Genomic DNA, 72,089 nt, shown 5'->3' on the forward strand with positions numbered 1-72,089 from the left:
TATCAAACCTATGGTAAACGTACAGTAATCTAACGCAACTCGAGCTGTTGAGTACAAACACGCAAGGATCAGATCGATCCACCGCGTAAATTCGGAGATATTCACGTTTTATTATAAATTGAGTCAAAATCAGTTGCTTTCTTTGTTTACTTATATCAAACCTATGATAAACGTACGGTAATCTGACGCAACTCGAGCTGTTGAGTACAACTATGCAAGGATTAGATCGATGCACCGCGTTTATTCAGAGAATTTCTCGTTTTATTATAAATTGAGTCAAAATCAGTTGGTTTCGTTGATTACTAATATCAAATCTATGATGAACGTACGGTAATCTAACGCAATTGGAGCTGTCGAGTACAAATATGCAAGGATAATATCGATCCACTGCGTACATTCGGAGAATTTCTCGTTTTATTATGAATTGACCCATTATTAAAGGTGTACTTTGTTTACTGGTATCAAAACTATGATAAACATACGGTAATCTAACGCAAATTGACCTGTTGAGTACAACTATGCAAGGATTAGATCGATGCACCGCGTTTATTCAGAGAATTTCTCGTTTTATTATAAATTGAGTCAAAATCAGTTGGTTTCGTTGATTACTAATATCAAACCTATGATGAACGTACGGTAATCTAACGCAATTCGAGCTGTCGAGTACAAATATGCAAGGATCATATCGATACACTGCGTACATTCGGAGAATTTCTCGTTTTATTATGAATTGACCCATTATTAAAGGTGTACTTTGTTTACTGGTATCAAAACTATGATAAACATACGGTAATCTAACGCAACTTGACCTGTAGAGTATAACCGCGCAAGGATCAGATCGATGCACCGCGTTTATTCAGAGAATTTCTCGTTTTATTATAAATTGAGTCAAAATCAGTTGGTTTCGTTGATTACTAATATCAAACCTATGATAAACGTACGGTAATCTCACGCTACTTGACCTGTTGAGTACAACCGCGCAAGGATCAGATCGATCCACCGCGTAGATTACGAGATATTCACGTTTTATTATAAATTGAGTCAAAATCAGTTGGTTTCTTTGTTTACTGTTATCAAACCTATGATAAACGTACGGTAATCTAACGCAACTCGAGCTGTTGAGTACAACTATGCAAGGATTAGATCGATGCACCGTGTTTATTCAGAGAATTTCTCGTTTTATTATGAATTGACCCATTATTCAAGGTGTTCTTTGTTTACTGGTATCAAAACTATGATAAACGTACGGTAATCTAACCCAACTTGACCTGTTGAGTACAACCGCGCAAGGATCAGATCGATCCACCGCGTACATTATGAGAAATTCACGTTTTATTATAAATTGAGTCAAAATCAGTTGGTTTCTTTGTTTACTAATATTATACCTTTGATAAACGTACGGTAATCTAACCAACTCGAGCTGTTGAGTACAACTATGCAGGGATTAGATCGATGCACCGCGTTTATTCAGAGAATTTCTCGTTTTATTATGAATTGACCCATTATTAAAGGTGTTCTTTGTTTACTGGTATCAAAACTACGATAAACGTACGGTAATCTCACGCTACTTGACCTGTTGAGTACAACCGCGCAAGGATCAGATCGATCCACCGCGTAGATTACGAGATATTCACGTTTTATTATAAATTGAGTCAAAATCAGTTGGTTTCTTTGTTTACTGTTATCAAACCTATGGTAAACGTACAGTAATCTAACGCAACTCGAGCTGTTGAGTACAAACACGCAAGGATCAGATCGATCCACCGCGTAGATTCGGAGATATTCACGTTTTATTATAAATTGAGGCAAAATCAGTTGGTTTCTTTGTTTACTAATATTATACCTTTGATAAACGTACGGTAATCTAACGCAACTCGAGCTGTTGAGTACAACTATGCAAGAATTAGATCGATGCACCGTGTTTATTAAGAGAATTTCTCGTTTTATTATGAATTGACCCATTATTAAAGGTGTACTTTGTTTACTGGTATCAAAACTACGATAAACGTACGGTAATCTAACGCAACTTGACCTGTTGAGTACAACCGCGCAAGGATCAGATCGATCCACCGCGTACATTATGAGAAATTCACGTTTTATTATAAATTGTTTCTAAATCAGTTAGTTTCATTGCTCACAAGTATTAACCTATAAGAAGCGTACGGTAATCTAACGCAACTCGAGCAGTTGAGTACAACTATGCAAGGATTAGATCGATGTACCGTGTTTATTAAGAGAATTTCTCGTTTTATTATAAATTGAGTCAAAATCAGTTGGTTTCTTTGTTTACTATTATCAAACCTATGGTAAACGTACAGTAATCTAACGCAACTTGACCTGTTGAGTACAACCGCGCAAGGATCAGATCGATCCACCGCGTACATTATGAGAAATTCACGTTTTATTATAAATTGTTTCAAAATCAGTTAGTTTCATTGCTCACAAGTATTAACCTATAATAAGCGTACGGTAATCTAACGCAACTCGAGCTGTTGAGTACAACTATGCAAGGATTAGATCGATGCACCGTGTTTATTCAGAGAATTTCTCGTTTTATTATGAATTGACTCAATATTCGAGGTGTTCTTTGTTTACTGGTATCAAAACTATGATAAACGTACGGTAATCTAACGCAACTTGACCTGTTGAGTACAACCGCGCAATGATCAGATCGATCCACCGCGTACATTATGAGAAATTCACGTTTTATTATAAATTGTTTCAAAATCAGTTAGTTTCATTGCTCACAAGTATTAACCTATAATAAGCGTACGGTAATCTAACGCAACTCGAGCTGTTGAGTACAACTATGCAAGGATCATATCGATCCACTGCGTAGATTCGGAGAATTTCTCGTTTTATTATGAATTGACCCATTATTAAAGGTGTACTTTGTTTACTGGTATCAAAACTATGATAAACGTACGGTAATCTCACGCAACTTGACCTGTTGAGTACAACCGCGCAAGGATCAGATCGATCCACCGCGAAGATTCGGAGATATTCACGTTTTATTATAAATTGAGGCAAAATCAGTTGGTTTCGTTGTTTACTTATATTAAACCTTTGATAAACGTACGGTATTCTAACGCAACTCGAGCAGTTGAGTACAACGGTGCAAGGATCAGATCGATCCACCGCGAAGATTCGGAGATATTCACGTTTTATTATAAATTGAGTCAAAATCAGTTGCTTTCTTTGTTTACTTATATCAAACCTATGATAAACGTACGGTAATCTGACGCAACTCGAGCTGTTGAGTACAACTATGCAGGGATTAGATCGATGCACCCCGTTTATTCAGAGAATTTCTTGTTTTATTATGAATTGACCCATTATTAAAGGTGTTCTTTGTTTCTTGGTATCAAAACTATGATAAACGTACGGTAATCTCACGCAACTTGACCTGTTGAGTACAACCGCGCAAGGATCAGATCGATCCACCGCGTAGATTATGAGATATTCACGTTTTATTATAAATTGAGGCAAAATCAGTTGGTTTCTTTGTTTACTAATATTAAACCTTTGATAAACGTACGGTAATCTAACCAACTCGAGCTGTTGAGTACAACTATGCAGGGATTAGATCGATGCACCGCGTTTATTCAGAGAATTTCTCGTTTTATTATGAATTGACCCATTATTAAAGGTGTTCTTTGTTTACTGGTATCAAAACTACGATAAACGTACGGTAATCTCACGCTACTTGACCTGTTGAGTACAACCGCGCAAGGATCAGATCGATCCACCGCGTAGATTACGAGATATTCACGTTTTATTATAAATTGAGTCAAAATCAGTTGGTTTCTTTGTTTACTGTTATCAAACCTATGATAAACGTACAGTAATCTAACGCAACTCGAGCTGTTGAGTACAAACACGCAAGGATCAGATCGATCCACCGCGTAGATTCGGAGATATTCACGTTTTATTATAAATTGAGGCAAAATCAGTTGGTTTCTTTGTTTACTAATATTATACCTTTGATAAACGTACGGTAATCTAACGCAACTCGAGCTGTTGAGTACATCTATGAAAGGATTAGATCGATGCACCGCGTTTATTCAGAGAATTTCTCGTTTTATTATGAATTGACCCATTATTAAAGGTGTACATTGTTTACTGGTATCAAAACTATGATAAACGTACGGTAATCTCACGCAACTTGATCTGTTGAGTACAACCGCGCAAGGATCAGATCGATCCACCGCGTAGATTCGGAGATATTCACGTTTTATTATAAATTGAGGCAAAATCAGTTGGTTTCGTTGTTTACTTATATTAAACCTTTGATAAACGTACGGTATTCTAACGCAACTCGAGCAGTTGAGTACAACGGTGTAAGGATCAGATCGATCCACCGCAAAGATTCGGAGATATTCACGTTTTATTATAAATTGAGTCAAAATCAGTTGCTTTCTTTGTTTACTTATATCAAACCTATGATAAACGTACGGTAATCTGACGCAACTCGAGCTGTTGAGTACAACTATGCAAGGATCATATCGATCCACTGCGTAGATTCGGAGAATTTCTCGTTTTATTATGAATTGACCCATTATTAAAGGTGTTCTTTGTTTCTTGGTATCAAAACTATGATAAACGTACGGTAATCTCACGCAACTTGACCTGTTGAGTACAACCGCGCAAGGATCAGATCGATCCACCGCGAAGATTCGGAGATATTCACGATTTATTATAAATTGAGTCAAAATCAGTTGGTTTCTTTGTTTACTATTATCAGACCTATGGTAAACGTACAGTAATCTAACGCAACTCGAGCTGTTGAGTACAAACACGCAAGGATCAGATTGATCCACCGCGTAGATTCGGAGATATTCACGTTTTATTATAAATTGAGTCAAAATCAGTTGGTTTCGTTGATTACTAATATCAAACCTATGATAATCGTACGGTAATCTAACGCAACTCGAGCTGTTGAGTACAACTATGCAAGGATTATATCGATGCACCGCGGTTATTCAGAGAATTTCTCGTTTTATTATAAATTGTTTCAAAATCAGTTAGTTTCATTGCTCACAAGTATTAACCTATAATAAGCGTTCGGTAATCTAACTCAACTCGAGCTGTTGAGTACAACGGTGCAAGGATCAGATCGATCCACCGCGTAGATTATGAGAAATTCACGTTTTATTATAAATTGATTCAAAATCAGTTGGTTTCTTTGTTTACTATTATCAGACCTATGGTAAACGTACAGTAATCTAACGCAACTCGAGCTGTTGAGTACAAACACGCAAGGATCAGATTGATCCACCGCGTAGATTCGGAGATATTCACGTTTTATTATAAATTGAGTCAAAATCAGTTGATTTCTTTGTTTACTAATATCAAACCTATGGTAAACGTACAGTAATCTCACGCAACATGACCTGTTGAGTACAACGGCGCAAGTATCAGATCGATCCACCGCGTAGATTCGGAGATATTCACGTTTTATTATAAATTGAGTCAAAATCAGTTGGTTTCTTTGTTTACTATTGTCAAACCTATGGTAAACGTACAGTAATCTAACGCAACTCGAGCTGTTGAGTACAACTATGCAAGGATTATATCGATGCACCGCGTTTATTCAGAGAATTTCTCGTTTTATTATAAATTGTTTCAAAATCAGTTAGTTTCATTGCTCACAAGTATTAACCTATAATAAGCGTTCGGTAATCTAACTCAACTCGAGCTGTTGAGTACAACGGTGCAAGGATCATATCGATCCACCGCGTAGATTATGAGAAATTCACGTTTTATTATAAATTGATTCAAAATCAGTTGGTTTCGTTGATTACTAATATCAAACCTATGGTAAACGTACAGTAATCTAACGCAACTCGAGCTGTTGAGTACAACTATGATAATCAATTTCGAGATCTATCCCTTCAATGTCCATGCATTTAGTATAATTATCAGGAGATTTAATGTGCCTTTTTTTGTGACCTAGTTATTCGAGAACCATATATTTAGTAGTTCCTTTATCAGCTTTTGACGAACTTATTCTTTGAGAATTATATATATATCCCTTGGAATAATTTATGTATAAATTGAAATTAACTGCAGCAAATGCTAAAACCATGATGATCAATCTTGGGACCTAGCCCTTCAAGGTCCATATATTTAGTAATATTATCGAAAGGTCTTAACGTGCTTTTTTTAAGTCTCGTTGTCTAATTAGTTGTATTTGCAAAAATAAATAGTAAATGTATGATATCACTCTAAAGAGTCAGCAATTGCTGACAGCGAATGCTAAATTTACGATAATTAATCTCGAAATCTAGTCCATTAAGTTCCATGTATTTAGTAGTATCATCGATTGGTCTTAACGCGCCTTTATGAAGACCCGTTGTCTACGCAATTTCATTAAAAAAAATTTCTTTATGAATTAGAAGAAGCTACAGCAAATGCTAAATCCATGTTAATCAATCTCGAGATCTAGCCCTTAAAGTTCCATGTATTGAGTAATTTCATATACCGGTATTAAAATTCCTTGATTTAAGACTCTTTATCTTTTCAATTTTATTTGCAACAATAATTAGTAATTGTATTTTATCACCCTAAAAAGCAAGCTATGGCAGGATTTATTCGTGATCAAGCTAGTAAGTTTCTTGAGACCTTGTTTTTCAAGAACCATATATTTAGTAGTATTATCGGAAGGTCTTGACGTGCTTTTTTTTTAAGTCTCGTTGTCTAATCAATTGTATTTGCAAAAATAAATAGTAAATGTATGATATCACTCTAAAGAGTCAGCAATTGCTGACAGCGAATGCTAAATTTACGATAATTAATCTCGAAATCTAGTCCATTAAGTTCCATGTATTTAGTAGTATCATCGATTGGTCTTAACGCGCCTTTATGAAGACCCGTTGTCTACGCAATTTCATTAAAAAAAATTTCTTTATGAATCAGAAGAAGCTACAGCAAATGCTAAATCCATGTTAATCAATCTCGAGATCTAGCCCTTAAAGTTCCATGTATTTAGTAATTTCATAGATCGGTCTTAAAATTCCTTGATTTAAGACTCTTTATCTTTTCAATTTTATTTGCAACAATAATTAGTAATTGTATGTTATCACCCTAAAAAGCAAGCTATGGCAGGATTTATTCGTGATCAAGCTAGTAAGTTCCTTGAGACCTTGTTTTTCAAGAACCATATATTTAGTAGTACCTTCATTAGCTTTTGACGAGCTGATTTTTTAAGATCTATAGATATTGTTTAGAAAATTTTGTGTATGAATTAGAATCAGCTACAGCAAATGCTAAAAACTATGATAATCAATTTCGAGATCTATCCCTTCAATGTCTATGCATTTAGTAAAATTATCAGGAGGTTTTAATGTGCCTTTTTTGTGACCTTGTTTTTCAAGAACCATATATTTAGTAGTACTTTTACCAGCTTTCGACGAACTTATTCTTTAAGAACTATAGATATCCCTTGAAAAAATGTATGTATCAATTAAAAATAACTACAGCGAATGCTAAAACCATGATGATCAATCTTGGGACCTAGCCCTTCAAGGTCCATATATTTAGTAATATTATCGAAAGGTCTTAACGTGCTTTTTTTAAGTCTCGTTGTCTGATGAATTGTATTTGCAAAAATAAATAGTAATTGTATGATATCACTCTAAATAGTCAGCAATTGCTGACAGCGAATGCTAAATTTACGATAATTAATCTCGAAATCTAGCCCATTAACAACGCAATGGGCGCCACTTTTGCCGTTAGTTGTGAATAACCTTATTGAAAACCATCACCTGATGTTTACCAGATTTGTTTTCGTTAGTATTTTTCACCTGAAAATAATGTGAAAATCTAGTGATGTTTCTCCAGAGGGCCTTACGGAAAAGACCACCTGATTTTTCACTGATTTTCACTGTATTCTTACCTATCTTTTCCCACGTACTCACGAGTCTTTCTTTCGTTTCGGTCATTCCCCTTTACCTCTCGGCTCGTGGTCAGCGCCCGTTATCACATACCCTCCGCTGAGCACAAGGAGTTATCAGGGATCCGGTTATATCTGTTTAGTTTATATCAAGCGAAGAAAAATATATCGAGGAAGATTTATCGCACATAAACGCAGTGCTCTGAGGTGCATATTATAAAATCGTACATCCCTACTGCAAAATCTCACATGAGATCTCAGGTGAGATCTCAAGCCAAAATCTCATCTGAATTAGGAGAGCAAAGTTAGTTAAAAATCAAAAAACCAAATAATTGGTTTTAAGTGTTAATTAACATGCCATATTGGTGCTACCATCTGGATAATACATCGAAAAATGGAGGTTGTGAATTTTTTTAGAGATAATTTTTCCATTTTAAATATTTTTACAGAATTTTACATGAGATTTTGGCGTGAGATCTCACCTGAGATCTCATGTGAGATCTCATGTGAGATTTTGCAGTAAGAATTTAGAAGCGCTTAAATATGTACAACAATGTGTCATTTAGACAAAAATGAGAACTACGGCGCGAGGTAAAGGCGACGATGAAACTGAGAATTAGTAAGATGGCCGTCACTTTTTCGTACAATATTTTATCTCCCAAAAAACCTTTTTTCAAAAGTGGAAACCTTGGCAAGAAAAAGACTAATAAACGTAGTGAAATCTTTAAATATTAAAATGTCAAGTAAATGTTTTTTGCTATACGCATTAAGATATAAAATTAAAGTTAAAATTAGTTTTCCCAAAAAATGATATCTTAATGCGTATAGCAAAAAACATTTACTTGACATTTTAATATTTAGAGATTTCACTACGTTTATTAGTCTTTTTCTTTCCAAGGTTTTCACTTTTGAAAAAAGGTTTTTTGGGAGGTTCCACATCTTTTACAAAGCATATCCTCCTTGTTATTGCACTTCATGAAATCTTGATCTATTCGATAGACAATAAGCTACTATTGCTTTAGACATTGATCGCATCGCGCATATAATCGTATAGCATTATTATATGCATATAATCGCGTGTGTCACTGAGTAGCAGACGAATGTCGGTAAAGTAGATGAACCACTTTAACCACTGGTGTATAATACCATAATACCTAACCTCACCGGAAGTCACGTGACCAGAGGAGACGAAAAAAATCGAGAGAGGATGGAAACTGAACGAAAAGAAATATACCGAGCAAATTTTCAACTTGCAATATTAAGTTAATAACTTAATATTTTTGGATGAATCTTTTTAATCATGAAAGATTAGGTTAATATATTCAAGTAGATACCAACAGATTGCGCATACGCTCAATAGTAATGATTTAAATGCTCTCGAGATTTTTTTTAAGGTTAAGAAAACCCAATTTCAAAGTATATAGGGTTAGGCCGGACAAATCGTACTTCGTACTTTTTCTTGCCAGCGCGGTGCTGTCGCGCCCCTTGATAATATAAAACTTTTTAATAATTGAATCACTAAAAACTCTGTGTTCCGAGGTCACTTACACAATAAAGAACTATTATCAGTTTGATTTTTAGTGATTTGATGTATTTTCAAAGCAAAAAATGGGAACTACGACGTGAGGTCAGGTCACAATCGATAAAGTTCACTCCGACAGCCTTTTAAAGAAGAAAAAATAATCAATGTTATCTTGTTGTATCTATTCTTTTTTGTGTAACACGGGCCTTACATTTAGTTTTAACATTCTAATATTTTTATAACTATTTCAAATAGGGTTAGGTTGCCACTTTTCAACACATATCCCTACTGAAATAAAATCAGATGACAATCAACTAATAATCAGATAATGATCATGCCAAAACGTCAGCTGATTATCAGGTGATTTCAGTTTAATATTTTTACTAAGGCTGATAGTAGTTATAAATATGCAATTTATATGAGATAAAATGTTAATAATAATCAGCTGATAATCATACAAAATTTGTAACCTTTTATATGTTTATTACATTTTTTTTAACATTCAAAAAATTTTTATTGAAATTAAATTATGGTAATTATTGATAGGCATAAATCCTAATAAAAAATTAACAATATGACAACCTTAGGATTAGAATATATATTAGAAAAAATAAGCCTTTATAATTTTTTTTAATAAAAATTGTATTTTATCAACTTTTATACACTTATTACGAATCTGTTATTCCCAGAATATTATTGATTGTGTTCATTGACAAATTTGAAATATCTTCAGGTGGTTCACTTGATACATTCGATATAGAATCTATACTGCAATTCGATGAATTTATATTTTTAATTGTTAACCGTTCAAGTTAACCGTTACGTAAGGATTTATTGTACAACTTATGCTATTATTAGATATATTCAACCCCTCCATTGCATAGTCAAATTTCTCATTTGTAGCTCCTGTAGAATCGTTAAAAATATATGTACCTGTTTGTTCCGTACATAACTGATCAACATTAACAAAAGGTTCCTTTGTAGACATAAGTGACTCAACTTCCAGAGCTAAAAAAAATAATTTTACTACAATTTTGAAATTAAGAAGAATAAGTATTTGTTTAATTAAGGCTGATCAAAAAATTTAATTTATTTGTTATGTATTATTTTTGAATTAGCATTAAAACGTTTAACATAAAAGCTTCTAACCTTACCTTTATTATTTTTATTTACATCTTTTGTTTGGCATGTGACACATTCGCATTCACCATCTATAAAATAGTTTTCTCCATAACGCCACGTTATTTCTTCTCCTTCTGGTATGTCTTTTACAGCTCGAAGGCAAAGTTCACCATTCATTTTTGATGAGTACAACTTTGTGTTAGGGTTACAGTCACGATTGACGTATGAACCAGGTCCTAACCAGAGTTTATCATTCTCTGCTTCTTCTGTAGACATGATCGAAAAATCTAAATTAGCATTTATCAAATACTCTGTTTCATCCTTATTTAATTTTATAGTGTATCCCTTCAGACAATGCAAAATAGCATTTTTAGGCCAGAATTTTGAAGCAGATATTTTGGCACCCTGGTTTACATTTTTGGAATATCTGGAAAATAATTCTTTGATTATTATGTATAAATTATTTTATTTGCATATATTATAGCAGATATCCAAAATTTTACACGAAATGATTTGGTTAAACATTGTTCTAATCAAATCATTTCGAATAAAAATGGATGCTTTTATTCATACTTCCATATAAAAAGGCTTTTCAGCAAAATTAAGGTTATTTAAGTAATTATAGATGTTCAATAATCACTATGAGTATTGGATTTTCTAAAAAGATCAGCCAAGTAATTAATTCGTTTTTATCCTTTCTAGATTTATATGTTTAACCTGTACATACCTTTTGGGATTTTCATGGGAACACCCCTACCACCTTTGTGTGGGTATGCTTTGATCCCAAACCTGACCTCCCTAAGAAGCAACGGACTATTAGTTGTAGTTGCTCTACAGTACAAGCTTAAGCTACTGCTTCTGCATTGTTTTGTGTTCTTTTAAAAGGAGAGGCAACACTTCTCGAAACATCGGATTTTCTGTATATACCGCAAGAAATCCAATACTTGTAGTGATTATGAAATATTCTTAATTACCCTAGTGGAAATAATTGGGTGTGCCACAGTGTGCCAAAGTGTTCAAATTCGGAAATTTGCTGCACTTTATGGCATACCTTGGCACACTTTGGCACACTTTGGCACACTTTGGCACACATGGGTTTTTCAGAAACGAACATCTCTTTTTTGACACAGTATAATACGGTATGGCACGGTATGGTGCAGTATGTCATGGTATGGCACAGTTTGTCACGGCATGGCATACTTTATTACACTTTGGCTCACTATATGGCACATTTTGGCACACTTTGTCACACTTCGGCACATAGTGAGGAATATCCCGCCGACCGCGCGCCAAAACATTGCCACTGCTCGATGCCGTCAAATCATACGTTATATCGTATGTATTGTCCCAGTAGTACATAACAATAAATAATTTTTATAAAAAAAAAATCTAGCGTTGGTAAGACTTGAACCCAGATCCTTTGGGTTAGTAAGCTGGAGGTCTACCACTGAGCCACGAGTACTCGTTACAGTTAGTCCAAAAATTTATACTCATGTACTTCAAGTAGCTTTAAATACTTAGTACTTTTACAATTTTAAGTAACTATTGCCCATTATTGCCTTAAAGCCTCTGTCCGCTGAAAATGTTGGAAAAATATGGCTCAATAGGAAAATCCGCCGGGAATCCAAGTTTTCCGGATTTCGACCAAAAATTTTCTAAGTACTCAATTCCCGAAAAACTCATGTGTGTCAGAGTGTGCTAAAGTGTGCCAAAGTGTGCCAAAGTGTGCCAAAGTGTGCCAAAGTATGCCATAAAGTGCAGCAAATTTCCGAATTTGAATACTTTGGCACAGTACGGCGCAGTACGGTACACTTTGGCACACTTTGGCACAAAATCCATTTCCACTAGGGTACCTAAACATTTTTGAACGAGCATTCGAGTCATTCTAAAATAAAGATTAATTATACAAACATATTACATATTTGAATTGAAAATCCAGAATCTGGCTTAATCAAATTTAAATAAGGTTCTAGTTGTCTTTTAAGCATTTTTTTTGAAGTTAAATTACTCATATCAATGTTTATTAGATCTAATAAATTATTTAATATTTGTTTGATTGGTGTACTAAAATCCTTTATTGCCACTTAAATTTGTTCTTGAAAATCATCATTTTTATTCAGTCTTTCCAAAATATTTTTATTTATTTTGTGCGTCATCTTATTCAGATAGAATAAGTCAATGACTACTGTGGTAGCAATGTCATCCGCTATAGCAAATTGTTGTGTTCCTTCACCGAGACGTTTTTTATTTCTATATTGCAAAATAAAAAGTTCAAGGGAATATTATTGTTAAATTTATTATAAGTTATTTTAATTTTTTTAATGTACTCTAGTGGAACTTTAGACGCGCTCCGCGCATATTTATTTATTTTTTTCAATTATTTTACTTATTGACATTAATAGAAATTCATATATAGGTACATTTATGGTACATTTCATGTATGTCAAAATAAATTATTTTATACTTTAGAAAGGTTACTTTTTGAAGTTAGAAATTCAAACATACGTAAAGATCGCGCACGAAAACGAATAACCAATCAGATATCAAATAGAGATGTTACACAATGGCGCTATGCATTTTTTGAGATCCAAGTTGTATGACGGGGGGGGGGGGGGTCGGAGCCATGCAAATTGTATGTTTTATTTATTATTACTCAATTATTATAAGTGTGTTTTAATAATATAAACTTATTATAATTAATTAATAATAAATAAAGCATACAAGAAAGTGTTAGATAATATAAAGACTATCTGATTCTACTAAAGTGATCGACATCAAAGATCACGATGGCTCGGTGGTAAAACGCTTGCTTTATAATCTTGACGTTCCGGGTTCAAATCATCACAAGTCTGGATTTTTTTCAACGTAATATTTATGAAAAAATAAATTCTCAGCGCAACTTACAAATCAGCAGTACAAAGAAAGATATAATTAATAAGTATCAAACAGGGGTAGAATAATTATTTATTTTTATGAGAATTTACGATACATCATATGATTATTTTCAGCCGCGACTCACTTGACTCTCATCTGAAAATCACGCCAAAATCACATTTGATTCTCATCTGATTCTCATCTGAGGTTTTTCAATAGGGGGGTTACCAAACCTCAAAAATTCTTTAGATCATAAATAATACATAATTACACTTGGTTATAGCATTAAAATGCAGTGTTCCGCGTTCGCTGTTATAATAAATTATATTAACTTTGAAAAAAACGAGTTTTTATTTATTGCTTATTCCGAAAGGAAATTTTCTGTAGAATGCGCTCCTGAAGCCGGTTTATAAAAAAAAAAATAAATAAAAAAAAAATCTTGCAAAGTTATAAGCAAAATATTAAAACTAAATATTGATAATTTTTTTCGTAAAATTGCGTATTTTTCATTTTTTGTCTAATATGACAAATAATTTTAATTTTAAGTTTTATAAAATTAATCTGAATAAAATTTTTATTGTTAATGTTGAAAATACTTTTTTTTACCTTAGTATATACGTATATTATGCTCCGCATACACATTTTAGTAAATAAATTTGAGTTATTTTCGAGATAAATTTCTAGTTTCGCTTCTTATGTAAGGCTCCGATTGAAACGTAGGGACATTTATTTGAATTCAAATATCGCGCGCCCGCGCGCCACCTGTGGGTAGGTTAGAATTAATGTGTCGGAGAAGGACAGAGCGACCGTTCTGCTATTCTGCTAGCAGACAGCAAATATTTCAAAACACAGCTGATATAGTCCTAGGATGTATTTTACACTGAGTGAACACAGCTGATGTGTTAATACATAAAAAAGCTGATATTTTTTAAAAGTGTGTTTAAATTAATCTAAGTAGCGTTTGTAGTGTTTTTGGGGTTATACGTTATAGCTAATAACACTAAAAAGTCAAAAAAGTGAAGTGTTAGTCAAAAAGCAGAGCAGTGAAGTTATTTGAAAAAGTGTGAAGTTAATTTGTTTTTAAAAATATGTGTGATAATCGAGATGCCAAGGAAAGGTTTGCGAGTACCTATCCAGACAAGAAGTACTCTGGAGGAAGAGGCAAGAAGAGACCAAGAAGATTTCTAGGAGTAATGGTTTTGGATGAACCTGCCAATAAGCAAAGACCTTAAAGATCAGCAAAAAAGATGCAAACTCCAGTAGCGGAAAGAACCTCTGAGGTCAGGAATAAATTGAATGATATCAACATTCTATTTCCTGCGCTCGAGGAACTTTTGATTTGTAATCAATGCCATGACAAAGTTCAACTTGGCGAATCCAAAGCTCAAGGATTAGGATTAAAGATTAAAGTAGTGCATTGAGTGTGGTCAGCTGGCAGGTATCAACTCATGCAGAAAAGTTGGCATCAAGAACCATGCTTGGGAGAAGCAGTTAAATTTAACTTATTCATGATTGCAAAAGTCGCTCTAACGATTGGCAATCTTGAGACTGGTGCGTAAGTTTCTCTGAGTTCATATTCTTTTCTATCCTTGAATCCTCTGATAACTAATCTTCCTTTGTAAGTTGTCTGACCGTCTTCTGAGATTTTCCTTTTGAATACCCATTTGGAATCAATGATGTGTGCCTTTTTGCCATCTTTGTCTAGAGAGGGTCTGTCTACTATTGTCCACACATTGTTGTCTTCCATAGACTTTAACTCTTGTTTTATTGCTTCTGACCATTTATGTTTGTCGTCTGATTCAATAGCTTCTTTATGACTGACAGGATCTCTGTTCGTTCGTGCTATAAAAATATGTCCAAGTTCATCTTCTTCTGAGTGTGTATCTCTGGTTTCTCCAGTTGGAGTAGATACTTGTGGTAGATCGTGATTGGTATTTTCTACTTCGACTACTGCTTCTCTGAGATGTGTCCAAGTTCGTCTGTTTGTCTTGGCTTTTCTTTCTAGACAAGGTCGCTTTTCTGGTTCAGGTTTCTTAGCCTTTGAATCTTCTGAATTTTTGTCATCTGCTATTCTCTTCTGATTTTGAATCTTTTTGTATATCTGGTTGTGTTTTGACAACATCTGTTGATATTTCTAGTGTCTCTGATTTTTCTCTTAGGTCAGTTTTATACACATCCCTATACACCAGTTTTTCAGTAAATCTCACGTGTCTGGATGTAATGAATCTCTGAGATTCTGAGTGCCACAAAACATAACCAGTTTGAGAATATCCAACCATGATTGTACGGATTGCTCTGTCTGAAAACTTGTTCATCGCATTCGGTATTTTGGCATAGGCCAAACATCCGAAACGTCTGATTTTGTCTAGATGCATGTTTCCATTTGGAACCATTTTCTTGATTGGTATCTCTGAATCGATTCCTTTGTGTGGAGTTCTATTATAGATATGGACCGCCACTTCCAAAGCGAGTATCCACATGCTCTTGGGTAGACCAGAGTCTATCATGAGCGCTCTGATTTTCCACTGTATGATTTTGTTAAACCTTTCAGCGGTTCCATTATGTTGTGGAGTGTAAGGAGGTGCGAACTCTCCTTCAATTTTCTCCTTTTCCATAACTTCTGAAAAATTTACCTCCAGTAAATTCAGTGCCATTATCCGTTCGGATGAAACACACTTTTTCCTCTTTGCCCAGTAAATTTCTTGTAGTTACCAAGAATTTTTCTAAGCAATCTCCAGCTTCACTTTTGTGTTTAGTAGAGTATGCTTTGGCAAATCTGGTGTCATCATCAATAAATCCTATTATGAATTTATTTTCCCCAGGATACGAGACTGGTTTAATTGGTCCCATTGTGTCTGTGTGTATCCTTTCTAATGGCCTTGTTGCTCTGACTCTGACTTCTGAGAACGGCAGGTTTTCCATTTTTGCTAGGACGCAAACTTCGGACTCTGTAATGGACTTGTCGAATTATACCTTTCTGAGTTTATCTTGCAGAGAATATTGCAGAGAAGCGTGACCTAATTTGATATGCCAGAGCATTCCTTCGTTCAGCTTCTTTTCTTGTCTATCTGATTTGTTGTCCACATTGTTTTGTAGATATTTCAGCATTTCTTCTAACGAGTCGTCTATATTTAGGATTTTCCTGTTCAGAATTTGTTCATCTAAGTTTGTATCACAAACTTCTCTCTGTTTAGATGAATTTGATTCTTCTACAGTTCGTTCTTGCTGCTTCTCCCTCCCAATCTCAGTCGGATTCATCTGAGTTCCCTCTGATGCGTTAGTTTCATCTGATTCGTTTTGATCCTCAAGATCCTTGATATCTGACTGAGATTGCTGCAAGAACTCGTCTACCGAGACTATGTTAGCCGTGCATGAATACTTATCGTAGACTTCTTGTTGCTCGTCTGATTGTTCATGTTTTGCTACGTTTAAAGAAATTATCCAGTTTGGCTTTTCATACGTCCCAGCTAAATACTCTTCGTCTGAATTTTTATCGTAGATTTTAAGTATTTTATTATCCAAATAAATACTCAAACCTACGTCTGCAAAACGTCTGAGAGAGATCAGATTGTCTGAAATATTTTTGGCAGAAATTACATTTGTCAAAATTATTTTGTTATTCTCATTTGATTCTGATTTTAAAATTAAATCTCCTTTGCCGTCTATAGAGATGTTTGCAGATTTATTTTTATTTGCACTTCTGATATATTCGCCTGAACTTTTTCTGAAGTTACTTAAAATTATGCTCTTATTTACTATATGCTCTGTTGCGCCAGAGTCCGCAATAAGTGCTAGTTTTGTAGGTGTTTTATTAATTATATGTGTTTGTTACCTGTTAGCATCGCTTTGACCTTGTATCCCTTCTTCTGATTTCGGCCTGGTGTTTGTATATCGACCTTGCGTTTGAAAGATCCCCTTCTTACATTATTTCCTCTACCTCTGACATTATTATAACCACCCCTTCCTCTGTTACCTCTACCTCTGAAGTTATTACTGTTGTGTTTGTGTTGTTATATGTATAAGATTTTACATACCCATCTTTGGGATTATCCTTATTTGGACAATCATCCCCTTTGTGTGGAGCTACAGCCTGGCAATAAAAGCAGTACCATAGATTGTACTCTTTAAGAGGACAAAAGGCTGCTCTGTGTCCCACCTTATTGCAGCGATAACACTTGTCTGTGATTATCGCCTGTTTAGCTGCAATTTTTTGCCTGTCGTCTGAAGACTGACCGTCTGATTTGCGTCTGTCTGATTCCAGCTGTAGTATCAAAGTTTTTATGTCATCAAGGCTCATCTCTGATTTGGTTGCTTGAAGTCTGATAATATTGGCCGATCTGATTTCTTTAAACTTTATACTAACAGCTTGAAAGAAGGCCGATCTTATCTCTTCCTCCGTCAGAGGTGTTTTGGTAATACAATTTTCAAAATCTCTGATAATAGAGTCAAAACGATCGCAAAATTCGTTTACTGATTCTCTATTGTTCATTTTGAGACTATATAATTTTTCTCTGACTGAAGAATCGGTAACATTGGCCTCTGCTCGTCTGAACTCTTTGATTTTATGGACTATTTCTAATGGGTCTTTTATTTGTAAAATCTTATTATGGTAATAATCATCTACGTGACTTATTACAATGTATCTGACTTGGTCTTTTCTGTTTTGTCTTTCTATTACTGTCTCTGAAACGTCTGATTGTTGAGAATCGTCAAGTATGTCTGCAAGATTATTAGCTTTTAATTCAGCATTTATATTGTCTAACCAAATGTTAAGTGGTACTTTTTTTGTTAAGTTATAATTTCTCTTTATGTTTATTTTTGAATTAGTTGCGTTTAGGGCAATAGATCGTCTGAGTTCATTACAAGCTCTGCTGAGGTCGCCTAATGCGCTTGTTCCGTCTGATAAGTTTGTTGAATTGATATTGTTACTAAACTCTGTCTCACTTATGTCTCTGAGTGTGGAACTGGCAAGGTGGATAATTACCTCTGAAGTTAATTTTCCTATTTGTTCTGTGAGTTTCTGTATGACGGTGTTTTCCTTCATATCGAGTATGGCTACTGTTTGATCTCTGATTATTTCAGCATGATTGTCGAGTATATCGGAGTGTCTCTCGAGAGCATTCTCCAGATTATCCATTCTCCACTCCATTTGTGAGTCAGTAGGTTGAGACTTTCCCTCCATATCTCTTTTTGGGGGTGTACCCGGGGGTGTATACCCTTCTATATCTGAATCTGTATTATAAACAATTTCTCTGATTAGCATTCAATTTTTATTGATTATTTGAACTCTGAATTTTAGGCCTAACATCTGATTCTGAATTAATTGTTTATATTCTGATTTAATAACACTTTGTACCTTGGTGGATATTCAAATGATCGTCCACTTGATTTTCGTTGCCTTCGTTGGCCACCTCTTTCTCATTTGATGGTAATGGGTCTGAAAGACTCCAGTCAGACATAACGCCTCTGATGTTCTTTTCCTCTGAAATAAAGGTAGAATGCTTACTCTGACAGTTTTCTTTGATTTCTGCCAAGTTAGACCGCACTGCAAGTCAATCAAGCTTGAAAATCAAGCACTAGCACCGCGCCTCCCGGACGCCACACACGTGCTCCCTCCCAGTCTAAGTAAACGAACACAATTCACTTAATAATTTGCGAGGGGGCGATCGCACACGCGTATGTCGTCCAAGAAACCACGAAAAAAAAAACAGTGTAATTATCTTTTGATAATTTTAAATTTTATAGAAATTCAAATTCACTGCACCGCCGTTTCATTGAAATTTCTATCAAGGCGTGTTTTTAAAATTTATTCGAGTGCATCTGAACACTAATAAGCCAACAAAAAATTGAAGCTTTTTGATTTACTCGAATAACTCTGACATTCTGAATAGGAGTGAGAACGATATAACTGGAATTATTTTTCTATGATTTTATTTATTACATATATACACCGATAGCCAATCTAATCCGTTACGTCTGATTCTGATTAGACCATATATTTTGAAACGCAAAAGGAAAAAAATTTACGAGAAAAATCCGTGCGTGTAAAATTTGTTTTGATTCCGGGAGTGAGAGAGAGAGAGAGAGAGAGAGAGAGAGAGCACAACAAACCGCGAGCTCGACTCTGACAGCGTCGCTAGTCGCGGCTCACCTTCCCCCGATTCCCGGAATCGGCTCGTGCAGGCTTTTGCCGGCGAGCGCTCGTGCGTTTCGTTTTCGCGCGCTTTTGTCTCTTTTTCTTTTGCTATATCTGATTACTACTCTGACTACACCTTACAAAAGCTTGTACTTACATTTTCTTCTGAAATTTGTCCTCTAGACCTCTGATGCGTCTGATTTGTTTTCTTCTGAACAAAGATAAAAAGAAAAGCTTCTGAGTCGTCTTCTTCTCGGTTCTTCCTCTATTCCAGCGAGCTGGCCCACAACCTGTTGGAGGAATCCTAGTTGGATGGTCGGTGAGGAGAACTCGTAAAAAATTAGGCACTGATATTCTTGTTGTAACACTCTATTTATTTTCCTTTTGATGTATAACTCGGGCGCCGGAGCTGTTGCTGCGAGAGCGGTCGGCAGGCGAGAGAGAGTACTTTGCAGAGCACGCATGAGTACCTAGCGCTGTCCGCATGGTGGCTCTAGATTAGCCCTGTAGTCTACTATAGACGGCAAGCGGCGCGAAGACTCGCCAACACTCTCTATCTCAGCTGGACTTCAGTTCATGTAGTTGTCGAAACCAACTATTTTTATTTTAGGATTTATAAGTTCTTCTTTCCTAATTTCAAAAACTCCTTTTAAGTTTTCTTTTAAGACAGCTTCAGTTAGTTCAACACTATCACTGTTTACGCAATTAATGACTAGTTCTTCTTTTTTATTATAATACATATTTTTAGTTTGGATCTTTTTTTCACGCGTTAAGCACTCTATAACCTTCTTTTTCATATCTATAGACTCATTGCCCATGTTATTTACTGTTATTTTTGGTACTTTTTTACGTAGGGTTTTTGGTTGGTTTATCACCTCAGTATAAGATACCCTAGGTCATACTGTTTAGTTTCAAGTTTTTCCTTCAATAGGCTGTTTGTTTCTTTCAGTTCTTCTACAAGCTGCTTCAATAGTAGATTTTCAGCTTTCAGTATCTTGTATTTCTCAGTAATATCACAATCCAGTAGATCTAGTGCTGTACTTGTTACTTCCATTAAACGTTCTTCTTTGGATACTTTAATTTTACTTCTTTGGATTTCTTTAACTTTATTTGTGCAATTAACACTTTTGCTGACTCACTGATGCTGTCGTCCTCAATTTTTGAGGTTATATCCTTGTAGCTATGTTCTGGGCAGACCATTAGGTTGTTACTCACTTGCCAGTAATTTTTTTCTTTCTGTGCTAAGCAGCTCGGGTGATACGCTGCATAACAGATAATACAAACGATTGTTGACGCTTTCGTTTGTTTATGACAATTGAAAAAGCTGGGGCACTTGTCGGGAGGCAACCGCACACCCGCCATGTTGGCTTATGATGATATTTTTAATGAAAAACTGTTTTTGCCCGGATAAAAATCATACTACTTTATTCAAGAAGGTATCTCGACACCGTGTAATAACAACTGTTACAATGTTTGACATTAATGACGGTAAATCATAAAAGTTTTTCAAAATCGTTCGCAGTTGACTAGATGAAGACGGCTCTATTAGCTTTATTTATTAAGGTACTTTGAAACAGGATATTAACTTTCATAACAATGATTGTTACTTGTAACGCTAGTTCATGAGAAATTTTTCACATGAATCGTAGTACACCGGATAAAGACGACACTATTGACTTTACTTAATACAGTACCTAGGAACAAGATATTAACTGCCATAACAATATTTGTCGCTAATAATAGTAGTTTATTAGAGATTTACCAAATCAATTGTTTAGACCTGATAAAGACACTATTACCTTTATTTAAAATCAAACTTCGGAAACGGATAACAATAACCATAATAATATTTGGAACGATAAACGGTAGTTCAAAAGAGTTTATCCAAAGTAATCGCAGTAGATCGGTTAAAGACGACGCTATTAGTATCGTTTAGTAAGGTACCTTGGAACTGGATATAAATGACCATAGCAATATCTGTCATTAATAACGGTAGTCTCTAAGAGATTTTTGAAATCGATTATATAGGCCAGATAAAGACGACACCGCGCGTGGACAGAGGGTAGCCTTTCTATCTACCGCAAGCCAAAATTTTTCCAACTTTAGACGTTTTCTTTTTATTCAAATTATTGAAGAAGAAAAATTCTTTTTTATTTATTATATTAAACAATATGTGCAATTTATAAAGCAATGATATTATTTAGAGTTTCTCGAAATTAGTAGAGACTTGAGGATCTTGTTTGAATTTTGTTGGCAATAAATAAACACTCAGAATTTGAGATAGAAAGGTATACTTTGTATACCGTAAAAACTATTGATGTTTATTGAGAAATGTGTGTATTTACAAGTGTGAGAACTATGGAAAAAAATTTTAGCAAACTTTGTTAGCACAATGCACAATAGCAAAAATGTTAGCACAAACTTTCACATTTTTTTCCGTAGTTCTCACACTTGTAAATGTAAATACCGACGCGTTAACAAACGATATTGATAAACGGACGACACTGTGAGGCGAGTACGTGTGCTCACAGTGTGAGCGGCAGAAGGTCGCTCGCGCAACAGGCGGAGAGAGAGAGAGAGAGAGAGAGAGAGAGAGAGAGAGAGAGAGAGAGAGAGAGAGAGAGAGAGAGAGAGAGAGAGAGAGTAGGAGCGAGCGAGCGCTCGTTGCCATGGCAACCCCCCTTTCGGTGCCGTGCGAGCAAGTATGTATGTGCGAATTTCGAGACAACGACCACGCTTCTCGAACCTTCTCGCTCTCTCTGCGTAACGAACTAATTTTTCGAACAGATATGTTATTTGTATATGCTACTTTTCGTCACCTGTATTGATTGATACATTTTATTTGTTGAATGTATACTGTGTTTATGGGTCCTTGCACGCTAAAAACTTAACTTCAGAGGAATAGGAAATAAGGAGGAATAAGGGGGAATAAGGCGGAACAAGTTACTTATTCCCCTTGTTCACGCTTATTTCCAAGCTCGGCGTAACCTAACCTGCAGGAGATTGTGTATCAAGAAATTATTTAAAATTAAATCAAGTAATTTAAACATAATTTGTTTAATAAATTAAATAAAATATATATAATACGAGATATAATGTGTAATTTTACAATTAATTTAATTGATTTCATAAAAAAAGAGGATAAATCTACAGCTGTATACCCTTGAGTATACCGTACACTTTAACAATTTCTTTTATTAATATTTTCATGCATAAACAGTTTCTCTAAACTTTGATTGTAAACTAAATTGGTTATTATATATTTTAATTAAAAAAAATTAAAATTTAAAAAGCAGCAGAATTTTTCCTCTTGTTTAATGAAATTAGTTAAATTAATTATAAAACTACTTATATCTAACTAATAAAAATCATATATATTTTGTTTAATTCATTAAACAAATTTTGTTTAATTTACTTAATTCAATTTCAATTAATTTCTTGATGAACAATCGCCTGCAGGTTAGGTTACGCCGAGCATGGAAACAAGCGGGAATAAGGGGAATAAATAACTTGTTCCGCCTTATTCCCCCTTATTCCACTTTATTTCCTATTCCCCTGAAGTTAAGTTTTTAGCGTGTGGGGGCCCTATAGGTTTTATTTTTTGTGAGATAAAAGTTTTGCTTAAATCGCTATGACAATTTTTTGATTTATTAGTGGTTTTAACACTCTCTTTACTTGAATCGCGTATAAAGCTTATTAGTAGTAATAAAGAATTTAGCGAATAGAATATCAGCTAGTAGTATCTTTATCGAAAATTATATTCATAAATTTTGTGTAACAGATGCTGTAGATATCACTACCAGATTGGGCAATAAACATTTTTATACAGATGTTACAATGCATGAAGATGATGTGATAATGTATTCGACTTTGAAGTACATGTAAACAAATTAGACGACACCGACGTAATATCTTATGAGAATAACTATTACGATTTAGAAAATAACAATACAAAGGCTGAATCAAAAATCATCGCCCATGAAATATTACAAGGTACATTATTTACAGATTATAATTTTATACCATTATGATAATGTATTGACTTGGTAAGGAACTAGCAATTGAAATCTTAACTTATATGTTAATTTGAAATGCTTATATCAGAAATGTTATCATTGTTTAGTTTAAAATTTATTTGATTAGCATTAACATGCTAGTCAAATAAACTTTAAACGTCACAAATTGAAGTTGTAGAACCCTTATTATTAGAAAATTAATATGTATAATTCTATAAGCAAAGCTGAGTCTAGTATCGGACACCTCGTATTTTATGTATTTTTGTCACTTGGCAAAATTTTAATATGAGGCACCGAAGTATCACATAAAAAATTACTTTTAAAAATCATTAAAAATATTTAGATATTTTAGATACACAATAAAACCTATATTTTTACTCGTAATTTTACTCAGCAAATCCACTCGTACATTTTTGTAGTTTTAGTTTTAATATTATTTTAATTATGATATTTTATTAAACAGATTCTGCTCACGAGTATTGTAATAGGATCCTTTTATTGAACAGATCAATTCTGAAGATAATTCGCCTAACTTTTCCAAACTCAAGGTAGATGATTCACGTACATGTTATATTGAAGATTATAGTACTGATGTTAAAAATAAACACACAAATGCAGTTACTCGTTATCAATAAAAAATTATCAGCAATGTTCCATTCAGAGGTTGGTACTTTTAATTTATTTTAGAGAGCATTACGCGCGCGAGTTTTAAACGCGACCTCTATCTCTAATCATCTTTACTATTCTCTTATTATTCGTAAGAGCTGGTATATGCAAGGCTCAATCCGAACGCGCTATTGATCAGCTCTTATGCCGCTCCCCGTGCACGTCCGTGGGAGAAGTGCCACACCGCTAATGGCATTCTGCTCTCTACTCCTATAGTCATTCTCCCTCTCTCTCTCTCTCTCGCTCGCTCTTTTCCCCTCTCTCTCTCTCTTTCTCTTTCTCTCTTTAGTGACTCTTCGTAGCCTTTTGACTAAGTGAAACAGACTCTACAGATGGTTTCGCAGATCTCGTCTACCCTGGGTGTAGCTAAGATCTAGAGAGAGCACCTGCTCGCTTTTCCGCAGATGACCTGAACAAGTACTTTAGCTCAATTTCCAACGATCCACTTGTTCCTGCAGTTGAGGATTATCTGCGTACTCTGGAAAGTCTGGATTTCGCTGAACATTTAATTTCAGTGATATCACAGAATCGGATGTATTGGTCGCTGTATCGCACTTTGACACCCACCAGAGGCAGCGATGGAATCCCACAGGTTGTAATTTCCACGGCACTGCCAATGCTCGCTGATTTACTATGTAGGATATTCAACTTGTCCTTAAGCGAGTCACTCTTCCCCTCTATCTGGAAGTTGTTACTGGAGCGTGCACTAAACAGAGTCAGTCCATCTAAAGCTCTGACTAACTACCGCTCGATTTCTCTTCTCTGGTTTTTATCCAAGGCACTGGAGTAGCTAATGCATAGGCAAGTCTCGGAGTACCTCGAATCAAGACTCCTTTTTGACAATCTACAAACTGGCTTCCGCACTGGCCAGAGCACACAGTCTGGCTTAATTAAGCTGACTGATGATGTCAGGTTTGGTATAAATGAAAAGAAGGTCGCGCTTCTTCTTCTATTCGACTTTAGCAAGACATTTGATAAAGTATGTCACGTTAGGATCCTCAGAAAGCTATCCTTTTTCGGCTTCTCAAAGCAAGTTCTCCGCTGGCCTGCATCTTACCTTACTGGAAGAGAACAGGCCGTCGTTGGTGACAACAACGAAGTTGGCTGGGCTACTCTAAACCCAACTTAGCTTTGCGTCTTTAAAATCAAAGCTGTTGCTATACAATTTTCTTTTTACAAAAATAATACAAACAAAAAAAAGTAACTTGAATATATTATTTTTCAGGAAAAATAAACTTTCAGCCCAAAATTGAAAGTTCAGATTCAGAAAATCACCAAGTTACTTCTCTCGATAAAGTACGAAGAAGTAGACCCAATAGTCGTTGACGAGCTAAGTTGTAATTTACTCTGTAACCTTGCAGGTAATTGAAGTATAATTGATATTATTGTATTAATTATATTGTTCAAGAATGTCTAAAAAAATAAATATTACTAAATTATAGTTTATTAATGAAACTAATTAAATTTCAGTATATTTTTCAGTTCAGACGCAGAAATAGAGTTCATTAATACAGAAACAGATTTTTTGAAGTCAAATGTTTCTTATGATAAACAAGGAAACTTCGTAGAGAATGATAATGATAAAGATGTGGACTACGAGCCTGAAGAAGATTCAGATAATGAATGTGATGAAAATTTAGATGAATCAGATAATGAGCCCATTGCAAAAAAGCGAAAGACAACTTTTTCAGAAGAATTGAAGAGAAGTTCTATGAAAGATATTAAACTATGTCATATGAAGTGGCCGAACTCGGATAATAGAGAAACCTCTGCTTTATCTCCCTCCCCCTATCTTCTCCAATCTTTACCTCCTTCGATATCTTTCAATCTCTCCGCCCTCCGCCCCTCTCTCTCTCTCTCTCTCTCTCTCTACGCGGATGACCTGCAGATCTACAGCCAATGCTACCTCGAGGAGCTTGACTCCTGTTCTGTCAGGATGAGCGCTAACGCCGAGAGGATAATGGGCTGGGCTGCGCTGAATAGACTTAAACTAAATGTAACTAAAACTAAGGCACAAATTTGTAAACGTGCTCACTCTTTAATGTACCGTCTCTATTTTTTTCGGAAAAGCAGTAGCCTTAGATTGCGCCAACATTTAGTGCAAGCACTCCTGTTTCCCCTCATTGACTATTGCTCACTTGCTTACTGCGACCTGACTCAGGAACTTGACTTAAAACTGCAGAAGCTTGTCAATACGGGGATCCGTTATATCTACGGTGTGAGGAGGGACGAGCACATCTCCCCTTACAGGCGTGAGCTGCAATGGCTTAACACCGCCGGACGTAGGAAATACTTCATGGCCTGTTTTCTAAGAAAAATGTTCAACACCTCAATACCTACGTATCTATTAGCCTATTCTGATTTCCACGTCGCGCTCAGGCCTGTGAGGTGACTCCACTGGACATCCCGTCCTTCAAGACGGAGACGCTGAAGAATTCATTTTTCATCAGCGCTTCCACCTCTGGAATAGCCTTCCATCTCATCTTCGCAACACACTATCCATATCACACTTTAAACAAGCAGCTAAAAATTACTTCTTCAATCTGGAAAACACATAAACATCACACAAACATACACACATTCTCATTCATCTCATTTCACTTCATTCCATTTCACACTCTTCACACGCACTAGCACCCCTACACAATACACCCTTACACAAAATTTTTATTCTTTTTATAATATACTATAATTGTATATGTACAATACAATGTACAACAATAAAAAACAATTAAATCTAAATCTAAAAAATCTCTCTCTCAAAATATCTTACGTAACGCGCCAAAATTCGAAGCCATTTTCAACTTATACATCTATAGGAATAATATAATATTGGGAAAGCTTAAGTGCATAATATACAATATGGACGTAGTATATTGTATAAAACTGTAAATTCCGAATTCTTATTTCGCATTATCAATTAAGACAACTACAATTTTTAATTTTATTGAAACGCAATTAAAATATGTGATTTGATAAATTCAATTAAAAATCATTCTTTTGTTTTCAATTGCAGAAACAGATCTAACAGAGATGAGCACAAGGCAAACAAATGAAAATGTTTCTAATGGCAGAAAGGTTTTATTCACCAAGAATACGAACTGCAAAAGATCAAACAAGAAAATAATACTTCTGGCATAGATAAAGGAAATACTCTATGTACAACTAAGAAAACTACAAAGCCCGCGCTATCAACTAAAAGTACGGAATTAATAGGTATTAAAAAGAAGAATCCAGAAAATTCTTTAATGACTTGCATCAACGAAATAAAACCTGTCTCTAAAGATCCTGTTGGAACTGCTATGAAAAACTCTACTGGATATAAAGTTCTTTCATCAGATACTGTAATTAAAGAGTATGGTTGCCCTTTGTGCCCAAATAAATTTCGAGGGAAGCTAATTAACCATTTACTATTAAAACATAAAGATAATGATATAGTTATAGAAATAGCAGGACTTCCTCCTGGTAAGAGAAAGAGAGGCCAGCGGTTAAACGAATACCAACTAAGGAGACAACAGCTCATTGCAAGTTTAAGAAAAGAAGGTTCTTATACTACGAACAGAAAACTTGAAAAAGGGCAGTTCCAAGTCGTACGCAGATCAATTGCAAGCAAAATCGTAAGCGATTTCAAAACATGCGGTTTCTGTCATGGCTTTTATGCCAAAGACAATATTAGAAAACATTTTCCACGTTGCACTGGAACTGAAAACAATGGGGTTTACAATTCCAGAATCATTCACAATTTCACGATTGCAGATATTCACCCATTAGCAAACGTGTACCTTAGGATTGTAGCTGCAAGATTAAATAATGATAATTATGCTAACATAGCCAAAAGAGACGAGCTAATTGTAATTTATGCTAATTACGAAGCGTACAAATTCCGCACCTGTAGCCATCACAATGCACAGATACGCGCAGAAATGCGCTTACTAGCTAGAAATATTAGAGAAAATGAAAATTAAAAACAGTGAAATAACTGACTTAAAGTCACGTTTAAATCCTTTGTATTCAAAGATTTATATAGAAACTGCAGACGATTTGGGTAACTTATGTCCTATAAAAAGATGCTTCCAATCAGCAGCTACTGCAAGAGATGTCGGAAGAATAATGGCTGCAGTTTGTAATGTATTGTGACGGCCAAGTGCACGTCAAATGTCTAACGGCTAATCATGTATTAAATGTAATAAGATTATTGTTTCAGCAAGCTGCCAACGAGCGCCGAAACGAGCGAGAACGAGAAACGAGGCAAGATAGAGACAGAGAGAGTGAGAGCATAGGTAGCGCGGTTGCCGCCTGGCCGCACAGCGTTGGCGAGATATGACAACGATGTGCCGACGGCCGGGAGAACCGCGACTAGAGTTAGTCTCGCTGCGCTATCCACACGAGTAGATCGCGCTACTGTATACGCGGATTTGTTGTGAGTCCTGCGAGCACCTCGAGAGCGAGCGATATTCGTCCGTGCGTTACCGACGAGCTGCTGCGACGCCCGTCCGAACTGTACATCTCCACGTCCGAGACTGGACCACGTCCGTTGCGTCAAGTACTACTGCCACTACCGAGTTGTAAGTACCTGCACTTTCACTCTCTCACGTCGACAGGGTAATATCTCTCGTCTCTCTTTATCGTTCGTCGAAGTGTGCGGCGTTTGCACCACCGTGTATAGTTACAGTTGAATATACATTTCCTTATCTAAACTTCTCGTGTGTTATTTCCTACGACCCGACCTACGCCGCCTCCGCGGGCTCGTGTAAAAACACGTGCATGATCTGAGTCGGCCGAGCCGTGCCTTCTGCACGCCCGACGTTAATTGACAATAAACAGGGCCCTTCTGGCCCTGGTTATAACACGGCAGGACAGTATTAACCGAGTGTTATAGTATGGATATCCGAAATAATTGATAGGCAATTAGGTTCAAGTTTGAAAACAAAGGCTCAAGAGTTCCTACATCAGCATACCGTCAAGTTTCCTAAGTTAATTTCGAAAACAGTATCAGAATCACAAACTCGAATGGAAATAGAAAAGGGTGAAGTAAAACTGCCATCTTGACATTCAAGTGTTATCAAATTATGTTAATAAATTAAGAAGGAAACATCTTGAAATGCTAAAAGAAAAGTATGAATATAAAATTTGGTTAGAATTGATAAATGAAACGATAAATGAAACAGTAGTAAGCGCTCTTATCTATAATAGAAAACGTCCAGGAGAAATTTCAAGGATAAATAAAACTTCTTTTGAAAAATCAAGATAGAAATTATCTGAAGAAACAAACACCGAGTTCTGGAATACGCTTTCAGAAAGAGCAAAGGAAATTGCAACTAGATATGTAAGAATCATAGAGCGAGGAAAAAAAAAAACAAAAAAGTGGTACCTATTTTATTGGATAAGCAGCTTGTAGAATGTATAGAAATAATAGTGCAGTAAAGGTGTGCCGCAGGGGTGACAGATGATAACCTTTACGTATTTGGATTACCAAGCAGAAATGAAGAAATGTCATTCGTAGACGCTGGTCGTCAACTTGCAAAATTTTCTGAGAAATGTGGTGCTACCATACTTTCATTATTACGTAGAACAAGACTGCGCAAACACATTGCCACAACTGGAATTGCGTTAAATTTGACTGACGGACAAATGGCAAACCTTTCAAAATTCATGGGACAGATAAAGAAATCCACTGCAACATATACAGGCAATCTGTTGCAACCCAAGATATCCCACAAGTGTCTAAATGGTTAGAGTATGCATAGGGAGAGTATATAGAAATGCCGAATGGAAATATTTTAATCGAAGAAATAAGTACATCTGACATGGAGGAAGAGGACGATGAAGTCCAAGAAAATGAGAAAAAATCAACAAAAAAAGCAAAACAAAGTAAAAATTTTTTATTTTTTATATTCCGATCTTTCTTTCTTTCCTCTCCCTCTTAATCGTTCTCTCCATCGTTCTCTCGCTCTCTAAATTAAGCCTTAATTTCAATGTCTTCTGATATCTACATCTCCCTCTCCCTCTCCCTCTTCCTCTCACGTGAGTAAACAACACCTGCCTCTGCCTTCGGACCTGCTTTTCTTGTAGATGGTTGCATGCGCCTTATTGAAACTTTCAACGTGCTATATACATCACTGGAGACTGGATGCAATTTATTTAACCCATTAAAAACCAGGCAAAACCTGGCAGAAATATCGAGAAACGAACTGTGCCATCCTTTGCATAACCATAAACCGTGTTTTTTCTTTTGTCGATCACAATTGTTTATAACAAATTATTTAAACAAATAACCAAAAATATTGTAATTTTGCAAAACTGAATGCGGATATCGATTCTACAGGCAAAAATACGACAAAAACCTATGTAACGTTTTTTTGTCAGAGTTCAATTTATTAGTCTAAAACAGGAACAAACTTTTCACATGTAAATCATCCTTCTCATCCGTCTTAGATGTAGACCTACGAAATACCGTAGTCTTGCATGCTACAATTGGATGAGCTTATTTTTTTTTTCAAAACCTTCCGTGTTAGAGAGCACGTTTGAGTGTCAGGCTAACGGTGATACATCAATTGAAAAAAAAATTATCTTTCGAAACGAGACTTTAGGAATAGAACTTTTCATAAAAATAGATCACATTATTTTGTGTCGATAAGAGGTAAGAAATAAACATGGTGTATTTTTATGCGACTTATTCAAGCATCTTTAGCGAACGCTACGGTGATTTACAATAAACTCCATCCGGATGAAAAGAAAGGTTCCAAAGATATTGTTCAAGAAGTTTGTGAATATTACATTCAGAAGCTATCATCAGTACGTATTCCCAGGGAAAAGAGGGAGCTTGAAAATTCTTCAGAGCACATCATGAAACAAGGAAGTATGAAAAAATGCGGGATAGGTACGTGTTCGACGAGAACTGAATGGTTCTGTACGAAATGTTGCAAACCTATTTGCAGAAAACACAAAGAAGATCACGGCAATGAGCCATAATTGGGTTCATAACTCGGAAACTAATTGAAATTTTTACTACTTTGCGCACGATTGTTTATCCTTATTTTACACTAACAAATTGAACTCTGACAAACAAACGTTACATGATAGGTCTACATGATGTACAAAATCCGCTCGTGCAACCTCCTCGTGGTGTACATCGGGTTACTCTAATGCCGACGGTAACATTTTTTTATTCAATAGAAACGTTGAATCTTATGAAGTATTTATCTCGTAGTATAAAAATCTTAACAAAAACTGAACAATAGTTATCATATGATTTAAAAATAACTGCGCTGGAAATGCGATTCCCCATAAGACTACGTGTTAAATGATGAATAATTAAAATGCTTATAAGTTTTCTCTCATGTGCCCAGGCTTTACCAAAATTTGTTTGGGTCAGTTTTAGCCCAATACGAGCTAATATCTTCAATTTCATTAATATCTCAATGGTATTTAATTAACGATGGTACTACCTTAAGGGGTCAAGCCTGGGTTAAATCCTGCAAAAAAACAAAAAGATATTCTTCGTACCAAAAATTTTTGATTTGATGTAATTTAAAAAAAAAAATTCTACTGAAAATATAAAAAATATACACCATTTTTATCGAAAAAAAACATGTATATACCTTGTAAAATCATTGACCAAAATTCATGACATTTCACTATATAAATAAGTGTTTTTAGTCACTTGCCACGGCTTTTTGAAAGATCCGGACCGTCTTCTTTACTCTATCTGGGCTTAAAATGTACCTTAAATATGCCCTCTCGGACTACTCGAGAGACATTTCTAAAAAATATGAATTAAATATAGTTAGCAACAAATTTTGTTATCTGAAAAACATCAATTAAACATTGCTAGCAACAAAATTTGTTGCTAACTATATTTAATTCATATTTTTTAGAAATGTCTCTCGATTAGTCCGAGAGGGCATATTTAAGGTACATTTTAAGCCCGGATAGAGTAAAGAAGACGGTCCGGATCTTTCAAAAAGCCGTGGCAAGTGACTAAAAACACTTATTTATATAGTAAAATGTCATACTATTTGGTCAATGATTTTAGAAGGTATATACATGTTTTTTTTTTATAAAAATGATGTATATTATATATATTTTCAATAGAATTTTTTTTTTAAATTACATCAAATCAAACATTTTTGGTACGAAGAATATCTTTTTGTTTTTTTGCAAGATTTAACCCAGGCTTGACCCCTTAAACGATTGAGAATTTAAATGTGAACATAATATAAACATAGTGAAAAAGGTGAATAGTAATTTGAAACTATATTTTGTATATGACTGATGAACATATAATTAAATCACATTCTTTGATTTAACTATCTACGAAGTTAATCAAGTCACTTCTTCAAATTACTTCGAACAATCACATTAAGTTTTCTTATAATTATTTAAGTTTCTTAAAAAGTTAAGTCAACGCTATCCTTAAAATATAATTTTGAAAAAATACTTTAGTTCTTTCTATCACTTCGTTCAGGTCCTCCTGGCTGCACTTATCTTATTAGACAAAACCTTGTTTACTTTTGCCCTGACAGCCGTCGACACGCTAAATACTTTTTGAACCGTATCTTAAAAAAAATTAGTTCATATTTACATAAAGTCGTTAAAATAATGGATTAATTGTTTGTTTGAAAATCGATTGAATAAATATAATACCGTATATATACTGCTTTCGAATTCGTGGAAGTTCACGCGCAACCTTCATAGTAGGGTTAGAGTTTGGTGCTTCACCTGTCACTGAATGGGTTCTTAATTCCAAGGTTGTAAATACGTTTGATACAAGCACAGAAGCATACTTCCTCACATCGTTCTTGGGTAATGTGAGCAAGATTTGCTTACTTAAAGGAAGTTCTGGCATTCCTTCTTGAGTTTCCTGCAAAATGATAGTACTATTTTTGATATCTTTTTGTGTCCTTAAACACACACACACACACACACACACACACACACACACACATGCATACTCAGTAAATGTATAAAACAGAAGTTATGTTGATGAAATTGGAAATGAAAGAGGACTTATATTAGCTGACTTATGCATATTAAAAATAATTCCATCTGATTTATTTCACCATTTTCAGCCGCTTAGGTTGACAATTTTATTAATATGATCATATTACTCTGGTAACCATGCCTTCTACTAGAGATGTGCGAGTCAAAAGTTGAGTTTTTATTTGATTACGACATTATGGTGCATATAATTAAACCAAAGTTATAATACATTATAAGTGCTTAGTTATTATGTTAACATATTAATTAAACGGATTCAATAGATTCAGAAGGAAAAAAATTTTGGGAGGTTGAAATATCAGTCCAAATAACTAATTGAGTTATTTTTCAGGCAATAACTCGAAAAAAACTCGAAAAAGTACTCAAAACTTTAAGTTGCATATCACTGTTACGTATCAAATAAAAAACCATAGTATTCATTAAATATGAGTAAAAACTCGACAATCGTGTAAGTAGCTTTTTATAATCCCCCACTTATTTTACAATCAAAACTAAAATAGTTTGAGTTTGACTCGCACATCCCTACCTTCTACACTTTTGATTATGCAGAAGATGTGTGGGCTGTTTCGCACTTTGAATGATATTTTTGCAGTCAGACATCAAGTCCACAGACACATGCAGTGGAATTGCAACAGCATTGAAGACCGTTAATTTTGTCATAGATTACGTAAAACTTATGCAAGAAAACATCTAAAATTTTCAAGTTCAATTTAGCCTCCAGCAAAATTACAACCAAATAGTGAAAGCATTATTGCAAATTCATATGTGCAGCAGAATTGTGTAAAAATTGTAACATAATATATATATATATATATATATATATATATATATATTATTTATAAATTCACTTTAAATATAGTGAGCTTGCTGTAAGTCTGCTGCAAGATCCTTGCTGTAAGTTATTAAAGCAATTTTTATGCAATTTTGTTGCATGCTTGTCATTCATAATTTGCTGTTTGCAGAAATATAGATGAAATCAGATGCAGACCACTTACGTGCTGCTGCAATTTTTCTGCATGTGCATCATAATACAAATAAGATTGCGATGGATTTAGTTACCAGAGTATGCGTAACCCTTCAAGGCTATTGCGCAATCGTGAAATGAACCAGTTGACCCATGCAGGTTAATGGTGTTTACTTTTCAATTTGAAAAAAATTAATTTTAAAAGAAACCCTACATGATTTCCTGTAGGATATGTTACAGGATTTCCTTCACAATTTTTTCCAAAATATCCTATAAACAATCTTGTAGGATAGCCTGCAGATACTTTTGCAACAAATTATATATTTTTTTTTGTAGGGGCCAGATAAGAAACATTAATTTTATTTCATTCTAAATAAATAGACACAATAATACAGTTTTGAAATCTTCTTACTAATAAATGTCCCTTACTCAAAAAACTCTCTGCAAGAGATATGCAGTGGCATCTACAGAAATCTCTGTAAGAAAATTTTCAAAAAGCACTGCAAAGTTTGCTGCAGTCAATTCTACAAGGTTTACTGCACATATATCTACAGATGCCGCTATACATGTTTGCAGAGACTCCTACAGAAATATCTGCATACTTTCGTTGTAAGGGTGAATTTTTTTAATATTCTAGAAAACAAACTTTGTTATAATACGCCTCACACGGAAGTGTGAGTGTGTATGTATGTATATCTGTATAAATATCACAAGAATATTTGAAGTAATAGTATATATTACGGGCCTTGGAAGGAAAAAACTTGGACAGTTCATATGTCATATACAATGCCACCCAAGCAGAAGGCGAGGGTAGCTGTCCAATTTTCCTCACGTGGCGTGTATACTATTCTTCCTCACACCAGTATGAAAAATACACAGTTCTACCAGGTGCCCAGAATGTAAATTGTACTTTCCGTGCAGGTGTGAGGAAAAGAAAATATTTGTAAAAGAAAAAATTGTCTTTGATAAATTTAAAAACTGTATTGTTGTCTAAAATTGAAATCAAATTAACTCTCAACTACTTAAGGATGCTCTACCGATACTGCACTGGTCAAAATGTGTGCAATTTTTTATTTATGGTTTATTGGTGAGATATATTTTGTTAAAGAACTGCATAGATGAAGTTAGTTAAATTGTGTTATTTTATAAACTATATCATCTTTTCTTACATAAAAAAACTACGTAGTAAAACCACGTGGTTGCTTAAAAGAGGGTATTTAAGTAATTTTTTGAGGTTAAATAAACAATTTTTGTATTCAAGAAATACACGAATTCGTACAATTTCCCATCACAGCCCATGTAAATTGGTATACAATAACAACGTAAAATGTTCATATACGTCAGCTGATGGAATTTCAACCAGACAGTCAAGAAAAATCGTTCATATTACCTTGATTTAAAATTATTGAAACAAAAATTATTGCACTCATAACTTTGCAGCTGCATTCGTTTTGCACAGTGGCACAAACTTTGTGGAACGGCACGACAAAGTATGTCTTTCATAATTACATAGCTATGGTCCACATGCAACCTCCAGAATACGGCACCTGACATTCATTGATACTGAAGATACTGTATATATACAAAGATACCCTACAAAACGTATTTTTTGATACGAAAAAATTCTGCACAGTTATTTTATAAACAAAAATTATCAAAAATAACATTTTAAATGATTTAATTTCACTGTACTGATTTTTCATGATACAACATGATAAAGGGATATCAATAAAATATTTTAAATATAAAAGTTTACAATTAGTCTTACCAAAGCTAACTCTTGCGTAGTGTATGTCACACGTTCCTTCTGTCCTTTTTTTTTGCTTTGGTGGTGGGAATTTTATTTTTTCTATCGTCTTCATCATCATTGAATTGTCCATCACCATCATCAGAAAGCAATAAATCTTTTGATTTATTTAATTCGTGCAAAGGAGTTGTGGCTCTGTTCTCTCTGTCTTTATTGACTATTTCAATGTCATCGGAATATGACAAATCAAAATGATCATGTTTTTTGTCATAAGGATTTTCTTTATCATGCGCATTCTTACTTTTCTTCTTTGGGTCAGAAGTAGAGAGATTTGAATCTTTTGATTTAACTGACTGTGAATTACTTGGTACTTCACCGTCAGAATCGTTACTATTATATACATCGTCATAATCTAGTTTAGCCACATGTTTCCTCTTTAGACTTGCGTTCTTGTTTTTCTGCATAGCTTTCTCTGAATAATGCTTATAGCAGTTGACATTGTTGCTTGAATCCAGTGTTACTGTATCCTATTCAGAAGATTTATTATAAAATATATAATTTTTTAAAATTATATTATAACTAAAATATACAAATATGTTTTGAAAGATTACAAACCTCTTGATTTATACTATGCAGGAACGCCTCATTTTGTATTTGTTCTACTTTGCTATTTTTTCTTTTCTTTTTCTTGGGTGGTAGAGTGTCGTTTTGTTTCTCGCCATGAAATTCCTTCTTTTTGATAATTTTACGGCTATTTAGTGAAACATTCAGTTTATCATATTTTACTTTATTTTCCATTTGTTCCTTCACATCTGTCCATTCTGAAATAAATGTAGTATAAAATACAGGTATAACATTGAAAGTTTATCCAATCACATTCATTAATATCATAAAAATAATTATATTTGTACTCACCACCATAGGCTAGTACTTTCACAACATGCTTAACAAAATTTACTTTTCGAAGCTTTGGTTTTAAAAGAGCAGCAGATTGAGTGTCACATGTGGGCCAGAAGATTGTGACTTCCTCTTCCAACAAAATGATATCATCTATTCTGGCAGCATCATCTTTTTCAAGCCATGCTGTGAATCCTACAGCTAATGAATTGTCATTGTTCGCAAATTCTACTAATATGCTTGCATGATTGTGAATTTGTGACAATTCTGATCGAAGTTTCTTATCGACCGTTGCCATGAAATTTGCCATTTTGGTGAGAAAGAGTTTAAAACCGAAAGACTTATCGTTGCATGCCCACGTGATTGTACAAAACTGTAGAAGCAGCAAAGCGCTTTATTTTTAGTGTAAAAATCACTCCAATAAGAATGAAATACCTTCGCTTTTATTGTTAGCATTTAATTATACTATATATTTACAAAAAATATTGTAAAAGCTGAGGAGAAACAATTTTTTAAGAGCGGATATATCGATACTTTGTTAATTTTGGCCAACGATACTATATGACTTATATAATATGAGTTGGGAAACATATATATGTCAACTCATACACCTCTATTACACGTTTACTACACGCGTACTTGCCGTGTACTACACCTATGCAGTATGCAGTTAGTATATAAGGGCTTTTGCCTTCCCGCAAAAACGGAACAATACGTACTACTGTTCCGTTCCTCCTATCCCTCATATATATTAGCAATGTGCGGAACCGACAGTATGGTGCCATGCGAAATACACACAATCAAATATGAAATGATATGCATCCCATTTGATTGCGTGTATTTCGCATGGCGCCACTGTTGCTTCCGCACATAGCGAAAACATTAGGCCTTAAGGCTCCGTCTACATTTAAATATATTCTCTGGCTGTTCCGCAGTCTCAGTATTCCATTTCTAAAAGGAAGATAGTGATAGTATCGAATTGAAGCTCATACAGAGCCAATTCAGACCTTTATCAAAAAATAGGAAGCAACTTCAGAGAGTTCAACAGCAATAAAACCAACGCGCGCAGCACGCGCGCTAAGCCAATTTCTAGTTGTCTTAAAAAGTAGTGTATATATATACACTACTATCGTTACTTCGACTACAGCAGACAGCCCTGTAGCCTGCAGTATCGTTCACTTTCAAATAAGGAAGAAAAAAAAAATAAATGGCGGCTTGTGTATGTTTATTTACCACACTATATTTTTGAAAGCTTAACCTAACACACTTAGAGGTAAGAGAAGCAAAAATACAATAATCTTTCTTCCTTATGCTGATGCCTACCATAATTTTGATTGTTTTGACTTCAGGAACAGTTCATTTAAAGAGGCTTAAACAAATATATGGATAACGATAATGGAAACATCAGAAGGCCGAGAGGTCCTTATAAAGCATATGAAAAAAATCCTTTATTAAAAATGCCTTATTCAACTTTACGTAGTCGACGCAAAACTGAAAATGAAAAAAGTGTACAAGAAAGTCCAGAAGAGGTTAGTAAACAAAAATCATAATAATTGTGTAAAAGAGATAATTGCCGTGTACATTTTTAAATTATCATTCACAAATGTTATGCAATATTTTATTTTTTCTATCATTATTATTATACGAAACTCATTTGCTGTTTGATTATTTGTATAAGAATGTGGTCATTTTTCAATTTAGGAAACAAACATTAAATTAATTTTTTTAAAATACCTTTGCTGTTTATGTGTCAGAAGCGTAAAATATCAAAAAAATTAAAAATATTATTGTATGTCTAATCGTCAGTGTAGCACTATCGAGCCCCTTCATATTACATTGAAATCATTTTTATAGATTTATTTATTTAATGAATAAACAGACTTTAAGACACTGTAGTTTTTTTATATCCAGGTGTGCACTTTGTACTTGGATGATTTGTAGGTAGCTAAGCTGTCCGATGACGAGGTCCAGGTAGTGTGCTCTGTAACTATAAGCCACCTTGAAAATGTAGTAGTACGTAGTATAGATATAGACACAAAAAACCTATGGAGCGGACTACCTGGACCTTGTCATCTACCACCGTAGCCACCTAGATACCGTGCTGGTATGTAGTACATACGGGGATTAAAAAAAATACGGACTTGGACCTTGTCATCAGGAACCCTAGCGACCTACATGTTCCTGTTTATGTTACATTATGAGATGTAAATGTAAGGATAAAATAGTTAAGTGGTTAAGGGGACCTACCCACTTGAAAATAAAAAAAAATGAGATATTGAAATATATTTTTGAGTAGTACTGTAGAAAGCATCAAACATTTTTTATATTTACCATTTGTCAGGTGCAATATGTCTTTGAAGGCCAAAATTCCCAATTTACATTATTTCACTCAGCGTAGAGTTACTTAAAATATGGGCATCTCAGAGCACGTTTTCTTTAATAGAAATACTTAAAATACATATTAATGAGATATTGAAATATATTTTTGAGTAGTACTGTAGAAAGCATCAAACATTTTTTATATTTACCATGTGTCAGGTGCAATATGTCTTTGAAGGCCAAAATTCCCAATTTACATTCTTTCACTCAGCGTAGAGTTACTTAAAATATGGGCATCTCAGAGCACGTTTTCTTTAATAGAAATACTTAAAATACATATAATTCTGACATGAGTGTAGGAATTTGTATTAAAATTTAATGTTAAAAAGTTGTCTACAGTTAAATAAAAAAAATTGTTTAAAAATTGAAAAAATGACAAATATTTTGTTTAAGTTATAGGTTACTTTATTAAATTAAATTTTAATACAAATTCCTACACTCATGTCAGAATTATATGCATTTCAACTATTACTATCAAAGATAAAGTGCTCTGATGCTAATGAAAATTGTGAATTTTGGCCTTCGAAGACATGTTGCACCTGTCATGGTAAATATAAAAAATGTTTGATGCTTTCTACAGTACCACTTAACTTTCATCATTGTTTAATCAATTATTTAAACAATTTAAGTTTCATATAAAAATATTATTCAATACCTCATTTTTTTTTTAATTTTAAGGTGGTTAGGTCCCCTAAAATCATTAGTCTACTAATGTAAAGGTCCAGTGTTCCTGACAAGGTCTTAAGATTTTTTTTTCATGAATTATACAAGTGTATGCATTAGACAAATGATAACAAATATTACGCGTATAAACAGAGGATAAAAAAGGTATCAATTATTTTTTGTAGTATTATTTAACTGCAAGAAATGTAGTATTTTCATTTAGATAAAATATACCTTATTGAAAAATTTGTAGATTATATTTACTATACTTTTAAATATGTGGGTGATTCTGCCGTAATTTGCACAAAACAAGCTTCAAAATGTTCCCATAGTAAAATTAACTATTTTAACTTATAGAGCGCTTATTCTAACTGAAATGATATTTAAAACAAGTACCTAAGGCCAAACCACAAGAAATTGCTTCTATAAAAAGTTATATGCCTTTATTAGCCCATGCAGCTCAATACAATCAATATAATAAATTCCTCGCGCATACATTTGAATATACCAACTATTTGCTTAAGAAAAACGCAATATACTTGGATATATATTGTGCCTAAGTGGTACTTGACTAATGTTACAGAACTGATACGTCGTGCTTTTTTCTTGAAATTCCAATTAAAATTCTATAAATTGTGTAAGTTACGGCAAAATCACCCACATGTTGATCAATATGTCAAATTTTATTGTTTTCAACAAGAATAAATAAATTTTTAATTAAGACTTTTGCTATTACAAATCTTTCTCTAGCGACAATGGGAGTAATTAATTGACAAAAACAGATCTAATTTCAGATCAGCTGATCAAGCTGGTTTTTAAAGTACAAGTATATCATTACTAAAAAAGTCTGCAGACATTTTTGCACATAAATCTGCGCATAAATCTGCAAAGATCTCTGCAGAGTTTGTTGCACAGATTTCGGCAGATGTTACTGCAGACTGCAGACAAAATTATCTTCATGAATTTCTGCATATTTCTTTACAGTAATCTCTTCAAACTTTTTTCGTAAGAAATATTATCCAAACAATTCTTTGCATCTAAAAATTTAGCAGTTATTCTATAAATTCAAGTGGGTTTTAGAATTAAAAAATTTTTAACAGTATCATTTTCGCATGTTCTACTTTAAAAAATAGAAAATTAGTTGTTCTACACCTGAAAGTGTGTATAAGAATATTCAAAGTAAGAAAATATTCGTTGAAGCCCCTTATGAATAAATCCTGCAGGAAATCAAACTGAAAAATTTTCAGCTAATTCTTCATGAACCTTGCAGGAATCGTACGAAAACCATCCAGAAATTTCTATAGGGTTTGCTAGAGACATTTTGCGGACATCCTGCATGTATTTCGTAGAAAATTCGTTTAGAAAATCCTACAGGTAATTCTGCAGAATTGTTTTTAAAAAATTATTTTTCCAATAATCCTGCAGGAATTCCTATAGCAATTTTTTTTTTTGAAGGATTCCCTTGAGGAACCTTTTGGATTGATTTTTTGAATACTAATTCTGTAAAATACTTAAATGAAAAATCTGTCGGCGTATAGGTGCTACCATCTGGATGATAGCGATAAAAATGGAGACTGATGCCTATAAAATTTTAATTTTTAACTTTTTTTATTGATTAAAAATATCATAAAATTAAAATTATAATTATATATAAAAATATATACGTATCTTTAAGTATTTTAAAGAATTATTATTAAAACAAGCAATCAACAGTAATTCCTGCTGTAAATTCCTGCAGGAATTCCTGCAGGCTACTTGTAAAAATAATTATTTTTTAACAATTCTGCAGGTGATCCTCCAGGAAATACTGCGAAATACATGCAGGATTTCCTACACGATATCTTACAAAATATCCTGCAGGATTACCTGTATAATTTCCTGAAGAGTGTTTTCGTAAGGGGCAGCAAAAGTTACCTGTAGTAATAAACAATTACTTAATAAGATAAAAATATGTTTAAAAACCTCAAAAGCGATAAAAAGGGTGCCTCTATACAAGTTGTACATACTATCTGGATGATGCAACAAAAAATAGATGATTATATGGTTACTTAAATTTATACTTAAAAACAAAATTGTTTAGCCTCTGCTGAGCTCTCCACACAAATTTTTGCACAAATCTCGAATCTGTACAGAAATCTGCAGGAACTTTTGATACCAGCAATATTAAAACAAATCAAATCCCATTAAATTTTTCAAAAAAAGATATGTCTTTTCAGAAAAGGTCTGTTCAGGTTTCTGCAGTGACACCTGCAGAGATCTCTGCTGGGAATTTGTACTCTGTGCAGATATTTATCGGCATCTGTACCAAACTCTGCAGCGAACTCTGCAGGTATCTCTGCAGACTTCATTGCATGTCTACAGAGAGTACAAGTTCCCCGTATAGAGGTCTGCATTACATTGCAGGAAATTCTGCATACTTTATTAGTAAATAATATAAATAGATCTCTGCGGAGCTCTCTGCAGGAAATTAGGACTGCAATATGAAAAAGTTCCATAACAGTTCTTCATAGATATATAACTTTAATACAATATAGTGTCCTTGGCGAGAAAAATCACGGGATTTATCACGTGACTATTTGGCGTGATTTCCGCGTGACAAATCACGTTAAAAATCACGTCAGAAATCACTCATAAAATTGTAGTTTTATATTTTATATTTGTTTTAATTAAAATAAATTATTTTGTTTTTACTAAACAATTAGAAAAATATATTTGTTGATTATCCAAATAAATTGACCGCAAAAAAAGGAAATAAAAAATTTTCTCTAACCGAGGATTGAACTCTGGTCCTCAACTTCCAAATCCATTATCTTACTGCCTGAGCACAATCCTAGATTAGGGCAAAGTATTTTTTCCGTTCTCACGTGAGGAATCACGCTAAATCGTCACGTAGAAATAACGTGATGATTAATCACGTGCGAATTCAAGTGATTCATCACGTGATTGATCGTGTGAGAAATCACGTTATTTTTCTTGCCAGGGATATTAAAGTTATATCATATTCAAGCACTTTCATGAAACTTAATTTTTTTCATACTCTTACGAAAAAAGTCTGCAGAGATGTCTGCAGAGATCTCAGCAGTAAATATAGACTCTCTGCAGAGCTGCATTAGCATGTACACCCACCTGAAATTATGTTTTAAATAAGTTTTTATGCATTTAAACTATATTGTTGTTCATTATATAACGTTTTACGGCACCTCTGCAGAGGGTCCGAATTTCCTGCAGAGATCTCTGCAGACATCTCTACAGATTTCTCTGGAGGGATCAGTGCAGAAATCTCTGCAGAGATCCGTGCAGAAATCTATGGACATTTTTTTTAGTAAGGGATATATATTATATTAAAGTTAAATTTTCACAATAACTTTTATTGAACTAAAATTTGTTTATATTATTAGAGTCCAAATTTTGTGCAGAACGCTCTGCTGAGCCCTGTGTAGAAATCTCAACGGAGAGCTCTAATAAAACTCAGAGAAATCTCAACGGAGAGCTCTAATAAAACTCAGAGAAATCTCTGCACACTATTTTTGTTAGGTTATAATGATCCACCATTTTTCAAGGCAAGTATCATCCAGATGGTACAAACTAATATAGAAATATATTTATATTACTTTTAAAATTTTAAACCACTTTAATGATAAAAAGTAAGACATAATTTATTGCAGGAGTAACGCTCTGAATACACTCACGATACCTGATGCAAAAATGCTTTAAGAAATTTCTGTATGAGATCAGCAGGAATCGTGCAGGATTTTCTAAAGATTTTTTATTGAATGTCCTGCACGATCAATTCATTTTTTCCAAATAGAAATTGAAATATCTTATGATGCATGTAAATTATGTAACCCAATGTGTAATTTCCTTCATTACCCAGTCTACTCATTTTACATTAGGCCGTATATTTTTCTCAGAACCTTATTTTCGAATACTATTGTGTAATACTACTATGTACATTGCGAAGCGAACGCGACCATTCCGCTGCGTGCGCTATGGGCAGCGATGCATGAGCTGCACATGAGAGTTTCCATCAGCTTTAGTTAGTACCCATATTTCGTACCCGTACCGAATTACCGGCACTATTATATTTCTAAAAAAATTTTCCTCACTCAAAAGTGGGAGAATAATTCTTTTTACCACACATGCGCAATTTCCGCGTTTTTTGATATAAAATTAGGGGCTAATGTAGTCAATTTTCCACCGAAGGTAGAAAAAAAATTTTACGGGAGTTAAATGTTTAACTCCCGCATATGCGGGAGTAATAGTACATTATACAACCAAGGGAGAGAAGGAGGCCTTTTGCTTCCTTGCGTGTTTGCAGTACTCGGCTTCTGCTCCGTATGCGCACTCGCCTTCGCCTCGTACTGCAAACTCACACGCGGGAGCAAAAGGCCTCCTTCTCTTCTTGGTGCATAATGTACTATATTCTCCTTTGGGAAAAAAAAATGTTTCTCTTGCTGCGATCCATCCCATATATATATATATATATTTAGAGACGGGTGCGAATCGGGATTCTCCAGGTTCGCAGATAACTCGCCGGCTCGATAGGGTGTCGTAATAAATGTGAAGTCAATTTAATAAAATATAAGACTCTTTATTTAGCTCAAACTCTCTCTCTCTCTTATAAGCTCTGATGCGTGTCGCTCGTTCGAAGCACCAGAGCGTTCTCTGGTTCTAACATGGCGCTCGAGCCCCGCCGCGTCGCCTGATCGCCACCCATCGTGGCGGCTCGGAGGGGGCGCCGCGGAGCGGTGGTGGCCGGAAAGCGCGACTGCTTAAGTGAAGTCGGGCCTGGGGACCAGGCGCTGTTTCCGTCGGTGGCTCCGGTGGTGGTCGGCGGGAGCCCCCACAGCTACTCCCCCGCCAGTGACGACGTCAGGTGCCAGGAGGAACGATACACGATGTCGCCGTGGTTGCCTGTCGAGGGTGTGGTTCTGGGCTGGTCGCACTGCCGAGGGTGGCAGGCCGGGCGTTGGTGGTGCGGCCTGCTGCTGGGACGGCTGGAGGGCCGGCGGCGGCTCTGGCCGCGGCACCGGAGGCGGTGAGGCCTGCTCTGGGGCAGGCGGTGAGGCCGACGGAGAGACCTCTCGATCCTAGAGACTGGGCGGCGTTGCGTAGGCCCAGCGACGATCTGGTGAATTCAAATAGCCCGAATGGGGTGATGATGGCGGTTTTGTGCGCGTCCTCGGGCGCAATCGGAAGCTGGTAAAAAGCTTTCTTCAAATCGACGACAGAGAAAATTGTGCCTCCTAGCGCGAGCAGGAGATCTTCAATTATTGGGAGCGGGTAGCGATCCGGCACTGTGCGGCTGTTTAGCTGCCTGTAGTCGCCGGTGATGCGGTAGGTGCCATCTGGCTTAAGGACGAGGCGTAGCGGGCTAGCCCAGGAGCTGTCTGACAGGCGCACTATCCCCATCTCCAACAATATCTTGAATTCCGCACGTGCGGCTTCGAGTCAAGGGCCAAGGAGTCGACGAGCCTTGGCTGCTGCGGGAGGGCCGGTTGTGGTGATGTGATGCTGCGCGTCGAGGCCCGGGAGGGCGATGGTTGTGCTGCCTGGGGTTGCGAGGTCCGAGTATTGCCGCATCAGGTCGGCGAAGATGCCTTCTGCTACATCCGCTGATATACACACTTCTACGGAGTGGATCTCTGGCGATTTGAGCGAGCATGTTGCGTGTCTTGAGGTGTCGGTGTCGAGGATACGTTTCCTTTTAACGTCGACGACGAGCCCGTAGTGGGCGAGAAAGTCGGCGCCGAGGATCGGATTCGAGACGTCTGCTACGATGAACTTCCACGAGAGAGGCCGGTGCAGGCGAAGGTCCACGTCCGACCATAAGCCGTTCACCTTCGCCGCACAGCAGCCATCGGAGAAAGCATCACCTCGCCAAGCACGCCAGCTTGACTATATCCTGCAATTCCAGGTCACACGCGCATACACGAAGGGTCCAGACAACGTGGTCGCCGATGCTCTCTCCAGGGTCGAGACGATTGGCATGCCAGCCAATTTGGACCTGGCGACGCTCGCCCAACACCAAGCAACCGACCCAGACCTGCCACACATCCTCGAAGCTCCAACACCGAATGTGCCGCAGGAGGTCGTTCAGCGGTGCGAGGAGGCGAGCTGCGCCTGGGATTCAGCGCCGATAGTAATTGATGAGGCCCAGCAATCGGCGGAGCTGGGCGGAGTTGCCAGGCTTCGGAAAGGCTTGAATAGCGTCGATTCTGTCTTGTGGTGGCCTTGAGCCCTCGGCGGAGACCAAGTAGCCCAGGTACGTAACTTGTTTCTTCCCCAGGACACATTTCTCTGGGTTTACTTTGATGTTGGCCGCTCGAAGAACGTCGAACAGGGTTCTGAGGTGACCAACGTGCTCTTCTTCGTTGTTGGAGGCGACGATTATATCGTCGAGGTACGCACGAGCGAATGGCAGGTCTCGAAGAAGCTGGTCCATGGCTCGCTGCAGAGACTGGGCGGCGTTGCGTAGGCCCAGCGACGATCTGGTGAATTCAAATAACCCGAATGGGGTGATGATGGCGGTTTTGTGCGCGTCCTCGGGCGCAATCGGAAGCTGGTAAAAAGCTTTCTTCAAATCGACGACAGAGAAAATTGTGCCTCCTAGCGCGAGCAGGAGATCTTCAATTATTGGGAGCGGGTAGCGATCCGGCACGGTGCGGCTGTTTAGCTGCCTGTAGTCGCCGGTGATGCGGTAGGTGCCATCTGGCTTAAGGACGAGGCGTAGCGGGCTAGCCCAGGAGCTGTCTGACAGGCGCACTATCCCCATCTCCAACAATACCTTGAATTCCGCAAGTGCGGCTTCGAGTCGAGGGCCAAGGAGTCGACGAGCCTTGGCTGCTGCGGGAGGGCCGGTTGTGGTGATGTGATGCTGCGCGTCGAGGTCCGGGAGGGCGATGGTTGTGCTGCCTGGGGTTGCGAGGTCCGAGTATTGCCGCATCAGGTCGGCGAAGATGCCTTCTGCTACATCCGCTGATATACACACTTCTACGGAGTGGATCTCTGGCGATTTGAGCGAGCATGTTGCGTGTCTTGAGGTGTCGGTGTCGAGGATACGTTTCCTTTTAACGTCGACGACGAGCCCGTAGTGGGCGAGAAAGTCGGCGCCGAGGATCGGATTCGAGACGTCTGCTACGATGAACTTCCACGAGAGAGGCCGGTGCAGGCGAAGGTCCACGTCCATGTGGTGTGCGCCGTACGTATCGATGGACGTGGCGTTAGCTGCGCTCAGCTTGAGAGGGCCTCGTTGTAGTGTTCTCTTGAGAAAGTTGCGGGGCAACAGCGAAACGGCTGAGCCCGTATCGACGAGGAAGCGAAGTCCAGACGAGCGGTCGAGGACGTGCAGGCGCTGTTCGTCGTTAGCACCAACCGCGGCTGCCTGCGGGGGCGGCGGCGCTAACAGTTTCCCTGCGTCGGGTAGGAGCATGGAGGCCTGCACTGCGTTGCCTCGCTTCCGAATCTCCGATGATACCAGCACCATGCTGGGTTTGCGGTGGACGATGGGCGTGCGCGAGCGGCTGCGCCTCTGCGTCTGCGGTTGCTGTTGTTGCTGTTGTTGTTTCGTTGCGAGCGCCGTCAGTATTGACTGCAGGACGAGCGACTGCTGCTGCAGCGTGGCCGAAATTTGCGACATGACGAGACGGAGCGAGACAATCTCGTGTTGTGGGAGCGGCGTGGTGGTACCAGAAACGATGCCGCTCGATGCTGGCGAGCTGGGGCGCGAGACTGCGCTGACTGATGGGGTTGGCGCGACGAGTTCGTCGGCGAGCGTGGCGAGCTCGTCCAGCGTGGACGTCCTGAGCACGCGGCACATGCGGCTGGCCTGGGATGGAAGCAGGTCGAGCCATCTGATGCGTAGCGCCTCGTCGGAGATGGCGTTTCCGGCCAGGCGGCGCATGTACCGAAGCAGCTGGGAAGGCGTGCGGTCACCGAGTTGCACCTCGTTGAGGAGCTGATGGAGTTGCTGGTCGGCCGATGCTGCGAGGCGTGAGATTACCGCTGCCTTCAAGGTCTCATAGCGGTGCTCTGCTGGTGGTGCCAGGATAATGTCGGAGACCTCCTGCGCTACTTCTGGTGGCAGGTTCGAGACGAGGAGGTTGTAGCGGCTGCTGTCTTTGATGATTCTGTTGGACTGGAACGCCGACTCCGCCTGTGCAAACCACAATCTGGGGTTAAAACTCCAATAATTAGGAAGGGAGCATTTAGAGATCGCCTCGACGCCGTTCGCGTCGTCGTCCTCGATCAACGCGCGATTTTGCTGGAGCCTGTTGTGAGGCTGCTACTGCTCGTTATTAGCCGCGCCGTGCGGCGGAGCGTTAAGCTCGAAGTTCTGCTGAGCGAGCAACATATTTTGGCCGTTGGCGGACTGCTGTCCAGGCACTGGGCTGTGCAGCATCGAATCGTCGGGCGAGCTACGCGCGGAGAAATTTAGTGCGCGGCGTGCGGCTGCCCGCAGAGCGGCACGAGATTCGCTACGCGGACTGGTGTTGTGCGCTCGGAGCACCGCGGTGTGGCGGGCTGTGCGGGCTTGCCGCTGGCGCACGACAGAAGGGAGTGGAGCCAGCGAGACGCGCGCGGGGCGCTGCTTCACACTCTACGAAGCGGACGGCCACTCGTGACGAGGGCGAAGCGACCGCGACGCACGCCTGCTCTAGCGGCCTCGACCACGCGCGCGATGGGAGGCGGCGAGCGCGCACGATGGTAACGTGAAAAAAAAAGGATGGCCGCGTCGTACACAACGAACCGACGCGGCGTGCGTTTGCTCAAGCGGACCTCGGTCGCGGCGCGCGGGGCGAGGCAGCGAGCGAACGCTGGAGAGAGAGCGAAAACAAGATGGCCGCCGCTCTGCGCGGCTATGCGGAGCGCGCGCGAGAGAGAGCGAGCGGAAAGAAAAATGGCGGCTAAAATGCGCGGGCTTCTGTTGAGCGGCTCGAACGGCCTTGACCTTGAGCGTTCGGAGCAAGGTCGTGAGCGGGCGCGGAGAGAGAGATTTATGAGTGTGCTCAGCGGCACGCGCGTCGCGGCGATGATGTGCGGCCGCGTGCACCAGGTATTGCGCGCGGAGCGAAGAGAGAGCGACTCGCTCCGGCGATTATTGCTTCCTTCACGCGCGCGGGACTGGCGAAAAAGAGCGACTCGTCGTCGCGCGCCGTCGGTGGAAAAAAAGGAAAGGCAATACGATACCTCGTGCTAGCGAAACCTTACGCTGATGCGATGTCGTTGCTCGGCGAAGGCTGCGGGCGCGCTGCTCGTGCTCCTGCCGCTGGAGCTGGAGGAGAGGCCCAGGCACGTTCGCTGTAAAGGGGCTGGTGCTGGGCGTCCTCGGGTTGCTGGCTGTAGATGGGGAGTGTAGCGATGATTTGGAGTCGGCGAGGTTGGGCCAGGAAGCGCTGCAGATCTCCGGGGCCGTACTGCAGGTGGGCTCCGGTTTTCGGCTGCGTTGGTGAGGGACGCCAAAGTCCCAAGATGGCTGCTCCGCTTGGCGTAAGTTGATGTTCTTCTCGGGGTCACCACTTTAGAGACGGGTGCGAATCGGGATTCTCCAGGTTCGCAGATAACTCGCCGGCTCGATAGGGTGTCGTAATAAATGTGAAGTCAATTTAATAAAATATAAGACACTTTATTTAGCTCAAACTCTTTCTCTCTTATAAGCTCTGATGCGTGTCGCTCGTTCGAAGCACCAGAGCGTTCTCTGGTTCTAACATGGCGCTCGAGCCCCGCCGCGTCGCCTGATCGCCACCCATCGTGGCGGCTCGGAGGGGGCGCCGCGGAGCGGTGGTGGCCGGAAAGCGCGACTGCTTAAGTGAAGTCGGGCCTGGGGACCAGGCGCTGTTTCCGTCGGTGGCTCCGGTGGTGGTCGGCGGGAGCCCCCACATATATAACGAAAATTCTCAAAACTAGCTACCCTATACGCGCCGAGATTTTTATATATCTACATATTTTAAAAAACGAATTGCACAAGGAAGGATAGCGACCAAATCCTAGATGTGCAGCTCCGACAACGGAAATTCCCAAAACTGGCTACCCTATACGCGCCGAGATTTTTGTATATCTATATATTTTAAAAAACGAATTGCACAAGGAAGGATAGCGACCGAAACCTAGATGTGCAGCTCCGGAAACGAAAATTCTCAAAACTAGCTACCCTTTACGGGCCGAGACTTCTATACAAATATAAAGTAAAAAAAATGATTGCACAAGGATGGATAGCGAGCAAAATCTAGAAGTGCAGCTCCGAAAAAGAAAATTCTCAAAACTAGCTACCTCATACGCCCCAAGATTTTTATATATCTACATATTTTAAAAAACGAATTGCACAAGGAAGGATAGCGAGCAAAGTCTAGATGTGCAGCTCCGGAAACGAAAATTATCAAAACTAGCTACCCTATACGCGCCGAGATTTTTGTATATCTATATATTTTAAAAAACGAATTGCACAAGGAAGCATAGCGACCAAAACCAAGATGTGCAGCTCCGACAACGGAAATTCCCAAACCTGGCTACCCTATACGCGCCGAGATTTTTGTATATCTATATATTTTAAAAAACGAATTGCACAAGGAAGGATAGCGACCGAAACCTAGATGTGCAGCTCCGAAAACGGAAATTCTCAAAACTGGCTAACCTATACGCGCCGAGATTTTTGTATATCTATATATTTTAAAAAACGAATTGCACAAGGAAGGATAGCAAGCAAAACCAAGATGTGCAGCTCCGGAAACGAAAATTCTCAAAACCAGCTACCCTTTACGCGCCGAGACTTTTATATAAATATAAAGTAAAAAAAATGATTGCACAAGGATGGATAGCGAGCTAATCCAAGATGTGCAGCTCCGGAAACTAAAATTATCAAAACTAGCTATCCTATACGCGCCGAGATTTTTATATATCTACATATTTTAAAAAACGAATTGCACAAGGAAGGATAGCGACCAAAACCTAGATGTGCAGCTCCGACAACGGAAATTCCCAAAACTGGCTACCCTATACGCGCCGAGATTTTTGTATATCTATATATTTTAAAAAACGAATTGCACAAGGAAGAATAGCGACCAAAACCTAGATGAGCAGCTCCGGAAACGAAAATTCTCAAAACTAGCTACCCTTTACGCGCCGAGACTTCTATACAAATATAAAGTAAAAAAAATGATTGAACAAGGATGGATAGCGAGCAAAATCTAGAAGTGCAGCTCCGAAAAAGAAAATTCTCAAAACTAGCTACCCCATACGCGCCGAGATTTTTACCTATTTATATATCTACATATTTTAAAAAATGAATTGCACAAGGAAGGATAGCGAGCAAAGTCTAGATGTGCAGCTCCGGAAACGAAAATTCTCAAAACCAGCTACCCTTTACGCGCCGAGACTTTTATATAAATATAAAGTAAAAAAATGATTGCACAGGATGGATAGCGAGCTAATCCAAGATGTGCAGCTCCGGAAACTAAAATTATCAAAACTAGCTATCCTATACGCGCCGAGATTTTTATATATCTACATATTTTAAAAAACGAATTGCACAAGGAAGGATAGCGACCAAAACCTAGATGTGCAGCTCCGACAACGGAAATTCCCAAAACTGGCTACCCTATACGCGCCGAGATTTTTGTATATCTATATATTTTAAAAAACGAATTGCACAAGGAAGAATAGCGACCAAAACCTAGATGTGCAGCTCCGGAAACGAAAATTCTCAAAACTAGCTACCCTTTACGCGCCGAGACTTCTATACAAATATAAAGTAAAAAAAATTATTGCACAAGGATGGATAGCGAGCAAAATCTAGAAGTGCAGCTCCGAAAAAGAAAATTCTCAAAACTAGCTACCCCATACGCGCCGAGATTTTTACCTATTTATATATCTACATATTTTAAAAAACGAATTGCACAAGGAAGGATAGCGAACAAAGTCTAGATGTGCAGCTCCGGAAACTAAAATTATCAAAACTAGCTATCCTATACGCGCCGAGATTTTTATATATCTACATATTTTAAAAAACGAATTGCACAAGGAAGGTTAGCGACCAAAACCTAGATGTGCAGCTCCGACAACGGAAATTCCCAAATCTGGCTACCCTTTACGCGCCGAGATTTTTATATATCTACATATTTTAAAAAACGAATTGCACAAGGAAGGATAGCGACCAAAACCTAGATGTGCATCTCCGAAAACGGAAATTCTCAAAACTGGCTACCCTATACGCGCCGAGATTTTTGTATATACATATATTTTAAAAAACGAATTGCATAAGGACGGATAGCAAGCAAAATATAAATGTGTAGCTTGCAAAACCAAAATTCTCAAAACCAGCTATCCTATACGCGCCGAGATTTTTATATATCTATATATTTTAAAAAACGAATTGCACAGGAAAGGAAAGCGACCAAAACCTAGATGTGCATCTCCGAAAACGGAAATTCTCAAAACTGGCTACCCTATACGCGCCGAGATTTTTATATATCTACATATTTTAAAAAACGAATTGCATAAGGAAGGATAGCAAGCAAAATATAAATGTGTAGCTTGGAAAACCAAAATTCTCAAAACCAGCTATCCTATACGCGCCGAGATTTTTATATATCTACATATTTTAAAAAACGAATTGCACAAGGAAGAATAGCGACCAAAACCAAGATGTGCAGCTCCGACAACGGAAATTCCCAAAACTGGCTACCCTTTACGCGCCGAGATTTTTATATATCTACATATTTTAAAAAACGAATTGCACAAGGAAGGATAGCGAACAAAACCTAGATGTGCATCTCCGAAAACGGAAATTCTCAAAACTGGCTACCCTATACGCGCCGAGATTTTTATATATCTACATATTTTAAAAAACGAATTGCATAAGGAAGGATAGCAAGCAAAACATAAATGTGTAGCTTGGAAAACCAAAATTCTCAAAACCAGCTATCCTATACGCGCCGAGATTTTTATATATCTACATATTTTAAAAAACGAATTGCACAAGGAAGAATAGCGACCAAAACCAAGATGTGCAGCTCCGACAACGGAAATTCCCAAAACTGGCTACACTTTACGCGCCGAGATTTTTATATATCTACATATTTTAAAAAACGAATTGCACAAGGAAGGATAGCGACCAAAACCTAGATCTGCATCTCCGAAAACGGAAATTCTCAAAACTGGCTACCCTATACGCGCCGAGATTTTTATATATCTACATATTTTAAAAAACGTATTGCATAAGGAAGGATAGCAAGCAAAATATAAATGTGTAGCTTGGAAAACCAAAATTCTCAAAACCAGCTATCCTATACGCGCCGAGATTTTTATATATCTACATATTTTAAAAAACGAATTGCACAAGGAAGCATAGCGACCAAAACCAATATGTGCAGCTCCGACAACGGAAATTCCCAAAACTGGCTACCCTTTACGCGCCGAGATTTTTATATATCTACATATTTTAAAAAACGAATTGCACAAGGAAGGATAGCGACCGAAATCTAGATGTGCAGCTCCGACAACGGAAATTCCCAAAACTGGCTACCCTATACGCGCCGAGATTTTTATATATCTACATATTTTAAAAAACGAATTGCACAAGGAAGGATAGCGAGCAAAGTCTAGATGTGCAGCTCCGGAAACGAAAATTATCAAAACTAGCTACCCTATACGCGCCGTGATTTTTATATATCTACATATTTTAAAAAACGAATTGCATAAGGAAGGATAGCAAGCAAAATATAAATGTGTAGCTTGGAAAACCAAAATTCTCAAAACCAGCTATCCTATACGCGCCGAGATTTTTATATATCTACATATTTTAAAAAACGAATTGCACAATGAAGAATAGCGACCAAAACCAAGATGTGCAGCACCGACAACGGAAATTCCCAAAACTGGCTACCCTTTACGCGCCGAGATTTTTATATATCTACATATTTTAAAAAACGAATTGCACAAGGAAGGATAGCGACCAAAACCTAGATGTGCATCTCCGAAAACGGAAATTCTCAAAACTGGCTACCCTATACGCGCCGAGATTTTTGTATATACATATATTTTAAAAAACGAATTGCATAAGGAAGGATAGCAAGCAAAATATAAATGTGTAGCTTGGAAAACCAAAATTCTCAAAACCAGCTATCCTATACGCGCCGAGATTTTTATATATCTATATATTTTAAAAAACGAATTGCACAGGAAAGGAAAGCGACCAAAACCTAGATGTGCATCTCCGAAAACGGAAATTCTCAAAACTGGCTACCCTATACGCGCCGAGATTTTTATATATCTACATATTTTAAAAAACGAATTGCATAAGGAAGGATAGCAAGCAAAATATAAATGTGTAGCTTGGAAAACCAAAATTCTCAAAACCAGCTATCCTATACGCGCCGAGATTTTTATATATCTACATATTTTAAAAAACGAATTGCACAAGGAAGAATAGCGACCAAAATCTAAATGTGTAGCTTCGAAAACCAAAATTCTCAAAACTAGCTACCCTATACGCGCCGAAACTTCTATATAAATATAAAGTAAAAAAATGATTGCACAAGGATGGATAGCGAGCTAAACCAAGATGTGCAGCTCCGGAAACGAAAATTATCAAAACTAGCTACCCTATACGCGCCGAGATTTTTATATATCTACATATTTTAAAAAACGAATTGCACAAGGAAGAATAGCGACCAAAACCAAGATGTGCAGCACCGACAACGGAAATTCCCAAAACTGGCTACCCTTTACGCGCCGAGATTTTTATATATCTACATATTTTAAAAATCGAATTGCACAAGGAAGGATAGCGACCAAAGTCTAGATGTGCAGCTCCGGAAACGAAAATTATCAAAACTAGCTACCCTATACGCGCCGTGATTTTTATATATCTACATATTTTAAAAAACGAATTGCATAAGGAAGGATAGCAAGCAAAATATAAATGTGTAGCTTGGAAAACCAAAATTCTCAAAACCAGCTATCCTATACGCGCCGAGATTTTTATATATCTACATATTTTAAAAAACGAATTGCACAAGGAAGAATAGCGACCAAAATCTAAATGTGTAGCTTCGAAAACCAAAATTCTCAAAACTAGCTACCCTATACGCGCCGAGACTTCTATATAAATATAAAGTAAAAAAACGAATTGCACAAGGAAGGATAGCGACCAAAACCTAGATGTGCATCTCCGAAAACGGAAATTCCCAAAACTGGCTACCCTTTACGCGCCGAGATTTTTATATATCTACATATTTTAAAAAACGAATTGCACAAGGAAGGATAGCGACCAAAACCTAGATGTGCATCTCCGAAAACGGAAATTCTCAAAACTGGCTACCCTATACGCGCCGAGATTTTTGTATATCCTTATATTTTAAAATCGAATTGCACAAGGAAGGATAGCGACCAAAATCTAAATGTGTAGCTTCGAAAACCAAAATTCTCAAAACCAGCTATCCTATACGCGCCGAGATTTTTATATATCTATATATTTTAAAAAACGAATTGCACAGGAAAGGAAAGCGACCAAAACCTAGATGTGCATCTCCGAAAACGGAAATTCTCAAAACTGGCTACCCTATACGCGCCGAGATTTTTATATATCTACATATTTTAAAAAACGAATTGCATAAGGAAGGATAGCAAGCAAAATATAAATGTGTAGCTTGGAAAACCAAAATTCTCAAAACCAGCTATCCTATACGCGCCGAGATTTTTATATATCTACATATTTTAAAAAACGAATTGCACAAGGAAGAATAGCGACCAAAATCTAAATGTGTAGCTTCGAAAACCAAAATTCTCAAAACTAGCTACCCTATACGCGCCGAGACTTCTATATAAATATAAAGTAAAAAAACGAATTGCACAAGGAAGGATAGCGACCAAAACCTAGATGTGCATCTCCGAAAACGGAAATTCCCAAAACTGGCTACCCTTTACGCGCCGAGATTTTTATATATCTACATATTTTAAAAAACGAATTGCACAAGGAAGGATAGCGACCAAAACCTAGATGTGCATCTCCGAAAACGGAAATTCTCAAAACTGGCTACCCTATACGCGCCGAGATTTTTGTATATCCTTATATTTTAAAATCGAATTGCACAAGGAAGGATAGCGACCAAAATCTAAATGTGTAGCTTCGAAAACCAAAATTCTCAAAACTAGCTACCCTATACGCGCCGAGACTTCTATATAAATATAAAGTAAAAAAATGATTGCACAAGGATGGATAGCGAGCAAAATCTAGAAGTGCAGCTCCGAAAAAGAAAATTCTCAAAACTAGCTACCCCATACGCGCCCAGATTTTTACCTATTTATATATCTACATATTTTAAAAAACGAATTGCACAAGGAAGGATAGCGAGCAAAGTCTAGATGTGCAGCTCCGGAAACGAAAATTATCAAAACTAGCTACCCTATACGCGCCGAGATTTTTGTATATCTATATATTTTAAAAAACGAATTGCACAAGGAAGCATAGCGACCAAAACCATGATGTGCAGCTCCGACAACGGAAATTCCCAAAACTAGCTACCCTATACGCGCCGAGATTTTTATATAAATATAAAGTAAAAAAATGATTGCACAAGGATGGATAGCGAGCTAATCCAAGATGTGCAGCTCCGGAAACTAAAATTATCAAAACTAGCTATCCTATACGCGCCGAGATTTTTATATATCTACATATTTTAAAAAACGAATTGCACAAGGAAGGATAGCGAGCTAATTCAAGATGTGCAGCTCCGGAAACTAAAATTATCAAAACTAGCTATCCTATACGCGCCGAGATTTTTATATATCTACATATTTTAAAAAACGAATTGCATAAGGAAGGATAGCAAGCAAAATCTAAATGTGCAGCTCCGGAAACGAAAATTATCAAAACCGCACATGAATGGAAAGCGAGCAAAGCCAAGATGTGCAGCTCCGGAAACGGAAATTCCCAAAACTAGCTACCCTATACGCGCCGAGATTTTTGTATATCTATATATTTTAAAAAACGAATTGCACAAGGAAGGATAGCAAGCAAAACCAAGATGTGCAGCTCCGGAAACGAAAATTCTCAAAACCAGCTACCCTTTACGCGCCGAGACTTTTATATAAATATAAAGTAAAAAAATGATTGCACAAGGATGGATAGCGAGCTAATCCAAGATGTGCAGCTCCGGAAACTAAAATTATCAAAACTAGCTTTCCTATACGCGCCGAGATTTTTATATATCTACATATTTTAAAAAACGAATTGCACAAAGTAGGATAGCGACCAAAACCTAGATGTGCAGCTCCGACAACGGAAATACCCAAAACTGGCTACCCTATACGCGCCGAGATTTTTGTATATCTATATATTTTAAAAAACGAATTGCACAAGGAAGAATAGCGACCAAAACCTAGATGAGCAGCTCCGGAAACGAAAATTCTCAAAACTAGCTACCCTTTACGCGCCGAGACTTCTATACAAATATAAAGTAAAAAAAATGATTGCACAAGGATGGATAGCGAGCAAAATCTAGAAGTGCAGCTCCGAAAAAGAAAATTCTCAAAACTAGCTACCCCATACGCGCCGAGATTTTTACCTATTTATATATCTACATATTTTAAAAAACGAATTGCACAAGGAAGGATAGCGACCAAAACCTAGATGTGCAGCTCCGACAACGGAAATTCCCAAAACTAGCTACCCCATACGCGCCGAGATTTTTATATATCTACATATTTTTAAAAACGAATTGCACAAGGAAGGATAGCGAGCAAAGTCTAGATGTGCAGCTCCGGAAACGAAAATTATCAAAACTAGCTACCCTATACGCGCCGAGATTTTTATATAAATATAAATTAAAAATTGATTGCACAAGGATGGATAGCAAGCTAATCCAAGATGTGCAGCTCCGGAAACGAAAATTATCAAAACTAGCTACCCTATACGCGCCGAGATTTTTATATATCTACATATTTTAAAAAACGAATTGCACAAGGAAGAATAGCGACCAAAACCAAGATGTGCAGCACCGACAACGGAAATTCCCAAAACTGGCTACCCTTTACGCGCCGAGATTTTTATATATCTACATATTTTAAAAATCGAATTGCACAAGGAAGGATAGCGACCAAAGTCTAGATGTGCAGCCCCGGAAACGAAAATTATCAAAACTAGCTACCCTATACGCGCCGTGATTTTTATATATCTACATATTTTAAAAAACGAATTGCATAAGGAAGGATAGCAAGCAAAATATAAATGTGTAGCTTGGAAAACCAAAATTCTCAAAACCAGCTATCCTATACGCGCCGAGATTTTTATATATCTACATATTTTAAAAAACGAATTGCACAAGGAAGAATAGCGACCAAAATCTAAATGTGTAGCTTCGAAAACCAAAATTCTCAAAACTAGCTACCCTATACGCGCCGAGACTTCTATATAAATATAAAGTAAAAAAACGAATTGCACAAGGAAGGATAGCGACCAAAACCTAGATGTGCATCTCCGAAAACGGAAATTCCCAAAACTGGCTACCCTTTACGCGCCGAGATTTTTATATATCTACATATTTTAAAAAACGAATTGCACAAGGAAGGATAGCGACCAAAACCTAGATGTGCATCTCCGAAAACGGAAATTCTCAAAACTGGCTACCCTATACGCGCCGAGATTTTTGTATATCCTTATATTTTAAAATCGAATTGCACAAGGAAGGATAGCGACCAAAATCTAAATGTGTAGCTTCGAAAACCAAAATTCTCAAAACCAGCTATCCTATACGCGCCGAGATTTTTATATATCTATATATTTTAAAAAACGAATTGCACAGGAAAGGAAAGCGACCAAAACCTAGATGTGCATCTCCGAAAACGGAAATTCTCAAAACTGGCTACCCTATACGCGCCGAGATTTTTATATATCTACATATTTTAAAAAACGAATTGCATAAGGAAGGATAGCAAGCAAAATATAAATGTGTAGCTTGGAAAACCAAAATTCTCAAAACCAGCTATCCTATATGCGCCGAGATTTTTATATATCTACATATTTTAAAAAACGAATTGCACAAGGAAGAATAGCGACCAAAACCAAGATGTGCAGCTCCGACAACGGAAATTCCCAAAACTGGCTACCCTTTACGCGCCGAGATTTTTATATATCTACATATTTTAATAAACGAATTGCATAAAGAAGGATAGCAAGCAAAATATAAATGTGTAGCTTGGAAAACCAAAATTCTCAAAACCAGCTATCCTATACGCGCCGAGATTTTTATATATCTACATATTTTAAAAAACGAATTGCACAAGGAAGAATAGCGACCAAAATCTAAATGTGTAGCTTCGAAAACCAAAATTCTCAAAACTAGCTACCCTATACGCGCCGAGACTTCTATATAAATATAAAGTAAAAAAACGAATTGCACAAGGAAGGATAGCGACCAAAACCTAGATGTGCATCTCCGAAAACGGAAATTCCCAAAACTGGCTACCCTTTACGCGCCGAGATTTTTATATATCTACATATTTTAAAAAACGAATTGCACAAGGAAGGATAGCGACCAAAACCTAGATGTGCATCTCCGAAAACGGAAATTCTCAAAACTGGCTACCCTATACGCGCCGAGATTTTTGTATATCCTTATATTTTAAAATCGAATTGCACAAGGAAGGATAGCGACCAAAATCTAAATGTGTAGCTTCGAAAACCAAAATTCTCAAAACTAGCTACCCTATACGCGCCGAGACTTCTATATAAATATAAAGTAAAAAAATGATTGCACAAGGATGGATAGCGAGCTAAACCTAGATGTGCATCTCCGAAAACGGAAATTCTCAAAACTGGCTACCCTATACGCGCCGAGATTTTTATATATCTACATATTTTAAAAAACGAATTGCATAAGGAAGGATAGCAAGCAAAATATAAATGTGTAGCTTGGAAAACCAAAATTCTCAAAACCAGCTATCCTATACGCGCCGAGATTTTTATATATCTATATATTTTAAAAAACGAATTGCACAGGAAAGGAAAGCGACCAAAACCCAGATGTGCATCTCCGAAAACGGAAATTCTCAAAACTAGCTATCCTATACGCGCCGAGATTTTTATATATCTACATATTTTAAAAAACGAATTGCACAAAGAAGGATAGCGACCAAAACCTAGATGTGCAGCTCCGACAACGGAAATTCCCAAAACTGGCTACCCTATACGCGCCGAGATTTTTGTATATCTATATATTTTAAAAAACGAATTGCACAAGGAAGGATAGCGACCAAAACCTAGATGTGCAGCTCCGACAACGGAAATTCCCAAAACTGGCTACCCTATACGCGCCGAGATTTTTGTATATCTATATATTTTAAAAAACGAATTGCACAAGGAAGGATAGCGAGCAAAGTCTAGATGTGCAGCTCCGGAAACGAAAATTATCAAAACTAGCTACCCCATACGCGCCGAGATTTTTGTATATCTACATATTTTAAAAAACGAATTGCACAAGGAAGGATAGCGACCAAAACCTAGATGTGCAGCTCCGACAACGGAAATTCCCAAAACTGGCTACCCTATACGCGCCGAGATTTTTGTATATCAATATATTTTAAAAAACGAATTGCACAAGGATGGATAGCGAGCAAAATTTAGAAGTGCAATTATCAAAACTAGCTATCCTATACGCGCCGAGATTTTTATATATCTACATATTTTAAAAAACGAATTGCACAAAGAAGGATAGCGACCAAAACCTAGATGTGCAGCTCCGACAACGGAAATTCCCAAAACTGGCTACCCTATACGCGCCGAGATTTTTGTATATCTACATATTTTAAAAAACGAATTGCACAAGGAAGGATAGCGACCAAAACCTAGATGTGCAGCTCCGACAACGGAAATTCCCAAAACTGGCTACCCTATACGCGCCGAGATTTTTGTATATCAATATATTTTAAAAAACGAATTGCACAAGGATGGATAGCGACCAAAACCTAGATGTGCAGCTGCGAAAACGGAAATTCTCAAAACTAGCTACCCTTTACGCGCCGAGCAAAGTCTAGATGTGCATCTCCGAAAACGGAAATTCTCAAATCTGGCTACCCTATACGCGCCGAGATTTTTATATAAATATAAAGTAAAAAAAATCATTGCACAAGGATGGATATCGACCAAAACCTAGATGTGCAGCTGCGAAAACGGAAATTCTCAAAACTAGCTACCCTTTACGCGCCGAGACTCTATATAAATATAAAGTAAAAAAAATGATTGCACAAGGATGGATAGCGAGCAAAATCTAGAAGTGCAGCTCCGAAATAGAAAATTCTCAAAACTAGCTACCCCATACGCGCCGAGATTTTTATATATCTACATATTTTAAAAAACGAATTGCACAAGGAAGGATAGCGACCAAAACCTAGATGTGCAGCTGCGAAAACGGAAATTATCAAAACTAGCTACCCTTTACGCGCCGAGACATCTATATAAATATAAAGTAAAAAAAATCATTGCACAAGGATGGATAGCGAGCAAAATCTAGAAGTGCAGCTCAAGAAACGAAAATTCTCAAAACTAGCTACCCCATACGCGCCGAGATTTTTATATATCTACATATTTTAAAAAACGAATTGCACAAGGAAGGATAGCGACCAAAACCTAGATGTACAGCTCCGACAACGGAAATTCCCAAAACTGGCTACCCTATACGCGCCGAGATTTTTGTATATCTACATATTTTAAAAAACGAATTGCACAAGGAAGGATAGCGACCAAAACCTAGATGTGCAGCTCCGACAACGGAAATTCCCAAAACTGGCTACCCTATACGCGCCGAGATTTTTGTATATCAATATATTTTAAAAAACGAATTGCACAAGGATGGATAGCGAGCAAAATTTAGAAGTGCAGCTCCGAAAAAGAAAATTCTCAAAACTAGCTACCCCAAACGCGCCGAGATTTTTATATATCTACATATTTTAAAAAACGAATTGCACAAGGAAGGATAGCGAGCAAAGTCTAGATGTGCAGCTCCGGAAACGAAAATTATCAAAACTAGCTACCCCATACGCGCCGAGATTTTTGTATATCTACATATTTTAAAAAACGAATTGCACAAGGAAGGATAGCGACCAAAACCTAGATGTGCAGCTCCGACAACGGAAATTCCCAAAACTGGCTACCCTATACGCGCCGAGATTTTTGTATATCAATATATTTTAAAAAACGAATTGCACAAGGATGGATAGCGAGCAAAATTTAGAAGTGCAATTATCAAAACTAGCTATCCTATACGCGCCGAGATTTTTATATATCTACATATTTTAAAAAACGAATTGCACAAAGAAGGATAGCGACCAAAACCTAGATGTGCAGCTCCGACAACGGAAATTCCCAAAACTGGCTACCCTATACGCGCCGAGATTTTTGTATATCTACATATTTTAAAAAACGAATTGCACAAGGAAGAATAGCGACCAAAACCTAGATGTGCAGCTCCGACAACGGAAATTCCCAAAACTGGCTACCCTATACGCGCCGAGATTTTTGTATATCAATATATTTTAAAAAACGAATTGCACAAGGATGGATAGCGAGCAAAATTTAGAAGTGCAATTATCAAAACTAGCTATCCTATACGCGCCGAGATTTTTATATATCTACATATTTTAAAAAACGAATTGCACAAAGAAGGATAGCGACCAAAACCTAGATGTGCAGCTCCGACAACGGAAATTCCCAAAACTGGCTACCCTATACGCGCCGAGATTTTTGTATATCTACATATTTTAAAAAACGAATTGCACAAGGAAGGATAGCGACCAAAACCTAGATGTGCAGCTCCGACAACGGAAATTCCCAAAACTGGCTACCCTATACGCGCCGAGATTTTTGTATATCAATATATTTTAAAAAACGAATTGCACAAGGATGGATAGCGACCAAAACCTAGATGTGCAGCTGCGAAAACGGAAATTCTCAAAACTAGCTACCCTTTACGCGCCGAGCAAAGTCTAGATGTGCATCTCCGAAAACGGAAATTCTCAAATCTGGCTACCCTATACGCGCCGAGATTTTTATATAAATATAAAGTAAAAAAAATCATTGCACAAGGATGGATATCGACCAAAACCTAGATGTGCAGCTGCGAAAACGGAAATTCTCAAAACTAGCTACCCTTTACGCGCCGAGACTCTATATAAATATAAAGTAAAAAAAATGATTGCACAAGGATGGATAGCGAGCAAAATCTAGAAGTGCAGCTCCGAAATAGAAAATTCTCAAAACTAGCTACCCCATACGCGCCGAGATTTTTATATATCTACATATTTTAAAAAACGAATTGCACAAGGAAGGATAGCGACCAAAACCTAGATGTGCAGCTGCGAAAACGGAAATTATCAAAACTAGCTACCCTTTACGCGCCGAGACATCTATATAAATATAAAGTAAAAAAAATCATTGCACAAGGATGGATAGCGAGCAAAATCTAGAAGTGCAGCTCAAGAAACGAAAATTCTCAAAACTAGCTACCCCATACGCGCCGAGATTTTTATATATCTACATATTTTAAAAAACGAATTGCACAAGGAAGGATAGCGACCAAAACCTAGATGTACAGCTCCGACAACGGAAATTCCCAAAACTGGCTACCCTATACGCGCCGAGATTTTTGTATATCTACATATTTTAAAAAACGAATTGCACAAGGAAGGATAGCGACCAAAACCTAGATGTGCAGCTCCGACAACGGAAATTCCCAAAACTGGCTACCCTATACGCGCCGAGATTTTTGTATATCAATATATTTTAAAAAACGAATTGCACAAGGATGGATAGCGAGCAAAATTTAGAAGTGCAGCTCCGAAAAAGAAAATTCTCAAAACTAGCTACCCCATACGCGCCGAGATTTTTATATATCTACATATTTTAAAAAACGAATTGCACAAGGAAGGATAGCGAGCAAAGTCTAGATGTGCAGCTCCGGAAACGAAAATTATCAAAACTAGCTACCCCATACGCGCCGAGATTTTTGTATATCTACATATTTTAAAAAACGAATTGCACAAGGAAGGATAGCGACCAAAACCTAGATGTGCAGCTCCGACAACGGAAATTCCCAAAACTGGCTACCCTATACGCGCCGAGATTTTTGTATATCAATATATTTTAAAAAACGAATTGCACAAGGATGGATAGCGAGCAAAATTTAGAAGTGCAATTATCAAAACTAGCTATCCTATACGCGCCGAGATTTTTATATATCTACATATTTTAAAAAACGAATTGCACAAAGAAGGATAGCGACCAAAACCTAGATGTGCAGCTCCGACAACGGAAATTCCCAAAACTGGCTACCCTATACGCGCCGAGATTTTTGTATATCTACATATTTTAAAAAACGAATTGCACAAGGAAGAATAGCGACCAAAACCTAGATGTGCAGCTCCGACAACGGAAATTCCCAAAACTGGCTACCCTATACGCGCCGAGATTTTTGTATATCAATATATTTTAAAAAACGAATTGCACAAGGATGGATAGCGAGCAAAATTTAGAAGTGCAGCTCCGAAAAAGAAAATTCTCAAAACTAGCTACCCCATACGCGCCGAGATTTTTATATATCTACATATTTTAAAAAACGAATTGCACAAGGAAGGATAGCGAGCAAAGTCTAGATGTGCAGCTCCGGAAACGAAAATTATCAAAACTAGCTACCCCATACGCGCCGAGATTTTTATATATCTACATATTTTAAAAAACGAATTGCACAAGGAAGCATAGCGACCAAAACCAAGATGTGCAGCTCCGACAACGGAAATTCCCAAAACTGGCTACCCTATACGCGCCGAGATTTTGTATATCTATATATTTTAAAAAACGAATTGCACAAGGAAGGATAGCAAGCAAAATCTAAATGTGTAGCTCCGGAAACGAAAATTATCAAAACTAGCTACCCTATACGTGCCGAGATTTTTATATATCTACATATTTTAAAAAACGAATTGCACAAGGAAGGATAGCGAGCAAAGTCTAGATGTGCAGCTCCGGAAACGAAAATTATCAAAACTAGCTACCCTATACGCGCCGAGATTTTTATATATCTACATATTTTAAAAAACGAATTGCACAAGGAAGGATAGCGACCAAAACCTAGATGTGCAGCTCCGACAACGGAAATTCCCAAAACTGGCTACCCTATACGCGCCGAGATTTTTGTATATCTATATATTTTAAAAAACGAATTGCACAAGGATGGATAGCGCGCAAAATCTAGAAGTGCAGCTCCGGAAACGAAAATTATCAAAACTAGCTACCCTATACGCGCCGAGATTTTTATATAAATATAAAGTAAAAAAATGATTGCACAAGGATGGATAGCGCGCAAAATCTAGAAGTGCAGCTCCGGAAACTAAAATTATGAAAACTAGCTATCCTATACGCGCCGAGATTTTTATATATCTACATATTTTAAAAAACGAATTGCACAAAGTAGGATAGCGACCAAAACCTAGATGTGCAGCTCCGACAACGGAAATACCCAAAACTGGCTACCCTATACGCGCCGAGATTTTTGTATATCTATATATTTTAAAAAACGAATTGCACAAGGAAGAATAGCGACCAAAACCTAGATGTGCAGCTCTGACAACGGAAATTCCCAAGACTGGCTACCCTATACGCGCCGAGATTTTTGTATATCTATATATTTTAAAAAACGAATTGCACAAGGAAGGATAGCGAGCAAAGTCTAGATGTGCAGCTCCGGAAACGAAAATTATCAAAACTAGCTACCCCATACGCGCCGAGATTTTTGTATATCTACATATTTTAAAAAACGAATTGCACAAGGAAGGATAGCGACCAAAACCTAGATGTGCAGCTCCGACAACGGAAATTCCCAAAACTGGCTACCCTATACGCGCCGAGATTTTTGTATATCAATATATTTTAAAAAACGAATTGCACAAGGATGGATAGCGAGCAAAATTTAGAAGTGCAATTATCAAAACTAGCTATCCTATACGCGCCGAGATTTTTATATATCTACATATTTTAAAAAACGAATTGCACAAAGAAGGATAGCGACCAAAACCTAGATGTGCAGCTCCGACAACGGAAATTCCCAAAACTGGCTACCCTATACGCGCCGAGATTTTTGTATATCTACATATTTTAAAAAACGAATTGCACAAGGAAGGATAGCGACCAAAACCTAGATGTGCAGCTCCGACAACGGAAATTCCCAAAACTGGCTACCCTATACGCGCCGAGATTTTTGTATATCAATATATTTTAAAAAACGAATTGCACAAGGATGGATAGCGACCAAAACCTAGATGTGCAGCTGCGAAAACGGAAATTATCAAAACTAGCTACCCTTTACGCGCCGAGACATCTATATAAATATAAAGTAAAAAAAATCATTGCACAAGGATGGATAGCGAGCAAAATCTAGAAGTGCAGCTCAAGAAACGAAAATTCTCAAAACTAGCTACCCCATACGCGCCGAGATTTTTATATATCTACATATTTTAAAAAACGAATTGCACAAGGAAGGATAGCGACCAAAACCTAGATGTGCAGCTGCGAAAACGGAAATTCTCAAAACTAGCTACCCTTTACGCGCCGAGCAAAGTCTAGATGTGCATCTCCGAAAACGGAAATTCTCAAATCTGGCTACCCTATACGCGCCGAGATTTTTATATAAATATAAAGTAAAAAAAATCATTGCACAAGGATGGATATCGACCAAAACCTAGATGTGCAGCTGCGAAAACGGAAATTCTCAAAACTAGCTACCCTTTACGCGCCGAGACTCTATATAAATATAAAGTAAAAAAAATGATTGCACAAGGATGGATAGCGAGCAAAATCTAGAAGTGCAGCTCCGAAATAGAAAATTCTCAAAACTAGCTACCCCATACGCGCCGAGATTTTTATATATCTACATATTTTAAAAAACGAATTGCACAAAGAAGGATAGCGACCAAAACCTAGATGTGCAGCTCCGACAACGGAAATTCCCAAAACTGGCTACCCTATACGCGCCGAGATTTTTGTATATCTACATATTTTAAAAAACGAATTGCACAAGGAAGGATAGCGACCAAAACCTAGATGTGCAGCTCCGACAACGGAAATTCCCAAAACTGGCTACCCTATACGCGCCGAGATTTTTGTATATCAATATATTTTAAAAAACGAATTGCACAAGGATGGATAGCGAGCAAAATTTAGAAGTGCAGCTCCGAAAAAGAAAATTCTCAAAACTAGCTACCCCATACGCGCCGAGATTTTTATATATCTACATATTTTAAAAAACGAATTGCACAAGGAAGGATAGCGAGCAAAGTCTAGATGTGCAGCTCCGGAAACGAAAATTATCAAAACTAGCTACCCCATACGCGCCGAGATTTTTATATATCTACATATTTTAAAAAACGAATTGCACAAGGAAGCATAGCGACCAAAACCAAGATGTGCAGCTCCGACAACGGAAATTCCCAAAACTGGCTACCCTATACGCGCCGAGATTTTGTATATCTATATATTTTAAAAAACGAATTGCACAAGGAAGGATAGCAAGCAAAATCTAAATGTGTAGCTCCGGAAACGAAAATTATCAAAACTAGCTACCCTATACGTGCCGAGATTTTTATATATCTACATATTTTAAAAAACGAATTGCACAAGGAAGGATAGCGAGCAAAGTCTAGATGTGCAGCTCCGGAAACGAAAATTATCAAAACTAGCTACCCTATACGCGCCGAGATTTTTATATATCTACATATTTTAAAAAACGAATTGCACAAGGAAGGATAGCGACCAAAACCTAGATGTGCAGCTCCGACAACGGAAATTCCCAAAACTGGCTACCCTATACGCGCCGAGATTTTTGTATATCTATATATTTTAAAAAACGAATTGCACAAGGATGGATAGCGCGCAAAATCTAGAAGTGCAGCTCCGGAAACGAAAATTATCAAAACTAGCTACCCTATACGCGCCGAGATTTTTATATAAATATAAAGTAAAAAAATGATTGCACAAGGATGGATAGCGCGCAAAATCTAGAAGTGCAGCTCCGGAAACTAAAATTATCAAAACTAGCTATCCTATACGCGCCGAGATTTTTATATATCTACATATTTTAAAAAACGAATTGCACAAAGTAGGATAGCGACCAAAACCTAGATGTGCAGCTCCGACAACGGAAATACCCAAAACTGGCTACCCTATACGCGCCGAGATTTTTGTATATCTATATATTTTAAAAAACGAATTGCACAAGGAAGAATAGCGACCAAAACCTAGATGTGCAGCTCTGACAACGGAAATTCCCAAGACTGGCTACCCTATACGCGCCGAGATTTTTGTATATCTATATATTTTAAAAAACGAATTGCACAAGGAAGGATAGCGAGCAAAGTCTAGATGTGCAGCTCCGGAAACGAAAATTATCAAAACTAGCTACCCCATACGCGCCGAGATTTTTGTATATCTACATATTTTAAAAAACGAATTGCACAAGGAAGGATAGCGACCAAAACCTAGATGTGCAGCTCCGACAACGGAAATTCCCAAAACTGGCTACCCTATACGCGCCGAGATTTTTGTATATCAATATATTTTAAAAAACGAATTGCACAAGGATGGATAGCGAGCAAAATTTAGAAGTGCAATTATCAAAACTAGCTATCCTATACGCGCCGAGATTTTTATATATCTACATATTTTAAAAAACGAATTGCACAAAGAAGGATAGCGACCAAAACCTAGATGTGCAGCTCCGACAACGGAAATTCCCAAAACTGGCTACCCTATACGCGCCGAGATTTTTGTATATCTACATATTTTAAAAAACGAATTGCACAAGGAAGGATAGCGACCAAAACCTAGATGTGCAGCTCCGACAACGGAAATTCCCAAAACTGGCTACCCTATACGCGCCGAGATTTTTGTATATCAATATATTTTAAAAAACGAATTGCACAAGGATGGATAGCGACCAAAACCTAGATGTGCAGCTGCGAAAACGGAAATTATCAAAACTAGCTACCCTTTACGCGCCGAGACATCTATATAAATATAAAGTAAAAAAAATCATTGCACAAGGATGGATAGCGAGCAAAATCTAGAAGTGCAGCTCAAGAAACGAAAATTCTCAAAACTAGCTACCCCATACGCGCCGAGATTTTTATATATCTACATATTTTAAAAAACGAATTGCACAAGGAAGGATAGCGACCAAAACCTAGATGTGCAGCTGCGAAAACGGAAATTCTCAAAACTAGCTACCCTTTACGCGCCGAGCAAAGTCTAGATGTGCATCTCCGAAAACGGAAATTCTCAAATCTGGCTACCCTATACGCGCCGAGATTTTTATATAAATATAAAGTAAAAAAAATCATTGCACAAGGATGGATATCGACCAAAACCTAGATGTGCAGCTGCGAAAACGGAAATTCTCAAAACTAGCTACCCTTTACGCGCCGAGACTCTATATAAATATAAAGTAAAAAAAATGATTGCACAAGGATGGATAGCGAGCAAAATCTAGAAGTGCAGCTCCGAAATAGAAAATTCTCAAAACTAGCTACCCCATACGCGCCGAGATTTTTATATATCTACATATTTTAAAAAACGAATTGCACAAAGAAGGATAGCGACCAAAACCTAGATGTGCAGCTCCGACAACGGAAATTCCCAAAACTGGCTACCCTATACGCGCCGAGATTTTTGTATATCTACATATTTTAAAAAACGAATTGCACAAGGAAGGATAGCGACCAAAACCTAGATGTGCAGCTCCGACAACGGAAATTCCCAAAACTGGCTACCCTATACGCGCCGAGATTTTTGTATATCAATATATTTTAAAAAACGAATTGCACAAGGATGGATAGCGAGCAAAATTTAGAAGTGCAGCTCCGAAAAAGAAAATTCTCAAAACTAGCTACCCCATACGCGCCGAGATTTTTATATATCTACATATTTTAAAAAACGAATTGCACAAGGAAGGATAGCGAGCAAAGTCTAGATGTGCAGCTCCGGAAACGAAAATTATCAAAACTAGCTACCCCATACGCGCCGAGATTTTTATATATCTACATATTTTAAAAAACGAATTGCACAAGGAAGCATAGCGACCAAAACCAAGATGTGCAGCTCCGACAACGGAAATTCCCAAAACTGGCTACCCTATACGCGCCGAGATTTTGTATATCTATATATTTTAAAAAACGAATTGCACAAGGAAGGATAGCAAGCAAAATCTAAATGTGTAGCTCCGGAAACGAAAATTATCAAAACTAGCTACCCTATACGTGCCGAGATTTTTATATATCTACATATTTTAAAAAACGAATTGCACAAGGAAGGATAGCGAGCAAAGTCTAGATGTGCAGCTCCGGAAACGAAAATTATCAAAACTAGCTACCCTATACGCGCCGAGATTTTTATATATCTACATATTTTAAAAAACGAATTGCACAAGGAAGGATAGCGACCAAAACCTAGATGTGCAGCTCCGACAACGGAAATTCCCAAAACTGGCTACCCTATACGCGCCGAGATTTTTGTATATCTATATATTTTAAAAAACGAATTGCACAAGGATGGATAGCGCGCAAAATCTAGAAGTGCAGCTCCGGAAACGAAAATTATCAAAACTAGCTACCCTATACGCGCCGAGATTTTTATATAAATATAAAGTAAAAAAATGATTGCACAAGGATGGATAGCGCGCAAAATCTAGAAGTGCAGCTCCGGAAACTAAAATTATCAAAACTAGCTATCCTATACGCGCCGAGATTTTTATATATCTACATATTTTAAAAAACGAATTGCACAAAGTAGGATAGCGACCAAAACCTAGATGTGCAGCTCCGACAACGGAAATACCCAAAACTGGCTACCCTATACGCGCCGAGATTTTTGTATATCTATATATTTTAAAAAACGAATTGCACAAGGAAGAATAGCGACCAAAACCTAGATGAGCAGCTCCGGAAACGAAAATTCTCAAAACTAGCTACCCTTTACGCGCCGAGACTTCTATACAAATATAAAGTAAAAAAAATGATTGCACAAGGATGGATAGCGAGCAAAATCTAGAAGTGCAGCTCCGAAAAAGAAAATTCTCAAAACTAGCTACCCCATACGCGCCGAGATTTTTACCTATTTATATATCTACATATTTTAAAAAACGAATTGCACAAGGAAGGATAGCGAGCAAAGTCTAGATGTGCAGCTCCGGAAACGAAAATTCTCAAAACCAGCTACCCTTTACGCGCCGAGACTTTTATATAAATATAAAGTAAAAAAATGATTGCACAAGGATGGATAGCGAGCTAATCCAAGATGTGCAGCTCCGGAAACTAAAATTATCAAAACTAGCTATCCTATACGCGCCGAGATTTTTATATATCTACATATTTTAAAAAACGAATTGCACAAAGAAGGATAGCGACCAAAACCTAGATGTGCAGCTCCGACAACGGAAATTCCCAAAACTGGCTACCCTATACGCGCCGAGATTTTTGTATATCTACATATTTTAAAAAACGAATTGCACCAGGAAGGATAGCGACCAAAACCTAGATGTGCAGCTCCGACAACGGAAATTCCCAAAACTGGCTACCCTATACGCGCCGAGATTTTTGTATATCTACATATTTTAAAAAACGAATTGCACAAGGAAGCATAGCGACCAAAACCAAGATGTGCAGCTCCGACAACGGAAATTCCCAAAACTGGCTACCCTATACGCGCCGAGATTTTGTATATCTATATATTTTAAAAAACGAATTGCACAAGGAAGGATAGCAAGCAAAACCTAGATGTGCAGCTGCGAAAACGGAAATTATCAAAACTAGCTACCCTTTACGCGCCGAGACATCTATATAAATATAAAGTAAAAAAAATCATTGCACAAGGATGGATAGCGAGCAAAATCTAGAAGTGCAGCTCAAGAAACGAAAATTCTCAAAACTAGCTACCCCATACGCGCCGAGATTTTTATATATCTACATATTTTAAAAAACGAATTGCACAAGGAAGGATAGCGACCAAAACCTAGATGTGCAGCTGCGAAAACGGAAATTCTCAAAACTAGCTACCCTTTACGCGCCGAGCAAAGTCTAGATGTGCATCTCCGAAAACGGAAATTCTCAAATCTGGCTACCCTATACGCGCCGAGATTTTTATATAAATATAAAGTAAAAAAAATCATTGCACAAGGAT

The 72,089-nt window shown here is 37.4% G+C and overlaps 3 protein-coding genes and 1 long non-coding RNA gene across 8 annotated transcripts; 1 reads left to right on the plus strand and 3 right to left on the minus strand.

Moving 5' to 3' along the window:
• Nucleotides 1-9,868: 9,868 nt before the first annotated feature.
• Nucleotides 9,869-37,599, minus strand: LOC107982082. 4 transcript variants are annotated; one of them, XR_004226518.2, is made up of 7 exons: nt 36,857-37,599; nt 36,557-36,762; nt 35,963-36,468; nt 32,877-33,093; nt 32,671-32,788; nt 10,571-10,965; nt 9,869-10,424 (listed from the first exon to the last, which is right to left on the minus strand). XR_004226518.2 is itself a non-coding variant. In XM_031922167.2 (4 exons), the coding sequence occupies exons 1-3, from the start codon at nt 37,146-37,148 to the stop codon at nt 35,989-35,991; spliced, it is 978 nt and encodes a 325-aa protein (XP_031778027.1). In that variant the 5' UTR covers nt 37,149-37,599; the 3' UTR covers nt 35,411-35,787; nt 35,963-35,988. The 4 variants fall into 4 exon arrangements, 1 of the variants encoding a protein (XP_031778027.1); XR_004226515.2 differs by lacking the exon at nt 32,671-32,788; XR_004226519.2 differs by lacking the exons at nt 32,671-32,788; nt 32,877-33,093.
• LOC116415980 lies at nt 17,293-19,307 on the minus strand. Its single transcript, XM_031922059.1, has 2 exons — nt 18,769-19,307; nt 17,293-18,644 (listed from the first exon to the last, which is right to left on the minus strand). Exons 1-2 carry the CDS (start codon nt 18,869-18,871, stop codon nt 17,332-17,334), a joined length of 1,416 nt encoding a protein of 471 aa, XP_031777919.1. The 5' UTR covers nt 18,872-19,307; the 3' UTR covers nt 17,293-17,331.
• Nucleotides 23,330-26,166, plus strand: LOC116416017. Of its 2 annotated transcripts, none has more exons than XR_004226525.1 (4): nt 23,330-23,541; nt 24,028-24,227; nt 25,456-25,591; nt 25,701-26,166. It is a non-coding gene; the product is annotated as an uncharacterized LOC116416017 (long non-coding RNA). The 2 variants fall into 2 exon arrangements; XR_004226524.1 differs by having other exon boundaries at nt 25,713-26,166.
• Nucleotides 37,600-46,010: 8,411 nt separating the features above from the next.
• LOC116416754 (uncharacterized protein K02A2.6-like) lies at nt 46,011-49,629 on the minus strand. The gene is made up of 2 exons (XM_031926249.1): nt 49,567-49,629; nt 46,011-48,035 (listed from the first exon to the last, which is right to left on the minus strand). Exons 1-2 carry the CDS (start codon nt 49,627-49,629, stop codon nt 46,011-46,013), a joined length of 2,088 nt encoding a protein of 695 aa, XP_031782109.1.
• Nucleotides 49,630-72,089: the final 22,460 nt, after the last annotated feature.

Source organism: Nasonia vitripennis, assembly GCF_009193385.2.
Source record: "Nasonia vitripennis strain AsymCx chromosome 1 unlocalized genomic scaffold, Nvit_psr_1.1 chr1_random0002, whole genome shotgun sequence".
NCBI lineage: Eukaryota > Metazoa > Arthropoda > Insecta > Hymenoptera > Pteromalidae > Nasonia > Nasonia vitripennis.

Excerpts from the sequence above, each read along its gene's own strand:
- LOC116415980 (XM_031922059.1), bottom strand. The coding sequence starts at position 18,871 with ATGTCTGACTGGAGTCTTTCAGACCCATTACCATCAAATGAGAAAGAG. Across the intron at positions 18,645-18,768 it reads TCATTTGAATATCCACCAAG|ATTCAGATATAGAAGGGTAT; the intron begins GTACAAAGTGTT and ends TTTATAATACAG.
- LOC107982082 (XM_031922167.2), bottom strand. The coding sequence starts at position 37,148 with ATGGCAAATTTCATGGCAACGGTCGATAAGAAACTTCGATCAGAATTG. Across the intron at positions 36,763-36,856 it reads GAAAGTACTAGCCTATGGTG|AATGGACAGATGTGAAGGAA; the intron begins GTGAGTACAAAT and ends CATTTATTTCAG. Across the intron at positions 36,469-36,556 it reads TGCATAGTATAAATCAAGAG|GATACAGTAACACTGGATTC; the intron begins GTTTGTAATCTT and ends TCTTCTGAATAG.
- LOC116416754 (XM_031926249.1), bottom strand. The coding sequence starts at position 49,629 with ATGGGTGGCGATCAGGCGACGCGGCGGGGCTCGAGCGCCATGTTAGAA. Across the intron at positions 48,036-49,566 it reads TAGAACCAGAGAACGCTCTG|GCGGAGTCGGCGTTCCAGTC; the intron begins GTGCTTCGAACG and ends TGGTTTGCACAG.